Source organism: Palaemon carinicauda, chromosome 5 (genome assembly GCF_036898095.1).
Source record: "Palaemon carinicauda isolate YSFRI2023 chromosome 5, ASM3689809v2, whole genome shotgun sequence".
Classification (NCBI taxonomy): Eukaryota; Metazoa; Arthropoda; class Malacostraca; order Decapoda; family Palaemonidae; genus Palaemon; species Palaemon carinicauda.
Genome location: NC_090729.1, coordinates 59,048,731 through 59,120,819, shown reverse-complemented (window position 1 = coordinate 59,120,819; position 72,089 = coordinate 59,048,731). Strand labels below are relative to the sequence as shown.

Sequence of the window (72,089 nt, the reverse complement as noted above, 5' to 3'; positions counted from 1 at the left end):
CGACCGGACCTGCCCCTATGCTTCAAGAATGTTTAGCTGGAAAATTGCAGAATGCATTAGGATGCATATTAGCGTGTACGATTGCATGGGAGAGAGAGAGAGATCCACCCTGACACTCCGAAAGAGCCAACATCCGACAATCCTCTCACCACCAACTATTCAGCCATAGTGCTTCCTTTGAAACGTCATGGTGTTTTCACTCAAATGTGTATAGTGTTTTTTCAAACATTAGAAATTTTGTGGACGAAGTTAAAAAAAGTGTAGTGTATTTGTAAGCACATTTTATATTGTAAAAAATATTTGTTTTTTGTGACTGGCCCTTTGTGATTAGTACAAAAAGTGAAGTGTATTGATTTTTGCTTAACCATTTTGGTAGCCTAGTGTGAGCCCAAAGGCAACAGTTATTTATATGTAAGTGTAATTATAGTTTATTTCCTATAGTGTTAAAGTGTGTTTTCATTAATAGTTGAAATAAGATATTTTCATAAATTAATTTCTAGTGAAACCAGTGATTGTAAAATTTTTTGAACTGCCATTTTGTTTTAATTCTAAGGTCTAGCTCTGATTCAAATTTCAAGTGATTTATTTTGGTTTTAATTTTTTAATTCTTATTTTTATAGAATACATATTTTTTTGTAAAGTGTGTATCATTTCAATCGTTGATAATTATTCCGGTAACTTGCTAGTATCCCCTGACTAAGAAACCAAGAAAGAGGTAGGTTTTGGAATAGTTTCCGTTAGAAGTAAAGTAATCACCTGGTTTTCTTGTGAGTGTAACACAAAGAGACCTATAGATAATTAGTGTTCATATATAATAACGTCAGGGAGTTGCATATTACTTTCAGAGCTCGGAGGTATTTTCCTGTGTATCAGACCCGTAATATAAAGCAGGTGAGTTTGGGAGCTTGGGAATCTACATAATCTGCTATTTGTAATATATATATATATATATATATATATATATATATATATATATATATATATATATATATATATATATATATATATATATATATATAAATAATATATATATATATATATATATATATATATATATATATATATATATATATATATATATATATATATATATATATATATATACATTTATATATATGTATGTATACATACATATACCCTGGATGAGGGTTCAAATCCCCGTTGGTCTGATATCATAGTCTTTGGGCGGTTCCGCCTGGGGCTCTGATCTCCAGGTCGTTAAGAGAATCCAGACTTTAATGTATTAATATATATGGCTTATTTGAAATATGAAAGAAACACGTTTAAATGTGCAAAAATTTATCATTAATTGAATGCCAAGTCCTGAACCTACCAATTAGCTACGATAGTGAAGATGGGTTGATTTCAATTCCAAGTACAGAAAACCAGAATTTGACAGTTATATGTATAGAAGAATTGTCATTGACTTTTATCTTTCTTCGTGGCCGAGTGGTATGGTCACTGGCATACAGATATCCTGGACGAGGGTTCAAATACCCGCTGGTCCGATATCAGAGTCTTTGGGTGGTCCGATATCAGAGTCTTTGGGTGGTTCCGCCTGGGGCTCTGATCCCCTAGTCGTTAAGAGAATCCAGACTTTAATGTATTTATATATATGGCTTATTTAAAATATGAAAGAAACACGTTTAAATGTGCAAAAATTTATCATTAATCAAATGCCAAGTCCTAAACCTACCAATTAGCTACGATGGTGAAGATGGGTTGATTTCAATTTTAAGTACAGAAAACCAGAATTTAACAGGTAGCCTATATGTATAGAAGAATTGTTATTGACTTTTATCTTTCTTCGTGGCCGAGTGGTATGGTCACTGACATACAGATATCCTGGACGAGGGTTCAAATCCCCCCTGATCCGATATCATAGTCTATGGGCGGTTCCGCCTGGGGCTCTGATCCCCAGGTCGTTAGGAGATTCCAGACTTTAATGTATTAATATATATGGCTTATTTGAAATATGAAAGAAACACGTTTAAATGTGCAAAAATTTATCATTAATCGAATGCCAAGTCCTAAACCTACCAATTAGCTACGATGGTGAAGATGGGTTGATTTCAATTCTAAGTACAGAAAACCAGAATTTGACAGGTATATGTATAGAAGAATTGTCATTGACTGTTATCTTTCTTCGTGGGTGAGTGGTATGGTCACTGGCATAGAGATATCCTGGACGAGGGTTCAAATCCCCGCTGGTCCGATATCAGAGTCTTTGGGTGGTTCCGCCTGGGGCTCTTGTCCACAGGTCGTTAAGAGAATCCAGACTTTAATGTATTAATATATATGGCTTATTTAAAACATGAAAAAAACATGTTTAAATGTGCAAAAATTTATCATTAATTGAATGCCAAGTCCCAAACCTACCAATTAGCTACGATGGTGAAGATGGGTTGATTTCAATTCTAAGTACAGAAAACCAGAATTTGACAGGTATATGTATAAAAGAATTGTTATTGACTTTTATCTTTCTTCGAGGCCGAGTGGTATGGTCACTGGCATACAGATATCCTGGACGAGGGTTCAAATCCCCGCTGGTCCGATATCATAGTCTTTGGGCGTTTCCGCTTGGGGCTCTGATCCCCAGGTCCTTAAGACAATCCAGACTTTAATGTATTAATATATATGGCTTATTTGAAATATGAAAGAAATAAGTTTAAATGTGCAAAAATTTATCATTAGTCGAATGCCAAGTCCCAAACCTACCAATTAGATATGATGGTGAAGATGGGTTGATTTCAATTCTAAGTACAGAAAACCAGAATTTGACAGGTATATGTATAGAAGAATTGTCATTGACTTTTATCTTTCTTCGTGGCCGAGTGGTATGGTCACTGGCATACAGATATCCTGGACGAGGGTTCAAATCCCCGCTGGTCCGATATCATAGTCTTTTGGCGTTTCCGCCTGGGGCCCTTGTCCCCAGATCGTTAGGAGAATCCAGACTTTAATGTATTAATATATATGGCTTATTTGAAATATGAAAGAAATAAGTTTAAATGTGCAAAAATTTATCATTAATCGAATGCCAAGTCCCAAACCTACCAAATAGCTACGATGGTGAAGATGGGTTGATTTCAATTCCAAGTACAGAAAATCAGAATTTGACAGGTATATGTATAGAAGAATTGTCATTGACTTTTATCTTTCTTCGTGGCCGAGTGGTATGGTCACTGGCATACAGATATCCTGGACGAGGGTTCAAATCCCCGCTGGTCCGATATCATAGTCTATGGGCGGTTCCGCCTGGGGCTCTGATCCCCAGGTCGTTAATCGAATCCAGACTTCAATGTATTAATATATATGGCTTATTTCAAATATGAAAAAAAAACCACTGTTAAATGTGCAAAAATTTATCATTAATCGAATGCCAAGTCCTAAACCTACCAATAAGCTACGATGGTGAAGATGGGTTGATTTCAATTCTAAGTACAGAAAACCAGAATTTGACATGTATATGTATAGAAAAATTGTCATTGATTTTTATCTTTCTTCGTGGCAGAGTGGTATGGTCACTGGCATACAGATATCCTGGACGAGGGTTCAAATACCCGCTGGTCCGATATCAGAGTCTTTGGGTGGTCCGATATCAGAGTCTTTGGGTGGTTCCGCCTGGGGCTCTGATCCCCTAGTCGTTAAGAGAATCCAGACTTTAATGTATTTATATATATGGCTTATTTAAAATATGAAAGAAACACGTTTAAATGTGCAAAAATTTATCATTAATCAAATGCCAAGTCCTAAACCTACCAATAAGCTACGATGGTGAAGATGGGTTGATTTCAATTTTAAGTACAGAAAACCAGAATTTAACAGGTAGCCTATATGTATAGAAGAATTGTTATTGACTTTTATCTTTCTTCGTGGCCGAGTGGTATGGTCACTGACATACAGATATCCTGGACGAGGGTTCAAATCCCCCCTGATCCGATATCATAGTCTATGGGCGGTTCCGCCTGGGGCTCTGATCCCCAGGTCGTTAGGAGATTCCAGACTTTAATGTATTAATATATATGGCTTATTTGAAATATGAAAGAAACACGTTTAAATGTGCAAAAATTTATCATTAATCAAATGCCAAGTCCTAAACCTACCAATTAGCTACGATGGTGAAGATGGGTTGATTTCAATTCTAAGTACAGAAAACCAGAATTTGACAGGTATATGTATAGAAGAATTGTCATTGACTGTTATCTTTCTTCGTGGGTGAGTGGTATGGTCACTGGCATAGAGATATCCTGGACGAGGGTTCAAATCCCCGCTGGTCCGATATCAGAGTCTTTGGGTGGTTCCGCCTGGGGCTCTTGTCCACAGGTCGTTAAGAGAATCCAGACTTTAATGTATTAATATATATGGCTTATTTAAAACATGAAAGAAACACGTTTAAATGTGCAAAAATTTATCATTAATTGAATGCCAAGTCCCAAACCTACCAATTAGCTACGATGGTGAAGATGGGTTGATTTCAATTCTAAGTACAGAAAACCAGAATTTGACAGGTATATGTATAGAAGAATTGTCATTGACTGTTATCTTTCTTCGTGGGTGAGTGGTATGGTCACTGGCATAGAGATATCCTGGACGAGGGTTCAAATCCCCGCTGGTCCGATATCAGAGTCTTTGGGTGGTTCCGCCTGGGGCTCTTGTCCACAGGTCGTTAAGAGAATCCAGACTTTAATGTATTAATATATATGGCTTATTTAAAACATGAAAGAAACACGTTTAAATGTGCAAAAATTTATCATTAATTGAATGCCAAGTCCCAAACCTACCAATTAGCTACGATGGTGAAGATGGGTTGATTTCAATTCTAAGTACAGAAAACCAGAATTTGACAGGTATATGTATAAAAGAATTGTTATTGACTTTTACCTTTCTTCGAGGCCGAGTGGTATGGTCACTGGCATACAGATATCCTGGACGAGGGTTCAAATCCCCGCTGGTCCGATATCATAGTCTTTGGGCGTTTCCGCTTGGGGCTCTGATCCCCAGGTCCTTAAGACAATCCAGACTTTAATGTATTAATATATATGGCTTATTTGAAATATGAAAGAAATAAGTTTAAATGTGCAAAAATTTATCATTAGTCGAATGCCAAGTCCCAAACCTACCAATTAGATATGATGGTGAAGATGGGTTGATTTCAATTCTAAGTACAGAAAACCAGAATTTGACAGGTATATGTATAGAAGAATTGTCATTGACTTTTATCTTTCTTCGTGGCCGAGTGGTATGGTCACTGGCATACAGATATCCTGGACGAGGGTTCAAATCCCCGCTGGTCCGATATCATAGTCTTTTGGCGTTTCCGCCTGGGGCCCTTGTCCCCAGGTCGTTAGGAGAATCCAGACTTTAATGTATTAATATATATGGCTTATTTGAAATATGAAAGAAATAAGTTTAAATGTGCAAAAATTTATCATTAATCAAATGCCAAGTCCCAAACCTACCAAATAGCTACGATGGTGAAGATGGGTTGATTTCAATTCCAAGTACAGAAAATCAGAATTTGACAGGTATATGTATAGAAGAATTGTCATTGACTGTTATCTTTCTTCGTGGGTGAGTGGTATGGTCACTGGCATAGAGATATCCTGGACGAGGGTTCAAATCCCCGCTGGTCCGATATCAGAGTCTTTGGGTGGTTCCGCCTGGGGCTCTTGTCCACAGGTCGTTAAGAGAATCCAGACTTTAATGTATTAATATATATGGCTTATTTAAAACATGAAAGAAACACGTTTAAATGTGCAAAAATTTATCATTAATTGAATGCCAAGTCCCAAACCTACCAATTAGCTACGATGGTGAAGATGGGTTGATTTCAATTCTAAGTACAGAAAACCAGAATTTGACAGGTATATGTATAAAAGAATTGTTATTGACTTTTATCTTTCTTCGAGGCCGAGTGGTATGGTCACTGGCATACAGATATCCTGGACGAGGGTTCAAATCCCCGCTGGTCCGATATCATAGTCTTTGGGCGTTTCCGCTTGGGGCTCTGATCCCCAGGTCCTTAAGACAATCCAGACTTTAATGTATTAATATATATGGCTTATTTGAAATATGAAAGAAATAAGTTTAAATGTGCAAAAATTTATCATTAGTCGAATGCCAAGTCCCAAACCTACCAATTAGATATGATGGTGAAGATGGGTTGATTTCAATTCTAAGTACAGAAAACCAGAATTTGACAGGTATATGTATAGAAGAATTGTCATTGACTTTTATCTTTCTTCGTGGCCGAGTGGTATGGTCACTGGCATACAGATATCCTGGACGAGGGTTCAAATCCCCGCTGGTCCGATATCATAGTCTTTTGGCGTTTCCGCCTGGGGCCCTTGTCCCCAGGTCGTTAGGAGAATCCAGACTTTAATGTATTAATATATATGGCTTATTTGAAATATGAAAGAAATAAGTTTAAATGTGCAAAAATTTATCATTAATCGAATGCCAAGTCCCAAACCTACCAAATAGCTACGATGGTGAAGATGGGTTGATTTCAATTCCAAGTACAGAAAATCAGAATTTGACAGGTATATGTATAGAAGAATTGTCATTGACTTTTATCTTTCTTCGTGGCCGAGTGGTATGGTCACTGGCATACAGATATCCTGGACGAGGGTTCAAATCCCCGCTGGTCCGATATCATAGTCTATGGGCGGTTCCGCCTGGGGCTCTGATCCCCAGGTCGTTAATCGAATCCAGACTTCAATGTATTAATATATATGGCTTATTTCAAATATGAAAAAAAAACCACTGTTAAATGTGCAAAAATTTATCATTAATCGAATGCCAAGTCCTAAACCTACCAATAAGCTACGATGGTGAAGATGGGTTGATTTCAATTCTAAGTACAGAAAACCAGAATTTGACATGTATATGTATAGAAAAATTGTCATTGATTTTTATCTTTCTTCGTGGCAGAGTGGTATGGTCACTTGCATACAGATATCCTGGACGAGGGTTCATATCCCCGCTGGTCCGATATCAGAGTCTTTGGGCGGTTCCGCCTGGGGCTCTTATCCCCCGGTCGTTAAGAGAATCCAGACTTTAATGTATTAATATATATGGCTTATTTAGAATATGAAAGAAACACGTTTAAATGTGCAAAAATTTATCATTAATCTAATGCCTAGTCCCAAACCTACCAATTTGCTACGATAGTGATGATGGGTTGATTTCAATTCTAGGTACAAAAAACCAGAATTTGACAGGTATATGTATAGAAGAATTGTCATTGACTTTAATCTTTCTTCGTGGCCGAGTGGTATGGACACTGGCATACAGATATCCTGGATGAGGGTTCAAATCCCCGCTGGTCAGATATCATAGTCTTTTGGCAGTTCCGCCTGGGGCTCTGATCCCCAGGTCGTTAAGCGAATCCAGACTTTAATGTATTAATATATATGGCTTATTTGAAATATGAAAGAAACACGTTTAAATGTGCAAAAATTTATCATTAATCGAATGCCAAGTCCCAAACCTACCAATTAGCTACAATGGTGAAGATGGGTTGATTTCAATTCTAAGTACAGAAAACCAGAATTTGACAGGTATATGTATAGAAGAATTGTCATTGACTCTTATCTTTCTTCATGGCCGAGTGGTATGGTCACTGGCATACAGATATCCTGGACAAGGGTTCAAATCCCCGCTGGTCCGATATCAGAGTCTTTGGGCGGTTCCGCCTGGGGCTCTGATACCCAGGTCGTTAAGAGATTCCAGACTTTAATGTATTAATATATATATGGCTTATTTGAAATATAAAAGAAACACGTTTAAATGTGCAAAAATATATCATTAATCGAATGCCAAGTCCGAAACCTACCAATTAACAAAGATGGTGAAGATGGGTTGATTTCAATTCTAAGTACAGAAAACCAGAATTTGACTGGTATATGTATAAAAGAATTGTCATTGACTTTTATCTTTCTTAGTGGCCGAGTGGTATGGTCACTGGCATACAGATATCCTGGAGGAGGGTTCATATCCCGGCTGGTCCGATATCATAGTCTTTGGGCGGTTCTGTCTGGGGCTCTTATCCCCAGGTCGTTAAGAGAATCCAGACTTAAATGTATTAATATATATGGCTTATTTAGAATATAAAAGAAACACGTTTAAATGTGCAAAAATTTATCATTAATCGAATGCCAAGTCCCAAACCTACCAATTAGATATGATGGTGAAGATGGGTTGATTTCAATTCTAAGTACAGAAAACCAGAATTTGACATGTATATGTATAAAAGAATTGTCATTGACTTTTATCTTACTTCGTGGCCGAGTGGTATGGTCACTGGCATACAGATATCCTGGACGAGGGTTCAAATCCCCGCTGGTCCGATATCATAGTCTTTGGGCGGTTCCGCCTGGGGCTCTGATCCGCAGGTCGTTAAGAGAATCCAAACTTTAATGTATTAATATATATGGCTTATTTAGAGTATGAAAGAACCACGTTTAAATGTGCAAAAATTTATCATTAATCGAATGCCAAGTCCCAAACCTACCAATTAGCTACGATGGTGAAGATGGGTTGATTTCAATTCTAAGTACAGAAAACCAGAATTTGACAGGTATATGTATAAAAGAATGGTTATTGACATTTATCTTTCTTCGTGGCCGAGTGGTATGATCATTGGCATACAGATATCCTGGACGAGGGTTCAAATCCCCGCTGGTCCGATATCATAGTCTTTGGGCGTTTCCGCCTGGGGCTCTGATCCCGAGGTCGTTAAGAGTATCCAGACTTTAATGTATTAATATATATGGCTTATTTAGAATATGAAAGAAATACGTTTAAATGTGCAAAAATTTATCATTAATCGAATGCCAAGTCCCAAACCTACCAATTAGCTACGATGGTGAAGATGGGTTGATTTCAATTCTAAGTACAGAAAACCAGAATTTGACAGGTATATGTATAGAAGAATTGTCATTGACTTTAATCTTTCTTCGTGGCCGAGTGGTATGGTAACTGACATACAGACATCCTGGACAAGGGTTCAAATCCCCGCTGGTCCGATATCATTGTCTTCGGGTGGTTCCGCCTGGGGCTCTGATCCCCAGGTCATTAAGAGAATCCAGACTTTAATGTATTAATATATATGGCTTATTTGAAATATGAAAGAAACACATTTAAATGTGCAAAATTTATCATTAATTGAATGCCAAGTCCCAAACCTACCAATTAGCTACGATGGTGAGGATGGGTTGATTTCAATTCTAAGTACAGAAAATCAGAATTTGACAGGTATATGTATAGAAGATTTGTCTTTGACTTTTATCTTTCTTCGTGGGTGAGTGGTATGGTCACTGGCATACAGATATCCTGGACAAGGGTTCAAATCCCCGCTGGTCCGATATCATTGTCTTCGGGTGGTTCCGCCTGGGGCTCTGATCCCCAGGTCGTTAAGAGAATCCAGACTTTAATGTATTAATATATATGGCTTATTTGAAATATGAAAGAAACACATTTAAATGTGCAAAATTTATCATTAATTGAATGCCAAGTCCAAACCTACCAATTTGCTACGATGGTAAAGATGGGTTGATTTCAATTCTAAGTACAGAAAACCAGAATTTGACAGGTATATGTATAGAAGAATTGTCATTGACTTTTATCGTTCTTCGTGGCCGAGTGGTATGGTCACTGGCATACAGATATCCTGGACGAGGGTTCAAATCCCCGCTGGTCCGATATCATAGTCTTTGGGCGTTTCCGCTTGGGGCTCTGATCCCCAGGTCGTTAAGAGAATCCAGACTTTAATGTATTAATATATATGGCTTATTTGAAATATGAAAGAAACACGTTTAAATGTGCAAAAATTTATCATTAATTGAATGCCAAGTTCCAAACCTACCAATTAGATATGATGGTGAAGATGGGTTGATTTCAATTCTAAGTACAGAAAACCAGAATTTGACAGGTATATGTATAGAAGAATTGTCATTGACTTTAATCTTTCTTCGTGGCCGAGTGGTATGGACACTGGCATACAGATATCCTGGATGAGGGTTCAAATCCCCGCTGGTCCGATATCATAGTCTTTGGGCAGTTCCGCCTGGGGCTCTGATCCCCAGGTCGTTAAGCGAAACCAGACTTTAATGTATTTATATATTTGGCTTATTTGAAATATGAAAGAAACACGTTTAAATGTGCAAAATTTATCACTAATCGAATGCCAAGTCCCAAACCTACCAATTAGCTACGATGGTGAGGATGGGTTGATTTCAATTCTAAGTACAGAAAACCAGAATTTGACAGGTATATGTATAGAAGAATTGTCATTGACTTTTATCTTTCTTCGTGGCCGAATGGTATGGTCACTGGCATACAGATATCCTGGACGATAGTTCAAATCCCCGCTGGTCCAATATCAGAGTCTTTGGGCGGTTCCGCCTGGGGCTCTGATCCCCAGGTCGTTAAGAGAATCCAGACTTTAATGTATTAATATATATGGCTTATTTGAAATATGAAAGAAACACGTTTAAATGTGCAAAAATATATCATTAATCAAATGCCAATTCCTAAATCTACCAATTAGCTACGATGATGAAGATGTGTTGATTTAAATTCTAAGTACAGAAAACCAGAATTTGACAGGTATATGTATAGAGGAATTGTCATTGACTTTTATCTTTCTTCGTGGCCGAGTGGTATGGTCACTGGCATACAGATATCCCCGCTGGTCCGATATCATAGTCTTTGGGAGGTTCTGCCTGGGGCTCTTATCCCCATGTCGTTAAGAGAATCCAGACTTTAATGTATTAATGTATATGGTTTATTTAGAATATGAAAGAAATACGTTTAAATGTGCAAAAATTTATCATTAATCGAATGCAAAGTCCCAAACCTACCAATTAGCTACGATGGTGAAGATGGGTTGATTTCAATTCTAAGTACAGAAAACCAGAATTTGACAAGTATATATATAGATAAATTGTCATTGACTTTCATCTTTCTTCGTGGCCGAGTGGTATGGTCCCTGGCATACAGATATCCTGGACGAGGCTTCAAATCCCCGCTTGTCCGATATCATAGTGTTTGGGCAGTTCCGCCTGGGGCTCTGATCCCCATGTCATGAAGAGAATCCAGACTTTAATGTATTTATATAAATGGCTTATTTAGAATATGAAAGAAACACGTTTAAATGTGCAAAAATTTATCATTAATCGAATGCCAAGTCCTAAACCTACCAATTAGTTACGATGGTGAAGATGGGTTGATTTCAATTCTAAGTACAGAAAACCAGAATTTGACAGGTATATGTATAAAAGAATTGTTATTGACTTTTATCTTTCTTCGTGGCCGAGTGGTATGATCACTGGCATACAGATATCCTGGACGACGGTTCGAATCCCTGATGGTCCGATATCATAGTCTTTGGGCCTTTCCGCCTGGGGCTCTGATCCCCAGGTCATTAAGAGAATCCAGACTTTAATGTATTAATATATATGGCTTATTTGAAATATGAAAGAAACACGTTTAAATGTGCAAAAATTTATCATTAATCGAATGCCAAGTCCCAAACCTACCAATTAGCTACGATGGTGAAGATGGGTTGATATCAATTCTAAGTACAGAAAACCAGGATTTGTCAGGTATATGTATCGAAGAATTGTCATTGACTTTTATCTTTCTTCGTGGCCGAGTGGTATGGTCACTGGCATACAGTTATCCTGGACGAGGGTTCAAATCCACGCTGGTCCGATATCATAGTCTTTGGGTGGTTCCGCCTGGGGCTCTGATCCGCAGGTCGTTAAGAGAATCCAGACTTCATTGTATTAATATATATGGCTTATTTGAAGTATGAAAGAAACACGTTTAAATGTGCAAAAATTTATCATTAATTGAATGCCAATTCCCAAACCTACCAATTAGCTACGATGGTGAGGATGGGTTGATTTCAATTCTAAGTACAGATAACCAGAATTTGACAGGTATATGTATAGAAGAATTGTCATGGACTTTTATCTTTCTTCGTGGCTGAGTGGTATGGTCACTGGCATACAGATATCCTGGATGAGGTTTCAAATCCCCGTCGGTCCGATATCATAGTCTTTGGGCAGTTCCGCCTGAGGCTCTGATCCCCAGGTCATTAAGCGAATCCAGACTTTAATGTAATTATATATTTGGCTTATTTGAAATATGAAAGAAACACGTTTAAATGTGCAAAAATTTATCATTAATCGAATGCCAAGTCCCAAACCTACCAACTAGATACGATGGTGAAGATGGGTTGATTTCAATTCTAAGTACAGAAAACCAGAATTTGACAGGTATATGTATAAAAGAATTGTTATTGACTTTTATCTTTCTTCGTGGCCAAGTGGTATGTTCACTGGCATACAGATATCTTGGACGAGAGTTCAAATCCCCTTTGGTCGGATATCATAGTCTTTAGGCAGTTCCGCCTGGGGCTCTGATCCCCAGGTCGTTAAGAGAATCCAGACTTTAATATATTAATATATATGGCTTATTTAGAATATGAAAGAAACACGTTTAAATGTGCAAAAATTTATCATTAATCGAATGCCAAGTCCCAAACCTACCAATTAGCTACGATGGTGAAGATCGGTTGATTTCAATACTAAGTACAGAAAACCAGAATTTGACAGGTATATGTATAAAAGAATGGTCATTGACTTTTATCTTTCTTCGTGGCCGAGTGGTATGGTCACTGGCATACAGATATCCTGGACGAGGGTTCAAATCCCCGCTGGTCCGATATCATAGTCTTTAGGCAGTTCCGCCTGGGGCTCTGATCCCCAGGTCGTTAAGAGAATCCAGACTTTAATGTATTAATATATATGGCTTATTTGAAATATGAAAGAAACACGTATAAATGTGCAAAAATTTATCATTAATCGAATGCCAATTCCCAAACCTACCAATTAGCTACGATGGTGAAGATGGGTTGATTTAATTTCTAAGTACAGAAAACCAGAATTTGACAGGTATATGTATAGAAGAATTGTCATTGACTTTTATCTTTCTTCGTGGCCGAGTGGTATGGTCACTGGCATAAAGATATCCTGGACGAAGGTTAAAATCCCCGCTGGTCCGATATCATAGTCTTTGGGAGGTTCCGCCTAGGGCTCTGATCCCCAGGTCATTAAGAGAATCCAGACTTTAATGTATTAACCCTGGACAGGTAGCATGGCCAAAACCGCCCGTAACAGGTAGAGTGGTGTCACATGTGTTACACTCCCTTTCGGGGGGGGGGGGGGGGGGGTTAACGGGAGGATACCAATTTACAATTTTTTTTTTTTATAGTTTACTAGTTTAAAGAGTCTACTTTCTACTGGTGTAGGAGAAAAAAAAAACTTTGAATATAAAATAACACTGTACTTACATAAATACGAAAATAAGTATAAAAATACAATTTTTCCTAAATAACTTGCACTGGACACTTTAAAATAAAACAATGAACAAAAAACTACTTGGGTGCTGCAACTAGCGTCCTCTGTGCACAACTTGACGTAAAAAAATCGCCGATATCAGCAAAACTGCCAGATCTGTAAAGAAAAGAAAAAGCGGTTAATTTTTGTATACGCAAAATCACTACAAAATATTTGTGTGAAAGGAATGCTATATTTATAGTGGTAATACTTATTATATTTGGATGAATTTTTCCAAAAGTCATCTACAATGATCCCAGATGATTGCAGAACCTTAGGAATTATATATAGTTAATATAAACTGGGCAAAAGCTTAGTTCGAATGTAACACGTACCGTGCGCCATTGACATAAAAGAAAGGCATATCTAGAAAGAGTACTAATAATTGATGTATATGTAATAAAATGGTAAATAAATAATCTATGATGACCCTAGATGACAGCAAAAAGGTTAAAAATTGTTTTTAGTAAGTATAAACGGGTAAGAAAAATAATTCGTGAAACTTACTACTTGAGTTGGCACTGGTCTCAGGTGTAGTTGACATGGGAGTTACAAACAGGCTTATGGCACTTGCCACACAAAAGCTTGGTCCTGACATTAGAAGAAGAAGGGCAGAGAGGGCATCTGTTGCGCTTCTCACTTCGTTTAGGAGTGTCTGGACTCTAGTCTTCGGGATCTTGTACCGCAAAAACAGAGCAAATGAGGTAAGTCAAGTCCCTCCGGAAGTACCTCTTGTTTGCGAGTCTTGAAAGTGCTGCATCACGGGCGAGTTCCATGGCCAATTCCACAGAAAATTGCCTCCTGTTATACAAGGTGTTGTCAGGCAAATTTTGGTGGATAAAAAAGGAATTATTCACAACAAGATTGATAATCCCATAGAAGACACATACGGGCCACCTCCGGGTCTTCCTGCTGCAGGTCAGGGCAGAACATATCTGATCGAACGTGTCAACTCCTCCCTTTGTGGCATTATAAAACATGTGCATGTGACTTTTATGATCCTCAATAACTGTGGGATTGTGATGAACTGTGGAGAGAATCTGGATCCTTTTCGTCGGCTTGACACGGCACAAAACGGTGACCTTGTCCTTGTAATTATACGTGGCAACAGATTCTCCTAATTCCATGGGCGTTGACAGCAACACAGTAGGCAGGTACGGTTTTGGACGAATAGTACCAACTAAATGCATCCCACGTTCACGGAGAGCCTTGGCTAGTGGCAGGGAAGTAAACCAGTTGTCCGTCGTAACAATACGCCCAGCCTTCCTGAAGGGTCGGTTTAGCTCCAACGTGAAGTATTCTCCCAAGGGCGTACTTGTATTGGTAGTTCCCTTGCCCAGGTAGGGAATAGCATTGCACATGTAGAACGTGTCTGCATCACATGCCATAACTAACTTGATGCCATACCTAAGAGAAAAGAAAACGAAATAAAAGAAACAATAAATATAAAGAAAACAAAATAAAAGAAACAATAAATATAAAGAAAACAAAATAAAAGAAACAATAAATATAAAGAAAACAAAACTAGACCTATAAGATTTTTAAAAAAAATTGCATATATATCAAAAAAATTAAAAATATTGAACACATATATATATATATATATATATATATATATATATATATATATATATATATATATATATATATATATATATATATATATATATATATATATATATATATATATATATATATATATATATATATATATATATATATATATATATATATATATATATATATAAATAAAACTTTTTACTTACTTTGCTGGTTTATTCAGGATTTACATCCTGAAACGGCACCGTCCCCTGAAGCCGAGGAGCTGCTCATCCACAGTGAGATGCCCACTGGGTTCATAGCTGGCAATGCAATCGGCAATGACCTGGTCCCAAAAATTCCTTATGGGAGCAAATTTGTCATGTGTCACACGCTCCTCCCTCGTGGCAATGCTGTCAAAACGTAGGGCCCTCTGAATAAAGGCGAAGTGGCGCTCACCCATGATGCTCCTGTAGAAGGGACATCCTAGAGACTTAGAGAACATCTCTTCCGCTGTCAGATGATTGTCCTTCCGTGCCCCTGTCATGATGAGGATCCCAAGGAAGGCACGTAACTCCATGAGGGTCACATCCTTGAAGGTGGGGTCATTTTGCCGCTTGTATTTGTTCCGTAGGGTTAGGATTTTGTCATTGGTGTGGATGACCACTTCTGCAAGCATTATATTTGTCAAAAATTTGTCAAACACTTCAGCAGGAGTCCTACACCCGAAGACAGCCATGGTAGGACCGGCACTGTCAAACTGGTCAATCTTCAAGATTGGTGGCATTGTTGGGTTTGGCTCTGAGTGCCACTTCCTGTTGTCCCTAGCCATGTAAGAGTTATCCGGCAATCTCTTCAATGCCACACCTTCTGCAGGGCAAAGAGGTCCTCTCCTCCTTTTCCTACTCCTCATCTCCACGGGACTAAGATGAGGCACAGGAACCGCAGGATACGCTGAAGAAGGCCCAGGAGACGCTGAAGAAGGCCCAGGATACACTGAAGAAGGCCCAGGATACGCTGAAGAAGGCCCAGGAGACGCTGAAGAAGGCACAGGAGATTCTGCAGGAGTCACAGGAACAACGGAAAGAAGACGAACTGGTGCGAGACAGCAAAATCATGTCTCTCTTCATGCGCTGTTTCCGCTACTTCAGCAGCCAAAAGTTGATCCTCGTTTTCCTCATGCAGCAAGGTTTCATTGTCGACCAGGTCGTCTTGGATAGTGTCTTCTTCAAAGGTAAGGGTCAAAGGCTCTTCTTCATCACTACTGACGAAAAGGAGCTCCAAAAAGTCCTCCTCCTTGAGATATTTCTTCGCCATGCTGAAAATCTGAAAACAGGAAAAAATAGAAAATTAGAAATTACCCTCAAAATCACATTCTTGCTGCTTTCAAAACCAAATGGCGATTGGTACAAGAACCTACACCATTCACTGATATGTTCCGATAGACACAATTACATTATTTCACTAAATAATACAGTAATGTAAAATACAAAATGTTTGCGTATGCGTGACATCCCCCTGTTACGGTAACGTGGTTGCTAATATGCAACAATTCCAACTTTGGATGCCGATATCTGACGAATGCGTTGGAGTAGAGAAGTGGCGAATGTTTCCTGCGATGAAGCTGGTGAGCAACTAACGGCTCCTGGGTAGACAGGCCAGAGCCTGCAAGGCGTCTATGCACAGAAACGAAAAAGCGACTTTTTGCGCCGCGTCCCGGCCAAATCCGACACCACTCTACCTATCCAGGGTTAATATATATGGCTTATATGAAATATGAAAGAAACACGTTTAAATGGGCAAATTTTTATAATTAATTGAATGCCAAGTCCCATACCTACCAATTAGATACGATGGTGAAGATGGGTTGATTTCAATTCTAAGTACAGAAAACCAGAATTTGACAGGTATATGTATAGAAGAATTGTCATTGACTTTTATCTTTCTTCGTGTCCGAGTGGTATGGACACTGGCATACAGATATCCTGAATGAGGGTTCAAATCCCCGCTGGTCCGATATCATAGTCTTTGGGCAGTTCCGCCTGGGGCTCTGATCCCCAGGTCGTTAAGCGAAACCAGACTTTAATGTATTAATATATTTGGCTTATTTGAAATATGAAAGAAACACGTTTAAATGTGCAAAAATTTATCATTAATCGAATGCCAAGTCCCAAACCTACCAATTAGCTACGATGGTGAGGATGGGTTGATTTCGATTCTAAGTACAGAAAACCAGAATTTGACTGGTATATGTATAGAAGAATTGTCATTGACTTTTATCTTTCTTCGTGGCAGAGTGGTATGGTCACTGGCATACAGATATCCTGGACGAGAGGTCAAATCCCCGCTGGTCCGATATCATAGTCTTTAGGTGGTTCCGCCTGGGGCTCTGATCCCCAATTCATTAAGAGAATCCAGACTTTAATGTATTAATATATATGGCTTATTTGAAATATGAAAGAAACACGTTTAAATGTGCAAAAATTTATCATTAATCAAATGCCAAGTCCAAAACCTACCAATTAGCTACGATGGTGAAGATGGGTTGATTTCAATTCTAAGTACAGAAAACCAGAATTTGACAGGTATATGTATAGAAGAATTGTCATTGACTTTTATCTTTCTTCGTGTCCGAGTGGTATGGACACTGGCATACAGATATCCTGGATGAGGGTTCAAATCCCCGCTGGTCCGATATCATAGTCTTTGGGCAGTTCCGCCTGGGGCTCTGATCCCCAGGTCGTTAAGCGAATCCAGACTTTAATGTATTAATATATTTGGCTTATTTGAAATATGAAAGAAACACGTTTAAATGTGCAAAAATTTATCATTAATCGAATGCCAAGTCCCAAACCTGCCAACTAGCTACGATGGTGAGGATGGGTTGATTTCGATTCTAAGTACAGAAAACCAGAATTTGACTGGTATATGTATAGAAGAATTGTCATTGACTTTTATCTTTCTTCGTGGCCGAGTGGTTTGGTCACTGGCATACAGATATCCTGGACGAGAGGTCAAATCCCCGCTGGACCGATATCATAGTCTTTAGGTGGTTCCGCCTGGGGCTCTGATCCCCAAGTCATTAAGAGAATCCAGACTTTATTGTATTAATATATATGGCTTATTTGAAATATGAAAGAAACACGTTTAAATGTGCAAAAATTTATCATTAATCGAATGCCAAGTCCCAAACCTACCAATTAGCTACGATGGTGAAGATGGGTGGATTTCAATTCTAAGTACAGAAAACCAGAATTTGACAGGTATATGTATAGAAGAATTGTCATTGACTTTTATCTTTCTTCGTGGCCGAGTGGTATGGTCACTGGCATACAGATATCCTGGACGAGGGTTCAAATCCCCGCTTGTCCGATATCATAGTGTTTGGGCCGTTCCGCCTGGGGCTCTGATCCCCAGGTCATTAAGAGAATCCAGACTTTAATGTATTAATATAAATGGCTTATTTAGAATATGAAAGAGACACGTTTAAATGTGCAAAAATTTATCATTAATCGAATGCCAAGTCCTAAACCTACCAATTAGCTACGATGGTGAAGATGGGTTGATTTCAATTCTAAGTACAGAAAACCAGAATTTGACAGGTATATGTATAAAAGAATTGTTATTGACTTTTATCTTTCTTCGTGGCCGAGTGGTATGATCACTGGCATACAGATATCCTGGACGAGGGTTCGAATCCCTGATGGTCCGATATCATAGTCTTTGGGCCTTTCCGCCTGGGGCTTAGATCCCCAGGTCATTAAGAGAATCCAGACTTTAATGTATTAATATATATGGCTTATTTGAAATATGAAAGAAACACGTTTAAATGTGCAAAAATTTATCATTTATCGAATGCCAAGTCCCAAACCTACCAATTAGCTACGATGGTGAAGATGGGTTGATATCAATTCTAAGTACAGAAAACCAGGATTTGACAGGTATATGTATAGAAGAATTGTCATTGACTTTTATATTTCTTCGTGGCCGAGTGGTATGGTCACTGGCATACAGATATCCTGGACGAGGGTTCAAATCCACGCTGGTCCTATATCATAGTGTTTAGGTGGTTCCGCCTGGGGCTCTGATCCGCAGGTCGTTAAGAGAATCCAGACTTCATTGTATTAATATATATGGCTTATTTGAAGTATGAAAGGAACACGTTTAAATGTGCAAAAATTTATCATTAATTGAATGCCAATTCCCAAACCTACCAATTAGCTACGATGGTGAGGATGGGTTGATTTCAATTCTAAGTACAGATAACCAGAATTTGACAGGTATATGTATAGAAGAATTGTCATTGACTTTTATCTTTCTTCGTGGCTGAGTGGTATGGTCACTGGCATACAGATATCCTGGATGAGGTTTCAAATCCCCGCCGGTCCGATATCATAGTCTTTGGGCAGTTCCTCCTGAGGCTCTGATCCCCAGGTCATTAAGCGAATCCAGACTTTAATGTAATTATATATTTGGCTTATTTGAAATATGAAAGAAACACGTTTAAATGTGCAAAATTTATCATTAATCGAATGCCAAGTCCCAAACCTACCAATTAGATACGATGGTGAAGATGGGTTGATTTCAATTCTAAGTACAGAAAACCAGAATTTGACAGGTATATGTATAGAAGAATTGTCATTGACTTTTATCTTTCTTCGTGGCCGAGTGGTATGGTCACTGGCATACAGATATCTTGGACGAGAGTTCAAATCCCCTCTGGTCCGATATCATAGTCTTTAGGCAGTTCCGCCTGGGGCTCTGATCCCCAGGTCGTTAAGAGAATCCAGACTTTAATATATTAATATATATGGCTTATTTAGAATATGAAAGAAACACGTTTAAATGTGCAAAAATTTATCATTAATCGAATGCCAAGTCCCAAACCTACCAATTAGCTACGATGGTGAAGATGGGTTGATTTCAATTCTAAGTACAGAAAACCAGAATTTGACAGGTATATGTATAAAAGAATGGTCATTGACTTTTATCTTTCTTCGTGGCCGAGTGGTATGGTCACTGGCATACAGATATCCTGGACGAGGGTTCAAATCCCCGCCGGTCCGATATCATAGTCTTTAGGCAGTTCCGCCTGGGGCTCTGATCCCCAGGTCGTTAAGAGAATCCAGACTTTAATGTATTAATATATATGGCTTATTTGAAATATGAAAGAAACACGTATAAATGTGCAAAAATTTATCATTAATCGAATGCCAATTCCCAAACCTACCAATTAGCTACGATGGTGAAGATGGGTTGATTTAATTTCTAAGTACAGAAAACCAGAATTTGACAGGTATATGTATAGAAGAATAGTCATTGACTTTTATCTTTCTTCGTGGCCGAGTGGTATGGTCACTGGCATACAGATATCCTGGACGAAGGTTGAAATCCCCGCTGGACCGATATCATAGTCTTTGGGAGGTTCCGCCTGGGGCTCTGATCCCCAGGTCGTGAAGAGAAACCAGACTTTAATGTATTAACCCTGGACAGGTAGCGTGGCCAAACCTGCCCGTAACAAGTAGGTGGTGTCATATGTGTTACACTCCCTTTCGGGGGGGTTAACGGGAGGATACCAATTTACAATTTTTTTTTTTTTATAGTTTACTAGTTTAAAGAGTCTACTTTCTACTGGTGTAGGAGAAAAAAAAACTTTGAATATAAAATAACACTGTACTTACATAAATACGAAAATAAGTATAAAAATACAATTTTTCATAAATAACTTGCACTGGACACTTTAAAATAAAACAATGAACAAAAAACTACTTGGGTGCTGCAACTAGCGTCCTCTGTGCACAACTTGACGTAAAAAAATCGCCGATATCAGCAAAACTGCCAGATCTGTAAAGAAAAGAAAAAGCGGTTAATTTTTGTATACGCAAAATCACTACAAAATATTTGTGTGAAAGGAATGCTATATTTATAGTGGTAATACTTATTATATTTGGATGAATTTTTCCAAAAGTCATCTACAATGATCCCAGATGATTGCAAAACCTTAGGAATTATATATAGTTAATATAAACTGGGCAAAAGCTTAGTTCAAATGTAACACGTACCGTGCGCCATTGACATAAAAGAAAGGCATATCTAGAAAGAGTACTAATAATTGATGTGTATGCAATAAAATGGTAAATAAATAATCTATGATGACCCTAGATGACAGCAAAAAGGTTAAAAATTGTTTTTAGTAAGTATAAACGGGTAAGAAAAATAATTCGTGAAACTTACTACTTGTGTTGGCACTGGTCTCAGGTGTAGTTGACATGGGAGTTACAAACAGGCTTATGGCACTTGCCACACAAAAGCTTGGTCCTGACATTAGAAGAAGAAGGGCAGAGAGGGCATCTGTTGCGCTTCTCACTTCGTTTTGGAGTGTCTGGACTCTAGTCTTCGGGATCTTGTACCGCAAAAACAGAGCAAATGAGGTAAGTCAAGTCCCTCCGGAAGTACCTCTTGTTTGCGAGTCTTGAAAGTGCTGCATCACGGGCGAGTTCCATGGCCAATTCCGCAGAAAATTGCCTCCTGTTATACAAGGTGTTGTCAGGCAAATTTTGGTGGATAAAAAAGGAATTATTCACAACAAGATTGATAATCCCATAGAAGACACATACGGGCCACCTCCGGGTCTTCCTGCTGCAGGTCAGGGCAGAACATATCTGATCGAACGTGTCAACTCCTCCCTTTGTGGCATTATAAAACATGTGCATGTGACTTTTATGATCCTCAATAACTGTGGGATTGTGATGAACTGTGGAAAGAATCTGGATCCTTTTCGTCGGCTTGACACGGCACAAAACGGTGACCTTGTCCTTGTAATTATACGTGGCAACAGATTCGCCTAATTCCATGGGCGTTGACAGCAACACAGTAAGCAGGTACGGTTTTGGACGAATAGTACCAACTAAATGCATCCCACGTTCACGGAGAGCCTTGGCTAGTGGCAGGGAAGTAAACCAGTTGTCCGTCGTAACAATACGCCCAGCCTTCCTGAAGGGTCGGGTTAGCTCCAACGTGAAGTATTCTCCCAAGGTAGTTCCCTTGCCCAGGTAGGGAATAGCATTGCACATGTAGAACGTGTCTGCATCACATGCCATAACTAACTTGATGCCATACCTAAGAGAAAAGAAAACGAAATAAAAGAAACAATAAATATAAAGAAAACAAAATAAAAGAAACAATAAATATAAAGAAAACAAAATAAAAGAAACAATAAATATAAAGAAAACAAAATAAAAGAAACAATAAATATAAAGAAAACAAAACTAGACCTATAAGATTTTTTAAAAAAATTGCATATATATAAAAAAAAAATAAAAATATTGCATATATATATATATATATATATATATATATATATATATATATATATATATATATATATAAATAAAACTTTTTACTTACTTTGCTGGTTTATTCAGGATGTACATCCTGAAACGGCACCGTCCCCTGAAGCCGAGGAGCTGCTCATCCACAGTGAGATGCCTACTGGGTTCATAGTTGGCAATGCAATTGGCAATGACCTGGTCCCAAAAATTCCTTATGGGAGCAAATTTGTCATGTGTCACACGCTCCTCCCTCGTGGCAATGCTGTCAAAACGTAGGGCCCTCTGAATAAAGGCGAAGTGGCGCTCACTCATGATGCTCCTGTAGAAGGGACATCCTAGAGACTTAGAGAACATCTCTTCCGCTGTCAGATGATTGTCCTTCCGTGCCCCTGTCATGATGAGGATCCCAAGGAAGGCACGTAACTCCATGAGGGTCACATCCTTGAAGGTGGGGTCATTTTGCCGCTTGTATTTGTTCCGTAGGGTTAGGATTTTGTCATTGGTGTGGATGACCACTTCTGCAAGCATTATATTTGTCAAAAATTTGTCAAACACTTCAGCAGGAGTCCTACACCCGAAGACAGCCATGGTAGGACCGGCACTGTCAAACTGGTCAATCTTCAAGATTGGTGGCATTGTTGGGTTTGGCTCTGAGTGCCACTTCCTGTTGTCCCTAGCCATGTAAGAGTTATCCGGCAATCTCTTCAATGCCACACCTTCTGCAGGGCAAAGAGGTCCTCTCCTCCTTTTCCTACTCCTCATCTCCACGGGACTAAGATGAGGCACAGGAACCGCAGGATACGCTGAAGAAGGCCCAGGAGACGCTGAAGAAGGCCCAGGATACACTGAAGAAGGCCCAGGATACGCTGAAGAAGGCCCAGGAGACGCTGAAGAAGGCACAGGAGATTCTGCAGGAGTCACAGGAACAACGGAAAGAAGACGAACTGGTGCGAGACAGCAAAATCATGTCTCTCTTCATGCGCTGTTTCCGCTATTTCAGCAGCCAAAAGTTGATCCTCGTTTTCCTCATGCAGCAAGGTTTCATTGTCGACCAGGTCGTCTTGGATAGTGTCTTCTTCAAAGGTAAGGGTCAAAGGCTCTTCTTCATCACTACTGACGAAAAGGAGCTCCAAAAAGTCCTCCTCCTTGAGATATTTCTTCGCCATGCTGAAAATCTGAAAACAGGAAAAAATAGAAAATTAGAAATTACCCTCAAAATCACATTCTTGCTGCTTTCAAAACCAAATGGCGATTGGTACAAGAACCTACACCATTCACTGATATGTTCCGATAGACACAATTACATTATTTCACTAAATAATACAGTAATGTAAAATACAAAATGTTTGCGTATGCGTGACATCCCCCTGTTACGGTAACGTGGTTGCTAATATGCAACAATTCCAACTTTGGATGCCGATATCTGACGAATGCGTTGGAGTAGAGAAGTGGCGAATGTTTCCTGCGATGAAGCTGGTGAGCAACTAACGGCTCCTGGGTAGACAGGCCAGAGCCTGCAAGGCGTCTATGCACAGAAACGAAAAAGCGACTTTTTGCGCCGCGTCCCGGCCAAATCCGACACCACTCTACCTATCCAGGGTTAATATATATGGCTTATATGAAATATGAAAGAAACACGTTTAAATGGGCAAATTTTTATAATTAATTGAATGCCAAGTCCCATACCTACCAATTAGATACGATGGTGAAGATGGGTTGATTTCGATTCTAAGTACAGAAAACCACAATTTGACAGGTATATGTATAGAAGAATTGTCATTGACTTTTATCTTTCTTCGTGTCCGAGTGGTATGGACACTGGCATACAGATATCCTGGATGAGGGTTCAAATCCCCGCTGGTCCGATATCATAGTCTTTGGGCAGTTCCGCCTGGGGCTCTGATCCCCAGGTCGTTAAGCGAATCCAGACTTTAATGTATTAATATATTTGGCTTATTTGAAATATGAAAGAAACACGTTTAAATATGCAAAAATTTATCATTAATCGAATGCCAAGTCCCAAACCTACCAATTAGCTACGATGGTGAAGATGGGTGGATTTCAATTCTAAGTACAGAAAACCAGAATTTGACATGTATATGTATAGAAGAATTGTCATTGACTTTTAGCTTTCTTCGTGGCCGAGTGGTATGGTCACTGGCATACAGATATCCTGGACGAGGGTTCAAATTCCCGCTTGTCCGATATCATAGTGTTTGGGCAGTTCAGCCTGGGGCTCTGATCCCCAGGTCATTAAGAGAATCCAGACTTTATTGTATTAATATATATGGCTTATTTGAAATATGAAAGAAACACGTTTAAATGTGCAAAAATTTATCATTAATCGAATGCCAAGTCCCAAACCTACCAATTAGCTACGATGGTGAAGATGGGTGGATTTCAATTCTAAGTACAGAAAACCAGAATTTGACAGGTATATGTATAGAAGAATTGTCATTGACTTTTATCTTTCTTCGTGGCCGAGTGGTATGGTCACTGGCATACAGATATCCTGGACGAGGGTTCAAATCCCCGCTTGTCCGATATCATAGTGTTTGGGCAGTTCCGCCTGGGGCTCTGATCCCCAGGTCATTAAGAGAATCCAGACTTTAATGTATTAATATAAATGGCTTATTTAGAATATGAAAGAAACACGTTTAAATGTGCAAAAATTTATCATTAATCGAATGCCAAGTCCTAAACCTACCAATTAGCTACGATGGTGAAGATGGGTTGATTTCAATTCTAAGTACAGAAAACCAGAATTTGACAGGTATATGTATAAAAGAATTGTTATTGACTTTTATCTTTCTTCGTGGCCGAGTGGTATGATCACTGGCATACAGATATCCTGGACGAGGGTTCGAATCCCTGATGGTCCGATATCATAGTCTTTGGGCCTTTCCGCCTGGGGCTTAGATCCCCAGGTCATTAAGAGAATCCAGACTTTAATGTATTAATATATATGGCTTATTTGAAATATGAAAGAAACACGTTTAAATGTGCAAAAATTTATCATTTATCGAATGCCAAGTCCCAAACCTACCAATTAGCTACGATGGTGAAGATGGGTTGATATCAATTCTAAGTACAAAAAACCAGGATTTGACAGGTATATGTATAGAAAAATTGTCATTGACTTTTATATTTCTTCGTGGCCGAGTGGTATGGTCACTGGCATACAGATATCCTGGACGAGGGTTCAAATCCACGCTGGTCCTATATCATAGTGTTTAGGTGGTTCCGCCTGGGGCTCTGATCCGCAGGTCGTTAAGAGAATCCAGACTTCATTGTATTAATATATATGGCTTATTTGAAGTATGAAAGGAACACGTTTAAATGTGCAAAAATTTATCATTAATTGAATGCCAATTCCCAAACCTACCAATTAGCTACGATGGTGAGGATGGGTTGATTTCAATTCTAAGTACAGATAACCAGAATTTGACAGGTATATGTATAGAAGAATTGTCATTGACTTTTATCTTTCTTCGTGGCTGAGTGGTATGGTCACTGGCATACAGATATCCTGGATGAGGTTTCAAATCCCCGCCGGTCCGATATCATAGTCTTTGGGCAGTTCCTCCTGAGGCTCTGATCCCCAGGTCATTAAGCGAATCCAGACTTTAATGTAATTATATATTTGGCTTATTTGAAATATGAAAGAAACACGTTTAAATGTGCAAAATTTATCATTAATCGAATGCCAAGTCCCAAACCTACCAATTAGATACGATGGTGAAGATGGGTTGATTTCAATTCTAAGTACAGAAAACCAGAATTTGACAGGTATATGTATAGAAGAATTGTCATTGACTTTTATCTTTCTTCGTGGCCGAGTGGTATGGTCACTGGCATACAGATATCTTGGACGAGAGTTCAAATCCCCTCTGGTCCGATATCATAGTCTTTAGGCAGTTCCGCCTGGGGCTCTGATCCCCAGGTCGTTAAGAGAATCCAGACTTTAATATATTAATATATATGGCTTATTTAGAATATGAAAGAAACACGTTTAAATGTGCAAAAATTTATCATTAATCGAATGCCAAGTCCCAAACCTACCAATTAGCTACGATGGTGAAGATGGGTTGATTTCAATTCTAAGTACAGAAAACCAGAATTTGACAGGTATATGTATAAAAGAATGGTCATTGACTTTTATCTTTCTTCGTGGCCGAGTGGTATGGTCACTGGCATACAGATATCCTGGACGAGGGTTCAAATCCCCGCCGGTCCGATATCATAGTCTTTAGGCAGTTCCGCCTGGGGCTCTGATCCCCAGGTCGTTAAGAGAATCCAGACTTTAATGTATTAATATATATGGCTTATTTGAAATATGAAAGAAACACGTATAAATGTGCAAAAATTTATCATTAATCGAATGCCAATTCCCAAACCTACCAATTAGCTACGATGGTGAAGATGGGTTGATTTAATTTCTAAGTACAGAAAACCAGAATTTGACAGGTATATGTATAGAAGAATAGTCATTGACTTTTATCTTTCTTCGTGGCCGAGTGGTATGGTCACTGGCATACAGATATCCTGGACGAAGGTTGAAATCCCCGCTGGACCGATATCATAGTCTTTGGGAGGTTCCGCCTGGGGCTCTGATCCCCAGGTCGTGAAGAGAAACCAGACTTTAATGTATTAACCCTGGACAGGTAGCGTGGCCAAACCTGCCCGTAACAAGTAGGTGGTGTCATATGTGTTACACTCCCTTTCGGGGGGGTTAACGGGAGGATACCAATTTACAATTTTTTTTTTTTATAGTTTACTAGTTTGAAGAGTCTACTTTCTACTGGTGTAGGAGAAAAAAAAACTTTGAATATAAAATAACACTGTACTTACATAAATACGAAAATAAGTATAAAAATACAATTTTTCATAAATAACTTGCACTGGACACTTTAAAATAAAACAATGAACAAAAAACTACTTGGGTGCTGCAACTAGCGTCCTCTGTGCACAACTTGACGTAAAAAAATCGCCGATATCAGCAAAACTGCCAGATCTGTAAAGAAAAGAAAAAGCGGTTAATTTTTGTATACGCAAAATCACTACAAAATATTTGTGTGAAAGGAATGCTATATTTATAGTGGTAATACTTATTATATTTGGATGAATTTTTCCAAAAGTCATCTACAATGATCCCAGATGATTGCAAAACCTTAGGAATTATATATAGTTAATATAAACTGGGCAAAAGCTTAGTTCAAATGTAACACGTACCGTGCGCCATTGACATAAAAGAAAGGCATATCTAGAAAGAGTACTAATAATTGATGTGTATGCAATAAAATGGTAAATAAATAATCTATGATGACCCTAGATGACAGCAAAAAGGTTAAAAATTGTTTTTAGTAAGTATAAACGGGTAAGAAAAATAATTCGTGAAACTTACTACTTGTGTTGGCACTGGTCTCAGGTGTAGTTGACATGGGAGTTACAAACAGGCTTATGGCACTTGCCACACAAAAGCTTGGTCCTGACATTAGAAGAAGAAGGGCAGAGAGGGCATCTGTTGCGCTTCTCACTTCGTTTTGGAGTGTCTGGACTCTAGTCTTCGGGATCTTGTACCGCAAAAACAGAGCAAATGAGGTAAGTCAAGTCCCTCCGGAAGTACCTCTTGTTTGCGAGTCTTGAAAGTGCTGCATCACGGGCGAGTTCCATGGCCAATTCCGCAGAAAATTGCCTCCTGTTATACAAGGTGTTGTCAGGCAAATTTTGGTGGATAAAAAAGGAATTATTCACAACAAGATTGATAATCCCATAGAAGACACATACGGGCCACCTCCGGGTCTTCCTGCTGCAGGTCAGGGCAGAACATATCTGATCGAACGTGTCAACTCCTCCCTTTGTGGCATTATAAAACATGTGCATGTGACTTTTATGATCCTCAATAACTGTGGGATTGTGATGAACTGTGGAAAGAATCTGGATCCTTTTCGTCGGCTTGACACGGCACAAAACGGTGACCTTGTCCTTGTAATTATACGTGGCAACAGATTCGCCTAATTCCATGGGCGTTGACAGCAACACAGTAAGCAGGTACGGTTTTGGACGAATAGTACCAACTAAATGCATCCCACGTTCACGGAGAGCCTTGGCTAGTGGCAGGGAAGTAAACCAGTTGTCCGTCGTAACAATACGCCCAGCCTTCCTGAAGGGTCGGGTTAGCTCCAACGGAAGTATTCTCCCAAGGTAGTTCCCTTGCCCAGGTAGGGAATAGCATTGCACATGTAGAACGTGTCTGCATCACATGCCATAACTAACTTGATGCCATACCTAAGAGAAAAGAAAACGAAATAAAAGAAACAATAAATATAAAGAAAACAAAATAAAAGAAACAATAAATATAAAGAAAACAAAATAAAAGAAACAATAAATATAAAGAAAACAAAATAAAAGAAACAATAAATATAAAGAAAACAAAACTAGACCTATAAGATTTTTTAAAAAAATTGCATATATATAAAAAAAAAATAAAAATATTGCATATATATATATATATATATATATATATATATATATATATATATATATATATATATATATATAAATAAAACTTTTTACTTACTTTGCTGGTTTATTCAGGATGTACATCCTGAAACGGCACCGTCCCCTGAAGCCGAGGAGCTGCTCATCCACAGTGAGATGCCTACTGGGTTCATAGTTGGCAATGCAATTGGCAATGACCTGGTCCCAAAAATTCCTTATGGGAGCAAATTTGTCATGTGTCACACGCTCCTCCCTCGTGGCAATGCTGTCAAAACGTAGGGCCCTCTGAATAAAGGCGAAGTGGCGCTCACTCATGATGCTCCTGTAGAAGGGACATCCTAGAGACTTAGAGAACATCTCTTCCGCTGTCAGATGATTGTCCTTCCGTGCCCCTGTCATGATGAGGATCCCAAGGAAGGCACGTAACTCCATGAGGGTCACATCCTTGAAGGTGGGGTCATTTTGCCGCTTGTATTTGTTCCGTAGGGTTAGGATTTTGTCATTGGTGTGGATGACCACTTCTGCAAGCATTATATTTGTCAAAAATTTGTCAAACACTTCAGCAGGAGTCCTACACCCGAAGACAGCCATGGTAGGACCGGCACTGTCAAACTGGTCAATCTTCAAGATTGGTGGCATTGTTGGGTTTGGCTCTGAGTGCCACTTCCTGTTGTCCCTAGCCATGTAAGAGTTATCCGGCAATCTCTTCAATGCCACACCTTCTGCAGGGCAAAGAGGTCCTCTCCTCCTTTTCCTACTCCTCATCTCCACGGGACTAAGATGAGGCACAGGAACCGCAGGATACGCTGAAGAAGGCCCAGGAGACGCTGAAGAAGGCCCAGGATACACTGAAGAAGGCCCAGGATACGCTGAAGAAGGCCCAGGAGACGCTGAAGAAGGCACAGGAGATTCTGCAGGAGTCACAGGAACAACGGAAAGAAGACGAACTGGTGCGAGACAGCAAAATCATGTCTCTCTTCATGCGCTGTTTCCGCTATTTCAGCAGCCAAAAGTTGATCCTCGTTTTCCTCATGCAGCAAGGTTTCATTGTCGACCAGGTCGTCTTGGATAGTGTCTTCTTCAAAGGTAAGGGTCAAAGGCTCTTCTTCATCACTACTGACGAAAAGGAGCTCCAAAAAGTCCTCCTCCTTGAGATATTTCTTCGCCATGCTGAAAATCTGAAAACAGGAAAAAATAGAAAATTAGAAATTACCCTCAAAATCACATTCTTGCTGCTTTCAAAACCAAATGGCGATTGGTACAAGAACCTACACCATTCACTGATATGTTCCGATAGACACAATTACATTATTTCACTAAATAATACAGTAATGTAAAATACAAAATGTTTGCGTATGCGTGACATCCCCCTGTTACGGTAACGTGGTTGCTAATATGCAACAATTCCAACTTTGGATGCCGATATCTGACGAATGCGTTGGAGTAGAGAAGTGGCGAATGTTTCCTGCGATGAAGCTGGTGAGCAACTAACGGCTCCTGGGTAGACAGGCCAGAGCCTGCAAGGCGTCTATGCACAGAAACGAAAAAGCGACTTTTTGCGCCGCGTCCCGGCCAAATCCGACACCACTCTACCTATCCAGGGTTAATATATATGGCTTATATGAAATATGAAAGAAACACGTTTAAATGGGCAAATTTTTATAATTAATTGAATGCCAAGTCCCATACCTACCAATTAGATACGATGGTGAAGATGGGTTGATTTCGATTCTAAGTACAGAAAACCACAATTTGACAGGTATATGTATAGAAGAATTGTCATTGACTTTTATCTTTCTTCGTGTCCGAGTGGTATGGACACTGGCATACAGATATCCTGGATGAGGGTTCAAATCCCCGCTGGTCCGATATCATAGTCTTTGGGCAGTTCCGCCTGGGGCTCTGATCCCCAGGTCGTTAAGCGAATCCAGACTTTAATGTATTAATATATTTGGCTTATTTGAAATATGAAAGAAACACGTTTAAATATGCAAAAATTTATCATTAATCGAATGCCAAGTCCCAAACCTACCAATTAGCTACGATGGTGAAGATGGGTGGATTTCAATTCTAAGTACAGAAAACCAGAATTTGACATGTATATGTATAGAAGAATTGTCATTGACTTTTAGCTTTCTTCGTGGCCGAGTGGTATGGTCACTGGCATACAGATATCCTGGACGAGGGTTCAAATTCCCGCTTGTCCGATATCATAGTGTTTGGGCAGTTCAGCCTGGGGCTCTGATCCCCAGGTCATTAAGAGAATCCAGACTTTAATGTATTAATATATATGGCTTATTTGAAATATGAAAGAAACACGTTTAAATGTGCAAAAATTTATCATTAATCGAATGCCAAGTCCAAACCTACCAATTAGCTACGATGGTGAAGATGGGTTGATTTCAATTCTAAGTACAGAAAACCAGAATTTGACAGGTATATGTATAGAAGAATTGTCATTGACTTTTATCTTTCTTCGTGGCCGAGTGGTATGATCACTGGCATACAGATATCCTGGACGAGGGTTCAAATCCCTGATGGTCCGATATCATAGTCTTTGGGCTTTCCGCCTGGGGCTCTGATCCCCAGGTCATTAAGAGAATCCAGACTTTAATGTATTAATATATATGGCTTATTTGAAATATGAAAGAAACACGTTTAAATGTGCAAAAATTTATCATTAATCGAATGCCAAGTCCCAAACCTACCAATTAGCTACGATGGTGAAGATGGGTTGATTTCAATTCTAAGTACAGAAAACCAGGATTTGACAGGTATATGTATAGAAGAATTGTCATTGACTTTTATATTTCTTCGTGGCCGAGTGGTATGGTCACTGGCATACAGATATCCTGGACGAGGGTTCAAATCCACGCTGGTCCGATATCATAGTCTTTGGGTGGTTCCGCCTGGGGCTCTGATCCGCAGGTCGTTAAGAGAATCCAGACTTCATTGTATTAATATATATGGCTTATTTGAAGTATGAAAGAAACACGTTTAAATGTGCAAAAATTTATCATTAATTGAATGCCAATTCCCAAACCTACCAATTAGCTACGATGGTGAGGATGGGTTGATTTCAATTCTAAGTACAGATAACCAGAATTTGACAGGTATATGTATAGAAGAATTGTCATGGACTTTTATCTTTCTTCGTGGCTGAGTGGTATGGTCACTGGCATACAGATATCCTGGATGAGGTTTCAAATCCCCGCCGGTCCGATATCATAGTCTTTGGGCAGTTCCGCCTGAGGCTCTGATCCCCAGGTCATTAAGCGAATCCAGACTTTAATGTAATTATATATTTGGCTTATTTGAAATATGAAAGAAACACGTTTAAATGTGCAAAATTTATCATTAATCGAATGCCAAGTCCCAAACCTACCAATTAGATACGATGGTGAAGATGGGTTGATTTCAATTCTAAGTAGAGAAAACCAGAATTTGACAGGTATATGTATAGAAGAATTGTCATTGACTTTTATCTTTCTTCGTGGCCGAGTGGTATGGTCACTGGCATACAGATATCTTGGACGAGAGTTCAAATCCCCTCTGGTCCGATATCATAGTCTTTAGGCAGTTCCGCCTGGGGCTCTGATCCCCAGGTCGTTAAGAGAATCCAGACTTTAATATATTAATATATATGGCTTATTTAGAATATGAAAGAAACACGTTTAAATGTGCAAAAATTTATCATTAATCGAATGCCAAGTCCCAAACCTACCAATTAGCTACGATGGTGAAGATGGGTTGATTTCAATTCTAAGTACAGAAAACCAGAATTTGACAGGTATATGTATAAAAGAATGGTCATTGACTTTTATCTTTCTTCGTGGCCGAGTGGTATGGTCACTGGCATACAGATATCCTGGACGAGGGTTCAAATCCCCGCTGGTCCGATATCATAGTCTTTAGGCAGTTCCGGCTGGGGCTCTGACCCCAGGTCGTTAAGAGAATCCAGACTTTAATGTATTAATATATATGGCTTATTTGAAAAATGAAAGAAACACGTATAAATGTGCAAAAATTTATCATTAATCGAATGCCAATTCCCAAACCTACCAATTAGCTACGATGGTGAAGATGGGTTGATTTAATTTCTAAGTACAGAAAACCAGAATTTGACAGGTATATGTATAGAAGAATTGTCATTGACTTTTATCTTTCTTCGTGGCCGAGTGGTATGGTCACTGGCATACAGATATCCTGGACGAAGGTTGAAATCCCCGCTGGTCCGATATCATAGTCTTTGGGAGGTTCCGCCTGGGGCTCTGATCCCCAGGTCGTTAAGAGAATCCAGACTTTAATGTATTAACCCTGGACAGGTAGCGTGGCCAAACCCGCCCGTAACAGGTAGGTGGTGTCATATGTGTTACACTCCCTTTCGGGGGGGTTAACGGGAGGATACCAATTTACAATTTTTTTTTCTTTTTATAGTTTACTAGTTTAAAGAGTCTACTTTCTACTGGTGTAGGAGAAAAAAAAACTTTGAATATAAAATAACACTGTACTTACATAAATACGAAAATAAGTATAAAAATACAATTTTTCATAAATAACTTGCACTGGACACTTTAAAATAAAACAATGAACAAAAAACTACTTGGGTGCTGCAACTAGCGTCCTCTGTGCACAACTTGACGTAAAAAAATCGCCGATATCAGCAAAACTGCCAGATCTGTAAAGAAAAGAAAAAGCGGTTAATTTTTGTATACGCAAAATCACTACAAAATATTTGTGTGAAAGGAATGCTATATTTATAGTGGTAATACTTATTATATTTGGATGAATTTTTCCAAAAGTCATCTACAATGATCCCAGATGATTGCAGAACCTTAGGAATTATATATAGTTAATATAAACTGGGCAAAAGCTTAGTTCAAATGTAACACGTACCGTGCGCCATTGACATAAAAGAAAGGCATATCTAGAAAGAGTACTAATAATTGATGTATATGTAATAAAATGGTAAATAAATAATCTATGATGACCCTAGATGACAGCAAAAAGGTTAAAAATTGTTTTTAGTAAGTATAAACGGGTAAGAAAAATAATTCGTGAAACTTACTACTTGAGTTGGCACTGGTCTCAGGTGTAGTTGACATGGGAGTTACAAACAGGCTTATGGCACTTGCCACACAAAAGCTTGGTCCTGACATTAGAAGAAGAAGGGCAGAGAGGGCATCTGTTGCGCTTCTCACTTCGTTTAGGAGTGTCTGGACTCTAGTCTTCGGGATCTTGTACCGCAAAAACAGAGCAAATGAGGTAAGTCAAGTCCCTCCGGAAGTACCTCTTGTTTGCGAGTCTTGAAAGTGCTGCATCACGGGCGAGTTCCATGGCCAATTCCGCAGAAAATTGCCTCCTGTTATACAAGGTGTTGTCAGGCAAATTTTGGTGGATAAAAAAGGAATTATTCACAACAAGATTGATAATCCTGCTGCAGGTCAGGGCAGAACATATCTGATCGAACGTGTCAACTCCTCCCTTTGTGGCATTATAAAACATGTGCATGTGACTTTTATGATCCTCAATAACTGTGGGATTGTGATGAACTGTGGAAAGAATCTGGATCCTTTTCGTCGGCTTGACACGGCACAAAACGGTGACCTTGTCCTTGTAATTATACGTGGCAACAGATTCGCCTAATTCCATGGGCGTTGACAGCAACACAGTAGGCAGGTACGGTTTTGGACGAATAGTACCAACTAAATGCCTCCCACGTTCACGGAGAGCCTTAGCTAGTGGCAGGGAAGTAAACCAGTTGTCCGTCGTAACAATACGCCCAGCCTTCCTGAAGGGTCGGGTTAGCTCCAACGTGAAGTATTCTCCCAAGTGCGTACTTGTATTGGTAGTTCCCTTGCCCAGGTAGGGAATAGCATTGCACATGTAGAACGTGTCTGCATCACATGCCATAACTAACTTGATGCCATACCTAAGAGAAAAGAAAACGAAATAAAAGAAACAATAAATATAAAGAAAACAAAATAAAAGAAACAATAAATATAAAGAAAACAAAATAAAAGAAACAATAAATATAAAGAAAACAAAATAAAAGAAACAATTAATATAAAGAAAACAAAACTAGACCTATAAGATTTTTAAAAAAATTGCATATATATCAAAAAAATTAAAAATATTGCATATATATCTATCTATCATATATATATATATATATATATATATATATATATATATATATATATATATATATATATATATATATATATATATATATATATATATATATATATATATATATATATATATATATATATATATATATATAAATGAATAAAACTTTTTACTTACTTTGCTGGTTTATTCAGGATGTACATCCTGAAACGGCACCGTCCCCTGAAGCCGAGGAGCTGCTCATCCACAGTGAGATGCCCACTGGGTTCATAGTTGGCAATGCAATTGGCAATGACCTGGTCCCAAAAATTCCTTATGGGAGCAAATTTGTCATGTGTCACACGCTCCTCCCTCGTGGCAATGCTGTCAAAACGTAGGGCCCTCTGAATAAAGGCGAAGTGGCGCTCACTCATGATGCTCCTGTAGAAGGGACATCCTAGAGACTTAGAGAACATCTCTTCCGCTGTCAGATGATTGTCCTTCCGTGCCCCTGTCATGATGAGGATCCCAAGGAAGGCACGTAACTCCATGAGGGTCACATCCTTGAAGGTGGGGTAATTTTGCCGCTTGTATTTGTTCCGTAGGGTTAGGATTTTGTCATTGGTGTGGATGACCACTTCTGCAAGCATTATATTTGTCAAAAATTTGTCAAACACTTCAGCAGGAGTCCTACACCCGAAGACAGCCATGGTAGGACTGGCACTGTCAAACTGGTCAATCTTCAAGATTGGTGGCATTGTTGGGTTTGGCTCTGAGTGCCACTTCCTGTTGTCCCTAGCCATGTAAGAGTTATCCGGCAATCTCTTCAATGCCACACCTTCTGCAGGGCAAAGAGGTCCTCTCCTCCTTTTCCTACTCCTCATCTCCACGGGACTAAGATGAGGCACAGGAACCGCAGGATACGCTGAAGAAGGCCCAGGAGACGCTGAAGAAGGCCCAGGATACACTGAAGAAGGCCCAGGATACGCTGAAGAAGGCCCAGGAGACGCTGAAGAAGGCACAGGAGATTCTGCAGGAGTCACAGGAACAACGGAAAGAAGACGAACTGGTGCGAGACAGCAAAATCATGTCTCTCTTCATGCGCTGTTTCCGCTACTTCAGCAGCCAAAAGTTGATCCTCGTTTTCCTCATGCAGCAAGGTTTCATTGTCGACCAGGTCGTCTTGGATAGTGTCTTCTTCAAAGGTAAGGGTCAAGGGCTCTTCTTCATCACTACTGACGAAAAGGAGCTCCAAAAAGTCCTCCTCCTTGAGATATTTCTTCGCCATGCTGAAAATCTGAAAACAGGAAAAAATAGAAAATTAGAAATTACCCTCAAAATCACATTCTTGCTGCTTTCAAAACCAAATGGCGATTGGTACAAGAACCTACACCATTCACTGATATGTTCCGATAGACACAATTACATTATTTCACTAAATAATAATACAGTAATGTAAAATACAAAATGTTTGCGTATGCGTGACATGCCCCTGTTACGGTAACGTGGTTGCTAATATGCAACAATTCCAACTTTGGATGCCGATATCTGACGAATGCGTTGGAGTAGAGAAGTGGCGAATGTTTCCTGCGATGAAGCTGGTGAGCAACTAACGGCTCCTGGGTAGACAGGCCAGAGCCTGCAAGGCGTCTATGCGCAGAAACGAAAAAGCGAGTTTTTGCACCGCGTCCCGGCCAAATCCGACACCACTCTACCTATCCAGGGTTAATATATATGGCTTATTTGAAATATGAAAGAAACACGTTTAAATGGGCAAATTTTTATAATTAATTGAATGCCAAGTCCCAAACCTACCAATTAGATACGATGGTGAAGATGGGTTGATTTCAATTCTAAGTACAGAAAACCAGAATTTGACAGGTATATGTATAGAAGAATTGTCATTGACTTTTATCTTTCTTCGTGTCCGAGTGGTATGGACACTGGCATACAGATATCCTGGATGAGGGTTCGAATCCCCACTGGTCCGATATCAGAGTCTTTGGGCAGTTCCGCCTGGGGCTCTGATCCCCAGGTCGTTAAGCGAATCCAGACTTTAATGTATTAATATATTTGGCTTATTTGAAATATGAAAGAAACACGTTTAAATGTGCAAAAATTTATCATTAATCGAATGCCAAGTCCCAAACCTGCCAATTAGCTACGATGGTGAGGATGGGTTGATTTCGATTCTAAGTACAGAAAACCAGAATTTGACTGGTATATGTATAGAAGAATTGTCATTGACTTTTATCTTTCTTCGTGGCCGAGTGGTATGGTCACTGGCATACAGATATCCTGGACGAGAGGTCAAATCCCCGCTGGTCCGATATCAGATCTTTAGGTGGTTCCGCCTGGGGCTCTGATCCCCAAGTCATTAAGAGAATCCAGACTTTAATGTATTAATATATATGGCTTATTTGAAATATTAAAGAAACACGTTTAAATGTGCAAAAATTTATCATTAATCGAATGCCAAGTCCCAAACCTACCAATTAGCTACGATGGTGAAGATGGGTTGATTTCAATTCTAAGTACAGAAAACCAGAATTTGACAGGTATATGTATAGAAGAATTGTCATTGACTTTTATCTTTCTTCGTGGCCGAGTGGTATGCTCACTGGCATACAGATATCCTGGACGAGGGTTCAAATCCCCGCTGGTCTGATATCAGAGTGTTTGGGCGGTTCCGCCTGGGGCTCTGATCCACAGGTCGTTAAGATAATCCAGACTTTAATGTATTAATATATATGGCTTATATGAAACATGAAAGAAACACGTTTAAATGTGCAGAAATATATCATTAATCGAATGCCAAGTCCTAAACCTACCAATTAGCTAAGATGGTGAAGATGGGTTGATTTCAATTCTAAGTACAGAAAACCAGAATTTGACATGTATATGTATAGAAGAATTGTCATTGACTTTTATCTTTCATCTTGGCCGAGTGGTATGGTCACTGGCATACAGATATCCTGGACGAGGGTTCAAATCCCCGCTGGTCCGATATCAGAGTCTTTGGGCGGTTCCGCCTGGGGCTCTGATCCCCAGGTCGTTAAGAGAATCCAGACTTTAATGTATTAATATTTATGGCTTATTTGAAATATAAAAGAAACACGTTTAGATATGCAAAAATTTATCATTAATCGAATGCCAAGTCCCAAACCTACCAATTAGCTACGATGGTGAGGATGGGTTGATTTCAATTCTAAGTACAGAAAACCAGAATTTGACAGGTATATGTATAGAAGAATTGTCATTGACTTTTATCTTTCTTCGTGGCCGAGTGGTATGGTCACTGACATACAGATATCATGGACGAGGGTTCAAATCCCCGCTAGTCCGATATCAGAGTCTTTGGGCGGTTCCGGCTGGGGCTATGATCCCCAGGTCGTTAAGAGAATCCAGACTTTAATGTATTATTATATAAGGCTTATTTGGAGTATGAAAGAAACACGTTTAAATGTGCAAAAATTTATCATTAATCAAATGCCAAGTCCCTAACCTACCAATTAGCTACGATGGTGAAGATGGGTTGATTTCAATTTTAAGTACAGAAAACCATAATTTGACAGGTATATGTATAGAAGAATTGTCATTGACTTTTATATTTCTTCGTGGCCGAGTGCTATGGTCACTGACATACAGATATCCTGGACTAGGGTTCAAATCCCCACTGGTCCGAAATCATAGTCTTTGGGCGTTTCCGCCTGGGGCTCTGATCCCCAGGTCGTTAAGAGAATCCAGACTTTAATGTATTAATATATATGGCTTATTTTAAATATGAAAGAAACACGTTTAAATGTGCAAAAATTTATCATTAATCGAATGCCAAGTCCCAAACCTACTAATTAGCTACGATGGTGAAGATGGGTTGATTTCAATTCTAAGTACAGAAAACCAGAATTTGACAGGTATATGTATAGAAGAATTGTCATTGACTTTTATCTTTCTTCGTGTCCGAGTGGTATGGACACTGGCATACAGATATCCTGGATGAGGGTTCGAATCCCCACTGGTCCGAAATCATAGTCTTTGGGCGTTTCCGCCTGGGGCTCTGATCCCCAGGTCGTTAAGAGAATCCAGACTTTAATGTATTAATATATATGGCTTATTTTAAATATGAAAGAAACACGTTTAAATGTGCAAAAATTTATCATTAATCGAATGCCAAGTCCCAAACCTACTAATTAGCTACGATGGTGAAGATGGGTTGATTTCAATTCTAAGTACAGAAAACCAGAATTTGACAGTTATATGTATAGAATAATTGTCATTGACTCTTATCTTTCTTCGTGGCCGAGTGGTACAGTCACTGGCATACAGATATCCTGGACGAGGGTTCAAATCCCCGCTGGTCCGATATCATAGTTTTTGGTCGTTTCCGCCTGGGGTTCTGATCCCCAGGTCGTTAAGAGAATCCAGACTTTAATGTATTAATATATATGGCTTATTTAAAATATGAAAGAAACACGTTTAAATGTGCAAAATTTATCATTAATTGAATGCCAAGTTCCAAACCTACCAATTAAATACGATGGTGAAGATGGGTTGATTTCAATTCTAAGTACAGAAAACCAGAATTTGACAGGTATATGTATAGAAGAATTGTCATTGACTTTAATCTTTCTTCGTGGCCGAGTGGTATGGACACTGGCATACAGATATCCTGGATGAGGGTTCAAATCCCAGCTGGTCCGATATCATAGTCTTTGGGCAGTTCCGCCTGGGGCTCTGATCCCCAGTTCGTTAAGCGAATCCAGACTTTAATGTATTAATATATTTGGCTTATTTGAAATATGAACGAAACACGTTTAAATTTGCAAAAATTTATCATTAATCGAATGCCAAGTCCCAAACCTACCAATTAGCTACGATGGGGAAGATGGGTTGATTTCAATTCTAAGTACAGAAAACCAGACTTTGACAGGTATGTGTATAGAAGAATTGTCATTGACTTTTATCTTTTTTCGTGGCCGAGTGGTATGGTCACTGGCATACAGATATCCTGGACAAGGGTTCAAATCCCCGCTGGTCCGATATCATAGTCTTTGGGTGGATCTGCCTAGGGCTCTGATCCCCAGGTCGTTAAGAAAATCCAGACTTTAATGTATTAATATATATGGCTTATTTGAAATTTGAAAGAAACAGGTTAAATGTGCAGAAATATATCATTAATCAAATGACAAGTCCCAAACCTACCAATTAGCTACGATGGTGGGGATTGGTTGATTTCAATTCTAAGTACAGAAAACCAGAATTTGACAGGTATATGTATAGAAGAATTGTCATTGACTTTTATCTTTCTTCATGGCCAAGTGGTATGGTCACTGCATACAGATATCCTGGACGAGGGTTCAAATCCCCGCTGGTCCGATATCAGAGTCTTTGGGCGGTTCCGCCTGGGGCTCTGATCACCAGGTCGTTAAGAGAATCCAGACTTTAATGTATTAATATATATGGCTTATTTATAATATGAAAGAAACACATTTAAATGTGCAAAAATTTATCATTAAACGAATGCCAAGTCCCAAACCTACCCATTAGCTACGATGGTGAAGATGGGTTGATTTCAATTCTAAGTATAGAAAACCAGAATTTGACAGGTATATGTATAAAAGAATGGTCATTGACTTTTATCTTTCTTCGTGGCCGAGTGGTATGGACACTGGCATACAGATATCCTGGATGAGGGTTCAAATCCCCGCTGGTCCGATATCATAGTCTTTGGGCAGTTCCGCCTGGGGCTCTGATCCCCAGGTCGTTAAGCGAATCCAGACTTTAATGTATTAATATATATGGCTTATTTGAAATATGAAAGAAACACGTTTAATTGTGCAAAAATTTATCATCAACCGAATGCCAAGTCCCAAACCCACCAATTAGCTACGATGGTGAGGATGGGTTGATTTCAATTCTAAGTACAGAAAACCAGAATTTGACAGGTATATGTATAGAAGAATTGTCATTGACTTTTATCTTTCTTCGTGGCCGAGTGGTATGCTCATTGGCATACAGATATCCTGGACGAGAGTTCAAATCCCCGCTGGTCCGATATCATAGTCCTTAAACGGTTCCGCCTGGGGCTCTGATCCCCAGGTCGTTAAGAGAATCCAGACTTTAATGTATTAATATATAAGGCTTATTTGAAATATGAAAGAAACACATTTAAATGTGCAAGAATTTATCATTAATTAAATGCCAAGTTTCAAACCTACCAATTAGCTACGATGGTGAGGATTGGTTGATTTCAATTCTAAGTACAGAAAACCAGAATTTGACAGGTATATGTATAGAAGAATTGTCATTGACTTTTATCGTTCTTCGTGGCCGAGTGGTATGGTCACTTTCATACAGATATCCTGGACGAGGGTTCAAATCCCCGCTGGTCCGATATCATAGTCTTTGGGCGTTTCCGCCTGGGGCTCTGATCCCCAGGTCGTTAAGAGAATCCAGACTTTAATGTATTAATATATATGGCTTATTTAAAATATGAAAGAAACACGTTTAAATGTGCAAAATTTATCATTAATCGAATGCCAAGTTCCAAACCTACCAATTAAATACGATGGTGAAGATGGGTTGATTTCAATTCTAAGTACAGAAAACCAGACTTTGACAGGTATGTGTATAGAAGAATTGTCATTGACTTTTATCTTTTTTCGTGGCCGAGTGGTATGGTCACTGGCATACAGATATCCTGGACAAGGGTTCAAATCCCCGCTGGTCCGATATCATAGTCTTTGGGTGGATCTGCCTAGGGCTCTGATCCCCAGGTCGTTAAGAAAATCCAGACTTTAATGTATTAATATATATGGCTTATTTGAAATTTGAAAGAAACAGGTTAAATGTGCAGAAATATATCATTAATCAAATGACAAGTCCCAAACCTACCAATTAGCTACGATGGTGGGGATTGGTTGATTTCAATTCTAAGTACAGAAAACCAGAATTTGACAGGTATATGTATAGAAGAATTGTCATTGACTTTTATCTTTCTTCATGGCCAAGTGGTATGGTCACTGCATACAGATATCCTGGACGAGGGTTCAAATCCCCGCTGGTCCGATATCAGAGTCTTTGGGTGGTTCCGCCTGGGGCTCTGATCACCAGGTCGTTAAGAGAATCCAGACTTTAATGTATTAATATATATGGCTTATTTATAATATGAAAGAAACAAGTTTAAATGTGCAAAAATTTATCATTAAACGAATGCCAAGTCCCAAACCTACCCATTAGCTACGATGGTGAAGATGGGTTGATTTCAATTCTAAGTATAGAAAACCAGAATTTGACAGGTATATGTATAAAAGAATGGTCATTGACTTTTATCTTTCTTCGTGGCCGAGTGGTATGGACACTGGCATACAGATATCCTGGATGAGGGTTCAAATCCCCGCTGGTCCGATATCATAGTCTTTGGGCAGTTCCGCCTGGGGCTCTGATCCCCAGGTCGTTAAGCGAATCCAGACTTTAATGTATTAATATATAAGGCTTATTTGAAATATGAAAGAAACATTTAAATGTGCAAGAATTTATCATTAATTAAATGCCAAGTTTCAAACCTACCAATTAGCTACGATGGTGAGGATTGGTTGATTTCAATTCTAAGTACAGAAAACCAGAATTTGACAGGTATATGTATAGAAGAATTGTCATTGACTTTTATCGTTCTTCGTGGCCGAGTGGTATGGTCACTGGCATACAGATATCCTGGACGAGGGTTCAAATCCCCGCTGGTCCGATATCATAGTCTTTGGGCGTTTCCGCCTGGGGCTCTGATCCCCAGGTCGTTAAGAGAATCCAGACTTTAATGTATTAATATATATGGCTTATTTGAAATATGAAAGAAACACATTTAAATGTGCAAGAATTTATCATTAATTAAATGCCAAGTTCCAAACCTACCAATTAGCTACGATGGTGAGGATTGGTTGATTTCAATTCTAAGTACATAAAACCAGAATTTGACAGTTATATGTATAGAAGAATTGTCATTGACTTTTATCGTTCTTCGTGGCCGAGTGGTATGGTCACTGGCATACAGATATCCTGGACGAGGGTTCAAATCCCCGCTGGTCCGATATCATAGTCTTTGGGCGTTTCCGCCTGGGGCTCTGATCCCCAGGTCGTTAAGAGAATCCAGACTTTAATGTATTAATATATATGGCTTATTTAAAATATGAAAGAAACACGTTTAAATGTGCAAAATTTATCATTAATCGAATGCCAAGTTCCAAACCTACCAATTAAATACGATGGTGAAGATGGGTTGATTTCAATTCTAAGTACAGAAAACCAGAATTTGACAGGTATATGTATAGAAGAATTGTCATTGACTTTAATCTTTCTTCGTGGCCGAGTGGTATGGACACTGGCATACAGATATCCTGGATGAGGGTTCAAATCCCAGCTGGTCCGATATCATAGTCTTTGGGCAGTTCCGCCTGGGGCTCTGATTCCCAGGTCGTTAAGCGAATCCAGACTTTAATGTATTAATATATTTGGCTTATTTGAAATATGAACGAAACACGTTTAAATTTGCAAAAATTTATCATTAATCGAATGCCAAGTCCCAAACCTACCAATTAGCTACGATGGGGAAGATGGGTTGATTTCAATTCTAAGTACAGAAAACCAGACTTTGACAGGTATGTGTATAGAAGAATTGTCATTGACTTTTATCTTTTTTCGTGGTCGAGTGGTATGGTCACTGGCATACAGATATCCTGGACAAGGGTTCAAATCCCCGCTGGTCCGATATCATACTCTTTGGGCAGTTCTGGCTGGGGCTCTGATCCCCAGGTCGTTAAGCGAATCCAGACTTTAACCCTGGATAGGTATGGTGGGTTGTTCGCGACACCGAGCGTAAAAAAAAAACAGGTTTTTCTCACGTGACTCACCCCCGTGACTGAATTTGTGGGTGATCGACCTGCAGGATGTGTCTCCCCTACACGCTCTAGTAGTGTCCAGATGTGCATTGCTGTAGCTGTACTCCTTCCCCGATTTCTGAGACGCGTCGGGGTCGAGCGCGACCGAGTTTACCCTTCTAAGGTAGTTTGCTTAATTATCAAAGTTATTACGTATTATGAAATTGTCGTAGAATGGTGCAACATGTATAGGTTATCAGTTGTGGAAAGTCTTGGTGGATTGTTTGGCTACCATATGCATGATTGTTTTTTTTAGTTAAAATGTCGTTCATCACAACGAGGACCATTTTACCGCGAGTGCCCCTTTTTCATTTTTTTTCCTTTTTTTGCCAAGTCATTTTTCCGTAAGATATTGCCAAATAGTGTCGTAAAACTTTTGCTTGTTTAGTGTTGGAAAGTGTGTCTAGATGATCTGGCTACCCTTGCATGACTTTGTTTTTGTCAGATACGACGTAGTTATTGGTATATTGGGTATTTAACTGCTGTTACCAATTTCTGTTTTTTTTTCAATATTTGTAAAAATTACTACGTAGTAAGGAATTGCCGTATATTATTCATTTTTTTTTTCATGTTTATGTGTTAGAAAGTGTGCCTTTATGGTTGGGCTAACACGTGCATGTTTTTTTTTTTTATCTGAGATGCCGTATATTAGAATGTCGGGCATTTTACCGCGACTGTCCCTTTTTCATTTTTTTTCATTTTTTTGCCAAGTCATTTTTCCGTAAGATATTGCGAAATAGTGTCGTAAAACTTTTGCTTTTTTAGTGTTGGAAAGTGTGTCTAGATGATCTGGCTACCCATGCCTATTTTTTTTTTAGCCAGATATGGCATATATATAAGTATGTGTTCGATTTTCCTGTGATTGCCATTTTTTCGTTTTTTCCCATTTCTTTCAAAATTACTACGTACTAAGGAACTATCACAGAGTAATATTTCATTTATATGTTTATTTGTCGGAAAATGTGCCTTGATGGTTTGCCTAGCACGTGGCTGAAATTTTTTTTCTGAAATGCCGTATATTAGAATGGCCATTTTTCCACGAGTGCCCCTTTTTATTTGTTTTGCATGTTTTTGCTTAGTCATGTTACCGTAAGGAATTGGCAAGTAGTGTCGCAAAATTTATAATTTTATAGTGTTGGAAAGTGTTTCTAGATGATCTGGCTACCCATGCCTATCTTCTTTTTTTAGCCAGATATGGCGTATATATAGGTATGTGTTCGATTTTCCTGTGATTGCCATTTTTTCGTTTTTTCCCATTTCTTTCAAAATTACTACGTACTAAGGAACTATCACAGAGTAATGATTCATTTAGATGTTTATTTGTCGGAAAATGTGCCTTGATGGTTTGCCTAGCACGTGGCTGAATTTTTTTTTTCTTCTGAAATGCCGTATATTAGAATGTTAGCCATTTTTCCGCGAGTGCCCCTTTTTATTTGTTTTGCATTTTTTTGCTTAGTCATGTTACCGTAAGGAATTGGCAAGTAGTGTCGCAAAACTTATATTTTTATAGTGTTGGAAAGTGTTTCTAGATGATCTGGCTACCCATGCCTATCTTTTTTTTAGCCAGATATGGCGTATATATAGGTATGTGTTCGATTTTCCTGTGATTGCCATTTTTTCGTTTTTTCCCAATTCTTTCAAAATTACTACGTACTAAGGGACTATCACAGAGTAATGATTCCTCTAGATGTTTATTTGTCGGAAAATTTTGTTTACTTTTTTTTTGATTGAATATCATCAAATTTTTTTAGCTAAAATATTTTATTGTTTTACATTTTTTTTTTCGATTTTATTTCCCTTCAAAAAAATTTTTTTGGGTCAGAATTTTAATTTTATAGTCGTAAAATAATCAACAATTATCCAGCAACCCACCATACAATTTTTATGCATATCCAATAATAATTAGATTAGTAAATAACACCTTGAAATTGACATACCCTTCCTACATTTCAAGTGGCATATTAGGGAGTCTGAGTCAGTGTGGTTGGCGGCCATTTTGTGGACATATCCGAAGCGTAAGCTGCCCTATCTATATATATTCTTGTTCCCTATAGAATTTGTGATATTTTGGTATATTTTTACCTGCATAAATATCATATTATATATTAAATATATGTATTTTTTTACGAAATTTCTAAGTACTCAAAAAATTACCTTTAGATATGGCCCCTGATATAAATGTAATTTACAAAATAATGAAGATTTTTTTACATATTTCTATTTTAGGATGACATATGTTTATTCCCTAAAAAAATTAGCCACTTCCTATTTCATTTGGGTACCCAAAAAAATTCATGAAATTTGGACAAATTATTTTGGCCAAAAAAGTTACCCTTTTTTTCTCATTTCAGATCTTCACCTCCATGGGTCTGACTTCATCCAAAATACATCAAGATGTGTCCTAAACATCCAAGAATCAATTCCTAAAAGGATTTGTGTATATATGTATAAAATTTTTTTTTATGAATTATTATGTCAGGTCTTTTTTTTTCTACTTAATTTTCTAAAATATTTATAATAAATAGTTTTTCTGCAGATGAGTAGTATTTCTTTTTACAGTTGTTTTAAGCATTCATTGAATTTTTTTTGGCAAAAGAAAAAAGGAGGTTACTGCAAAAACTGATTTTTCAAGAATTTTTTTTGGCGTCGGGATAGTTCGCGTCCGAGTATACCCTTAAAGGTGTGTCCGAGGATCGTACCTATCCAGGGTTAATGTATTAATATATAAGGCTTATTTGAAATATGAAAGAAACACGTTTAAATGTGCAAAAATATATCTTTAATTAAATGCCAAGTTCCAAACCTAGCAATTACATACGATGCTGAAGATGGGTTGATTTTAATTCTAAGTACAGAAAACCAGAATTTGACAGGTATATGTATAGAAGAATTGTCATTGACTTTTATCTTTCTTCGTGGCCGAGTGGTATGGACATTGGCATACAGATATCCTGGATGAGGGTTCAAATCCCCGCTGGTCCGATATCATAGTCTTTGGGCAGTTCCGCCTGGGGCTCTGATCCCCAGGTCGTTAATCGAATCCAGACTTTAATGTATTAATATATATGGCTTATTTGAAATATGAGAGAAACACGTTTTAATGTGCAAAAATTTATCATTAATCGAATGCCAAGTCCGAAACCTACCAATTACCTACGATGGTGAAGATGGGTTGATTTCAATTCTAAGTACAGAAAACCAGAATTTGACAGGTATATGTATAGAAGAATTATCATTGACTTTTATCTTTCTTCGTGGCTGAGTGGTATGCTCACTGGCATACAGATATCCTGGACGAGGGTTCAAATCCCCGCTGGTCCGATATCAGAGTCTTTGGGCGGTTCCGCCTGTGGCTCCGATCCCCAGGTCGTTAAGAGAATCCAGACTTTAATGTATTAATATATATGGCTTATTTGAAATATGAAAGAAACACGTTAAAATGTGCAAAAATATATTATTAATCGAATGCCAAGTCCCAAACCTACCAATTAACAAAGATGGTGAAGATGGGTTGATTTCAATTCTAAGTACAGGAAACCAGAATTTGACAGGTATATATATATATATATATATATAAAAAAGAATTGTCATTGACTTTTTTCTTTCTTCGTGGCCAAGTGGTATGGTCACTGGCATACAGATATCCTGGACGAGGGTTCATATCCCCGCTGGTACAATATCATAGTCTTTGGGCGGTTCTGCCTGGGGCTATTATCCCCAGGTCGTTAAGAGAATCCAGACTTTAATGTATTAATATATATGGCTTATTTAGAATATGAAAGAAACAGGTTTAAATGTGCAAAAATTTATCATTAATCGAATGCCAAGTCCTAAACCTACCAATTAGATATGATGGTGAGGATGGGTTGATTTCAATTCTAAGTACAGAAAACCAGAATTTGACACGTATATGTATAGAAGAAGTGTCATTGACTTTTATCTTTCTTCGTGGTCAAATGGTATGGTCACTGGCATACAGATATCCTGGACGAGGGTTCATATCCCCGCTGGTACAATATCATAGTCTTTGGGCGGTTCCGCCTGGGGCTCTGATCCCCAGGTCGTTAAGAGAATCCAGACTTTAATGTATTAATATATATTGCTTATTTAGAATATGAAAGAAACACGTTTAAATGTGCAAAAATTTATCATTGATTGAATGCCAAGTCTCAAACCTACCAATTAGCTATGATGGTGAAGATGGGTTGATTTCAATTCTAAGTACAGAAAACCAGAATTTGACAAGTATATGTAAAGAAGAATTGTCATTGACTCTTATCGTTCTTCGTGGCCGAGTGGTAGGGTCACTGGCATACAGATATCCTGGACGAGGGTTCAAATCCTCGCTGGTCCGATATCATAGTCTTTGGGCAGTTCCGCCTGGGGCTCTGATCCCCTGGTCGTTAAGAGTATCCAGACTTTAATGTATTAATATATATAGCTTATTTAGAATATGAAAGAAACACGTTTAAATGTGCAAGAATTTATCATTAATCAAATGCCAAGTCCCAAACCTACCCATTAGCTACGATGGTGAGGATGGGTTGATTTTTATTCTAAGTACAGAAAACCAGACTTTGACAGGTATATGTATAGAAGAATTGTCATTGACTTTTATTTTTCTTCGTGGCCGAGTGGTAGGGTCACTGGCATACAGATATCCTGGACGAGGGTCCAAATCCTCGCTGGTCCGATATCATAGTCTTTGGGCAGTTCCGCCTGGGGCTCTGATCCCCTGGTCGTTAAGAGTATCCAGACTTTAATGTATTAATATATATGGCTTATTTGAAATATGAAAGAAACACGTTTAAATGTGCCAAAATTTATCTTTAATCGAATGCCAAGTCCCAAAACTACCAATTAGCTACGAAGGTGAGGATGGGTTGATTTCAATTCTAAGTACAGAAAACCAGAATTTGACAGGTATATGTATAGAAGAATTGTCATTGACTTTTATCTTTCTTCGTGGCCGAGTGGTATGGTCACTGGCATACAGATATAATGGACGAGAGTTCAAATCCCTGCTGGTCCGATATCGTAGTCTTTAGGCGGTTCCGCCTGGGGCTCTGATCCCCAGGTCGTTAAGAGAATCCAAACTTTAATGTATTAATTTATAAGCCTTATTTGAAATATGAAAGAAACACGTTTAAATGTGCAAAAATTTATCATTAATTGAATGCCAAGTCCCAAACCTACCAATTAGATATGATGGTGAAGATGGGTTGATTCCAATTCTAAGTACAGAAAACCAGAATTTGACAGGTATATGTATAGAAGAATTGTCATTGACTTTTATCTTTCTTCGTGGCCGAGTGGTATGGTCACTGGCATACAGATATCCTGGACGAGAGTTCAAATCCCCGCTGGTCCGATATCATAGTCTTTGGCCGTTTCCGCCCGGGGCTCTGATCCCCAGGTCGTTAAGAGAATCCAGACTTTAATGTATTAATATATATGGCTTATTTGAAATATGAGAGAAACACGTTTGAATGTGCAAAAATATATCATTAATCGAATGCCAAGTCCCAGACCTACCAATTAGCTAAGATGGTGAAGATGGGTTGATTTCAATTCTAAGTACAGAAAACCAGAATTTGACAGGTATATGTATATATAGAAGAATTGTCATTGACTTTTATCTTTCTTCGTGGCCGAGTGGTATGGTCACTGGCATACAGATATCCTGGACGAGAGTTCAAATCCCCGCTGGTCCGATATCATAGTCTTTAGGCGGTTCCGCCTGGGGCTCTGATCCCCAGGTCATTAAGAGAATCCAGACTTTAATATATTAATATATAAGGCTTATTTATAATATGAAAGAAACACGTTTAAATGTGCAAAAAAATTATCATTAATTGAATGCCAAGTTCCTAACCTAGCAATTACATACGATGGTGAAGATGGGTTGATTTCAATTCTAAGTACAGAAAACCAGAATTTGACAGGTATATGTATAGAAGAATTGTCATTGACTTTTATCTTTCTTCGTGGCCGAGTGGTATGGACACTGGCATACAGATATCCTAGATGAGGGTTCAAATTATTATTATTATTATTATTACTATCCAAGCTACAACCCTAGTTGGAAAAGCAAGATGCTATAAGCCCAGGGGCTCCAACAGGGAAAAATAGCTCAGTGAGGAAAGGAAATAAGGAAATAATTAAATGAAGAGAACAAATTAACAATAAATCATTCTAAAATAAGAAACAACGTCAAAACAGACATGTCATATAATAAACTATCAACAACATCAAAAACAAATATGTCATAAATAAACTATAAAAAGACTATGTCTGCCTGGTCAACAAAAAAGCATTTGATCCAACTTTGAACTTTTGAAGTTCTACTGATTCAACCACCCAATTAGGAAGATCATTCCACAACTTGGTCACAGCTGGAATAAAACTTCTAGAGTACTGCGTAGTATTGAGCCTCGTGATGGAGAAGGCCTGGCTATTAGAATTAACTGCCTGCCTAGTATTACGAACAGGATAGAATTGTCCAGGGAGATCTGAATGTAAAGGATGGTCAGAGTTGTGAAAAATCTTATGCAACATACATAATGAACTAATTGAACGACAGTGCCAGAGATTAATATCTAGATCAGCAATAAGAAATTTAATAGACCGTAAGTTTCTGTCCAACAAATTAAGATGAGAATCAGCAGCTGAAGACCAGACAGGAGAACAATACTCAAAACAAGGTAGAATGAAAGAATTAAAACACTTCTTCAGAATAGATTGACCACCGAAAATTTTGAAAGACTTTCTCAATAAGCCTATTTTTGTGAAATTGAAGAAGACACAGACCTTATATGTTTCTCAAAAGTAAATTTACTGTCGAGAATCACACCTAAAATTTTGAAAGAGTCATACATATTTAAAGAAACATTATCAATACTGAGATCCGGATGTTGAGGAACCACCGTCCTTGACCTACTTACAATCATACTTTGAGTTTTGTTAGGATTCAACTTCATACCCCATAATTTGCACCATGCACTAATTCTAGCTAAATCTCTATTAAGGGATTCACCAACCCTAGATCTACATTCAGGGGATGGAATTGATGCAAAGAGAGTAGCATCATCTGCATATGCAACAAGCTTGTTTTCTAGGCCAAACCACATGTCATGTGTATATAGTATGAAAAGTAATGGGCCAAGAACACTACCCTGTGGAACACCAGACATCACATTCCTATAATCACTATGGTGCCCATCAACAACAACTCTTTGAGATCTATTACTTAAAAAATCAATAATAATGCTAAGAAACGACCCACCCACTCCCAACTGTTTCAGTTTGAAAACAAGGGCCTCATGATTAACACGGTCAAAGGCAGCACTAAAATCAAGGCCAATCATACGAACTTCCCGACCACAATCAAGGGATTTCTGTACAGCATTGGAGATTGTAAGCAGGGCATCACATGCTCCAAGGCCTTTACGAAAACCAAATTGCAAACTAGGGAGTAGATGATTACCTTCAGCAAACCTATTAAGACGTTTTGCCAGAAGACGTTCAAAAACTTTAGATAATATGGGAGTTATGGAAATTGGGCGGTAATCAGTGGGACTTGAGCTACCACAAACACATTTACATAGAGGAGTAACATTACCAATCCTCCAACTAGTGCTAAAAGCTCCTCTTCTTGCTAACTTGCGCAAAATAACAGATAACTTTGGAGCTAAGAAATCTGCTGTCTTTATAAAAAACAAAGGAAAAATACCATTTGGGTCTACACCTCCATAAGCATCAAGGTACATCAACAGAGCTTTAATCTCACGAGATCGAAAAGCTAAACTAGTTAGTCTAGCCTCAGGAAAACAGGAATGAGGAAGTTCAAGTTTTTCATTACTCTGTTTACTGTCAAAAACATCAGCCAAAAGGGTTGCCTTTTCCTTTGGACAGTGAGTGACTGAGCCATCTGGTTTAAGTAAAGGAGGAACTGTTGCATCTACACCAAAGAGTGCAGATTTAAGGGTAGACCACCATTTATGTTCCTGAGTTGTACCAGAAAGTGTTTCTTTTATGGTTAAATTGTACTCCTTTTCAGTTGAGTCATAAACTCTCTGAGCAAAAGCTCGAAGCTGAGTATAGTTGTTCCAGGTCAAATCTGATCTGTTACCCTTCCAAAGTTGATAGGCCTCCTGCTTCTCCAAAAAAGCACGTCTACAATCATTATTGAACCACGGTTTGTCCTTCACTCGGTACCTTAGCACACAAGAAGGGATACGCCTATCAATTATGTTGACTAGATTCTCATTCAAAGGGACAACAGGATCTACACTATTATATAATTGTGACCAATTCAAGCACAAAAGATCATGTAAAATCCCATTCCAGTCTGCTTGGGATTTCATATAAATTTTACAAGAATATGATATATCAGGGACAGGCTGCTCAGTCTTCACTAATAATGAAATCAAGGCATGATCAGATGTCCCGACTGGAGAACCAACCTTACCAGTTATAACGCCAGGGGAGTCAGTGTATACAAGGTCCAAGCAATTACCAGACCTGTGAGTAGCTTCATTTATGATTTGCTCACAGCCTGATTCAGAGGCAGAGTCTAAAGCTCTTAAGGCATGGCGATCGGTAGGAGAGATTGAACTTAACCACTCCCTATGGTGAGCATTAAAATCACCAAAAAAGACAAAAGAAGCCTTTCTATCATCTTCTTGTATCTTAGCCATAATGGTAAGAAGACAATCGAAGATAGAATCATCCATGTCTGGATTCCGGTAGATTGAACACAAATAAAAGTTGTTATGCCTGCCACACACTTTTATTACCTGAATCTCATGACATCCACATTGATAGCAGGACTTATGAGAAGCAGGGTACTCGGTCCTAATATACACCGCCATTCCTCTGGCCCTAGGGATGGCATCACGTTTCAACATTATTGGCTTCTTGAAACCAGTTATAAGGAGCTCAGATGAGTGCCTCATATTAGAAACCAAAGTTTCTGAGCACAAAAGAATATCATACTGTCTGGACGCAACTGTAAGGTCTTGGATATTTACATGAAGACCACGAATATTGCAATGCAGAAGACGACATTGACGAAATATAGGACGTAATGGTCCAGGATTTCGCTCAATGTCTCCAGACAGCATAAGAATTAATAGAAATATAAAAGAGACACAAATACTTAAAAACTAGATTAACAAGAATTATAACAAAAACAATACGTACAGAATTATAAACAAAGTGATTGATGATACCCATAGACTATAGTAAAAAGTCGGAAAAACTGGTCAACATGGAGGAGCCGATACACCATGCAAGGCTAAATACCCTCCAGGATAGCCACTTCAACTGAAGGGAGGACAGTAAGGATGGTTTTGAGAAGAAAAAGAATCACAAAAAGGAAAAGACAACCTCTTGATAAACCACCAGGCATCCAAGGCCCTTCTATTAAGCCTGCCCAACACACCATTTAAAAAAAACAAGAAGAAGAAAAAAAAAAATAAGATAGAATAGTGTGCCTGAGTGTACCCTCAAGCAAGAGAACTCCAACCCAAGACAGTGGAAGACCATGGTACAGAGGCTATGGCACTACCCAAGACTAAAGAACAGTGGTTTAATATTGGAGTGTCCTTCTCCTAGAAGAGCTGCTTACCACAGCTAAAGAGTCTCTTCTACCCTTACCAAGAGGAAAGTACACTGAACAAATTGCAGTACAGTAATTAACCCCTTGGGTGAAGAAGTGTTAAGTATCTCATTGTTGTCAGGTGTATGAGGAAAGACGAGAATATGTAAAGAATAGGCCAAACTATTCTGTGTAAGTGTAGGCAAAGAAAAAATAAGCCGTGACCAGAGAGAGGGATCCAATGCATTACTGTCTGGCCAGTCAAAGGATCCAATACCTCTCTAGTGGTAGTATCTCAACGGGCGGCTGGTGCCCTGGCCAACCTACTACCTACCTAATCCCCGCTGGTCCGATATCATAGTCTTTGGGCAGTTCCGCCTGGGGCTCTGATCCCCAGGTCGTTAATCGAATCCAGACTTTAATGTATTAATATATATGGCTTATTTTAAATATGAAAGAAACACGTTAAAATGTGCAAATATTTATCATTAATCGAATGCCAAGTCCCAAACCTACCAATTAGCTACGATGGTGAGGATTGGTTGATTTAAATTCTAAGTACAGAAAACCAGAATTTGACAGGTATATGTATAGAAGAATTGTCATTGACTTTTATCTTTCTTCGTGGCCGAGTGGTATGCTCACTGGCATACAGATATCCTGGACGAGGGTTCAAATCCCCGCTGGTCTGATATCAGAGTGTTTGGGCGGTTCCGCCTGGGGCTCTGATCCCCAGGTCGTTAAGATAATCCAGACTTTAATGTATTAATATATATGGCTTATATGAAACATGAAAGAAACACGTTTAAATGTGCAAAAATATATCATTAATCGAATGCCAAGTCCCAAACCTACCAATTAGCTAAGATGGTGAAGATGGGTTGATTTCAATTCTAAATACAGAAAACCAGAATTTGACAAGTATATGTATAGAAGAATTGTCATTGACTTTTATCTTTCTTCGTGGCCGAGTGGTATGGTCACTGGCATACAGATATCCTGGACGAGGGTTCATATCCCCGCTGGTCCAATATCATAGTCTTTGGGTAGTTCTGCCTGGGGCTCTTATCCCCAGGTCGTTAAGAGAATCCAGACTTTAATGTATTAATATATATGGCTTATTTAGAATATGAAAGAAACACGTTTAAATGTGCAAAAATTTATCATTAATCGAATGCCAAGTCCCAAACCTACCAATTAGTTACGATGGTGAAGATGGGTTGATTTCAATTCTAAGTACAGAAAACCAGAATTTGACAGGTATACTGTATGTATAAAAGAATTGTTATTGACTTTTATCTTTCTTCGAGGCCGAGTGGTATGGTCACTGGCATACAGATATCCTTGACGAGGGTTCAAATCATGCTGGTCTGATATCATAGTCTTTGGGCGTTTCCGCCTGGGGCTCTGATCCCCAGGTTGTTAAGAGAATCCAGACTTTAATGTATTAATATATATAGCTTATTTAGAATATGAAAGAAACACGTTTAAATGTGCAAAAATTTATCATTTATCGAATGCCAAGTCCAAAACTTACCAATTAGCTACGATGGTGAAGATGGGTTGATTTCAATTCTAAGTACAGAAAACCAGAATTTGACAGGTATATGTATAAAAGAATTGTTATTGACTTTTATCTTTCTTCGAGGCCGAGTGGTATTGTCACTGGCATACAGATATCCTTGACGAGGGTTCAAATCCCCGCTGGTCCGATATCATAGTCTTTGGGCGTTTACGCCTGGGGTTCTGATCCCCATGTCGTTAAGAGAATCCAGACTTTAATGTATTAATATATATGGCTTATTTAGAATATGAAAGAAACAAGTTTAAATGTGCAAAAATTTATAATTAATTGAATGCCAAGTCCCAAACCTACCAATTAGATACAATGGTGAAGATGGGTTGATTTCAATTCTAAGTACAGAAAACCAGAATTTGACATGTATATGTATAGAAGAATTGTCATTGACTTTTATCTTTCTTCGTGGCCGAGTGGTATGGTCACTGGCATACAGATATCCTGGACGAGGGTTCAAATCCCCGCTGCTCCGATATCAGAGTCTTTGGGCGGTTCCGCCTGGGGCTCTGATCCCCAGGTCGTTAAGAGAATCCAGACTTTAATGTATTAATATATATGGCTTATTTGAAATATAAAAGAAACACGTTTAGATATGCAAAAATTTATCATTAATCGAATGCCAAGTCCCAAACCTACCAATTAGCTACGATGGTGAGGATGGGTTGATTTCAATTCTAAGTAAAGAAAACCTGAATTTGACAGGTATATGTATAGAAGAATTGTCATTGACTTTTATCTTTCTTTGTGGCCGAGTGGTATGGTCACTGACATACAGATATCATGGACGAGGGTTCAAATCCCCGCTAGTCCGATATCAGAGTCTTTGGGCGGTTCCGGCTGGGGCTCTGATCCCCAGGTCGTTAAGAGAATCCAGACTTTAATGTATTATTATATAAGGCTTATTTGGAGTATGAAAGAAACACGTTTAAATGTGCAAAAATTTATCATTAATCGAATGCCAAGTCCCAAACCTACCAATTAGCTACGATGGTGAAGATGGGTTGATTTCAATTCTAAGTACAGAAAACCATAATTTGACAGGTATATGTAAAGAAGAATTGTCATTGACTTTTATATTTCTTCGTGGCCGAGTGGTAAAGTCACTGGCATACAGATATCCTGGACTAGGGTTCAAATCCTCGCTGGTCCGATATCATAGTCTTTGGCCGTTTCCGCCTGGGGCTCTGATCCCCAGGTCGTTAAGAGAATCCAGACTTTAATGTATTAATATATATGGCTTATTTTAAATATGAAAGAAACACGTTTAAATGTGCAAAAATTTATCATTAATCGAATGCCAAGTCCCAAACCTACTAATTAGCTACGATGGTGAAGATGGGTTGATTTCAATTCTAAGTACAGAAAACCAGAATTTGACAGGTATATGTATATATAGAAGAATTGTCATTGACTTTTATCTTTCTTCGTGGCCGAGTGGTATGGTCACTGGCATACAGATATCCTGGACGAGAGTTCAAATCCCCGCTGGTCCGATATCATAGTCTTTAGGCGGTTCCGCCTGGGGCTCTGATCCCCAGGTCATTAAGAGAATCCAGACTTTAATATATTAATATATAAGGCTTATTTATAATATGAAAGAAACACGTTTAAATGTGCAAAAAAATTATCATTAATTGAATGCCAAGTTCCTAACCTAGCAATTACATACGATGGTGAAGATGGGTTGATTTCAATTCTAAGTACAGAAAACCAGAATTTGACAGGTATATGTATAGAAGAATTGTCATTGACTTTTATCTTTCTTCGTGGCCGAGTGGTATGGACACTGGCATACAGATATCCTAGATGAGGGTTCAAATTATTATTATTATTATTATTACTATCCAAGCTACAACCCTAGTTGGAAAAGCAAGATGCTATAAGCCCAGGGGCTCCAACAGGGAAAAATAGCTCAGTGAGGAAAGGAAATAAGGAAATAATTAAATGAAGAGAACAAATTAACAATAAATCATTCTAAAATAAGAAACAACGTCAAAACAGACATGTCATATAATAAACTATCAACAACATCAAAAACAAATATGTCATAAATAAACTATAAAAAGACTATGTCTGCCTGGTCAACAAAAAAGCATTTGATCCAACTTTGAACTTTTGAAGTTCTACTGATTCAACCACCCAATTAGGAAGATCATTCCACAACTTGGTCACAGCTGGAATAAAACTTCTAGAGTACTGCGTAGTATTGAGCCTCGTGATGGAGAAGGCCTGGCTATTAGAATTAACTGCCTGCCTAGTATTACGAACAGGATAGAATTGTCCAGGGAGATCTGAATGTAAAGGATGGTCAGAGTTGTGAAAAATCTTATGCAACATACATAATGAACTAATTGAACGACGGTGCCAGAGATTAATATCTAGATCAGCAATAAGAAATTTAATAGACCGTAAGTTTCTGTCCAACAAATTAAGATGAGAATCAGCAGCTGAAGACCAGACAGGAGAACAATACTCAAAACAAGGTAGAATGAAAGAATTAAAACACTTCTTCAGAATAGATTGACCACCGAAAATTTTGAAAGACTTTCTCAATAAGCCTATTTTTGTGAAATTGAAGAAGACACAGACCTTATATGTTTCTCAAAAGTAAATTTACTGTCGAGAATCACACCTAAAATTTTGAAAGAGTCATACATATTTAAAGAAACATTATCAATACTGAGATCCGGATGTTGAGGAACCACCGTCCTTGACCTACTTACAATCATACTTTGAGTTTTGTTAGGATTCAACTTCATACCCCATAATTTGCACCATGCACTAATTCTAGCTAAATCTCTATTAAGGGATTCACCAACCCTAGATCTACATTCAGGGGATGGAATTGATGCAAAGAGAGTAGCATCATCTGCATATGCAACAAGCTTGTTTTCTAGGCCAAACCACATGTCATGTGTATATAGTATGAAAAGTAATGGGCCAAGAACACTACCCTGTGGAACACCAGACATCACATTCCTATAATCACTATGGTGCCCATCAACAACAACTCTTTGAGATCTATTACTTAAAAAATCAATAATAATGCTAAGAAACGACCCACCCACTCCCAACTGTTTCAGTTTGAAAACAAGGGCCTCATGATTAACACGGTCAAAGGCAGCACTAAAATCAAGGCCAATCATACGAACTTCCCGACCACAATCAAGGGATTTCTGTACAGCATTGGAGATTGTAAGCAGGGCATCACATGCTCCAAGGCCTTTACGAAAACCAAATTGCAAACTAGGGAGTAGATGATTACCTTCAGCAAACCTATTAAGACGTTTTGCCAGAAGACGTTCAAAAACTTTAGATAATATGGGAGTTATGGAAATTGGGCGGTAATCAGTGGGACTTGAGCTACCACAAACACATTTACATAGAGGAGTAACATTACCAATCCTCCAACTAGTGCTAAAAGCTCCTCTTCTTGCTAACTTGCGCAAAATAACAGATAACTTTGGAGCTAAGAAATCTGCTGTCTTTATAAAAAACAAAGGAAAAATACCATTTGGGTCTACACCTCCATAAGCATCAAGGTACATCAACAGAGCTTTAATCTCACGAGATCGAAAAGCTAAACTAGTTAGTTTAGCCTCAGGAAAACAGGAATGTGGAAGTTCAAGTTTTTCATTACTCTGTTTACTGTCAAAAACATCAGCCAAAAGGGTTGCCTTTTCCTTTGGACAGTGAGTGACTGAGCCATCTGGTTTAAGTAAAGGAGGAACTGTTGCATCTACACCAAAGAATGCAGATTTAAGGGTAGACCACCATTTATGTTCCTGAGTTGTACCAGAAAGTGTTTCTTTTATGGTTAAATTGTACTCCTTTTCAGTTGAGTCATAAACTCTCTGAGCAAAAGCTCGAAGCTGAGTATAGTTGTTCCAGGTCAAATCTGATCTGTTACCCTTCCAAAGTTGATAGGCCTCCTGCTTCTCCAAAAAAGCACGTCTACAATCATTATTGAACCACGGTTTGTCCTTCACTCGGTACCTTAGCACACAAGAAGGGATACGCCTATCAATTATGTTGACTAGATTCTCATTCAAAGGGACAACAGGATCTACACTATTATATAATTGTGACCAATTCAAGCACAAAAGATCATGTAAAATCCCATTCCAGTCTGCTTGGGATTTCATATAAATTTTACAAGAATATGATATATCAGGGACAGGCTGCTCAGTCTTCACTAATAATGAAATAAGGCATGATCAGATGTCCCGACTGGAGAACCAACCTTACCAGTTATAACGCCAGGGGAGTCAGTGTATACAAGGTCCAAGCAATTACCAGACCTGTGAGTAGCTTCATTTATGATTTGCTCACAGCCTGATTCAGAGGCAGAGTCTAAAGCTCTTAAGGCATGGCGATCGGTAGGAGAGATTGAACTTAACCACTCCCTATGGTGAGCATTAAAATCACCAAAAAAGACAAAAGAAGCCTTTCTATCATCTTCTTGTATCTTAGCCATAATGGTAAGAAGACAATCGAAGATGGAATCATCCATGTCTGGATTCCGGTAGATTGAACACAAATAAAAGTTGTTATGCCTGCCACACACCTTCATTACCTGAATCTCATGACATCCACATTGATAGCAGGACTTATGAGAAGCAGGGTACTCGGTCCTAATATACACCGCCATTCCTCTGGCCCTAGGGATGGCATCACGTTTCAACATTATTGGCTTCTTGAAACCAGTTATAAGGAGCTCAGATGAGTGCCTCATATTAGAAACCAAAGTTTCTGAGCACAAAAGAATATCATACTGTCTGGACGCAACTGTAAGGTCTTGGATATTTGCATGAAGACCACGAATATTGCAATGCAGAAGACGACATTGACGAAATATAGGACGTAATGGTCCAGGATTTCGCTCAATGTCTCCAGACAGCATAAGAATTAATAGAAATATAAAAGAGACACAAATACTTAAAAACTAGATTAACAAGAATTATAACAAAAACAATACGTACAGAATTATAAACAAAGTGATTGATGATACCCATAGACTATAGTAAAAAGTCGGAAAAACTGGTCAACATGGAGGAGCCGATACACCATGCAAGGCTAAATACCCTCCAGGATAGCCACTTCAACTGAAGGGAGGACAGTAAGGATGGTTTTGAGAAGAAAAAGAATCACAAAAAGGAAAAGACAACCTCTTGATAAACCACCAGGCATCCAAGGCCCTTCTATTAAGCCTGCCCAACACACCATTTAAAAAAAACAAGAAGAAGAAAAAAAAAAATAAGATAGAATAGTGTGCCTGAGTGTACCCTCAAGCAAGAGAACTCCAACCCAAGACAGTGGAAGACCATGGTACAGAGGCTATGGCACTACCCAAGACTAAAGAACAGTGGTTTAATATTGGAGTGTCCTTCTCCTAGAAGAGCTGCTTACCACAGCTAAAGAGTCTCTTCTACCCTTACCAAGAGGAAAGTACACTGAACAAATTGCAGTACAGTAATTAACCCCTTGGGTGAAGAAGTGTTAAGTATCTCATTGTTGTCAGGTGTATGAGGAAAGACGAGAATATGTAAAGAATAGGCCAAACTATTCTGTGTAAGTGTAGGCAAAGAAAAAATAAGCCGTGACCAGAGAGAGGGATCCAATGCATTACTGTCTGGCCAGTCAAAGGATCCAATACCTCTCTAGTGGTAGTATCTCAACGGGCGGCTGGTGCCCTGGCCAACCTACTACCTACCTAATCCCCGCTGGTCCGATATCATAGTCTTTGGGCAGTTCCGCCTGGGGCTCTAATCCCCAGGTCGTTAATCGAATCCAGACTTTAATGTATTAATATATATGGCTTATTTTAAATATGAAAGAAACACGTTTAAATGTGCAAATATTTATCATTAATCGAATGCCAAGTCCCAAACCTACCAATTAGCTACGATGGTGAGGATTGGTTGATTTAAATTCTAAGTACAGAAAACCAGAATTTGACAGGTATATGTATAGAAGAATTGTCATTGACTTTTATCTTTCTTCGTGGCCGAGTGGTATGCTCACTGGCATACAGATATCCTGGACGAGGGTTCAAATCCCCGCTGGTCTGATATCAGAGTGTTTGGGCGGTTCCGCCTGGGGCTCTGATCCCCAGGTCGTTAAGATAATCCAGACTTTAATGTATTAATATATATGGCTTATATGAAACATGAAAGAAACACGTTTAAATGTGCAAAAATATATCATTAATCGAATGCCAAGTCCCAAACCTACCAATTAGCTAAGATGGTGAAGATGGGTTGATTTCAATTCTAAATACAGAAAACCAGAATTTGACAAGTATATGTATAGAAGAATTGTCATTGACTTTTATCTTTCTTCGTGGCCGAGTGGTATGGTCACTGGCATACAGATATCCTGGACGAGGGTTCATATCCCCGCTGGTCCAATATCATAGTCTTTGGGTAGTTCTGCCTGGGGCTCTTATCCCCAGGTCGTTAAGAGAATCCAGACTTTAATGTATTAATATATATGGCTTATTTAGAATATGAAAGAAACACGTTTAAATGTGCAAAAATTTATCATTAATCGAATGCCAAGTCCCAAACCTACCAATTAGTTACGATGGTGAAGATGGGTTGATTTCAATTCTAAGTACAGAAAACCAGAATTTGACAGGTATACTGTATGTATAAAAGAATTGTTATTGACTTTTATCTTTCTTCGAGGCCGAGTGGTATGGTCACTGGCATACAGATATCCTTGACGAGGGTTCAAATCATGCTGGTCTGATATCATAGTCTTTGGGCGTTTCCGCCTGGGGCTCTGATCCCCAGGTTGTTAAGAGAATCCAGACTATAATGTATTAATATATATAGCTTATTTAGAATATGAAAGAAACACGTTTAAATGTGCAAAAATTTATCATTTATCGAATGCCAAGTCCAAAACTTACCAATTAGCTACGATGGTGAAGATGGGTTGATTTCAATTCTAAGTACAGAAAACCAGAATTTGACAGGTATATGTATAAAAGAATTGTTATTGACTTTTATCTTTCTTCGAGGCCGAGTGGTATTGTCACTGGCATACAGATATCCTTGACGAGGGTTCAAATCCCCGCTGGTCCGATATCATAGTCTTTGGGCGTTTACGCCTGGGGTTCTGATCCCCATGTCGTTAAGAGAATCCAGACTTTAATGTATTAATATATATGGCTTATTTAGAATATGAAAGAAACAAGTTTAAATGTGCAAAAATTTATAATTAATTGAATGCCAAGTCCCAAACCTACCAATTAGATACAATGGTGAAGATGGGTTGATTTCAATTCTAAGTACAGAAAACCAGAATTTGACATGTATATGTATAGAAGAATTGTCATTGACTTTTATCTTTCTTCGTGGCCGAGTGGTATGGTCACTGGCATACAGATATCCTGGACGAGGGTTCAAATCCCCGCTGCTCCGATATCAGAGTCTTTGGGCGGTTCCGCCTGGGGCTCTGATCCCCAGGTCGTTAAGAGAATCCAGACTTTAATGTATTAATATATATGGCTTATTTGAAATATAAAAGAAACACGTTTAGATATGCAAAAATTTATCATTAATCGAATGCCAAGTCCCAAACCTACCAATTAGCTACGATGGTGAGGATGGGTTGATTTCAATTCTAAGTAAAGAAAACCTGAATTTGACAGGTATATGTATAGAAGAATTGTCATTGACTTTTATCTTTCTTTGTGGCCGAGTGGTATGGTCACTGACATACAGATATCATGGACGAGGGTTCAAATCCCCGCTAGTCCGATATCAGAGTCTTTGGGCGGTTCCGGCTGGGGCTCTGATCCCCAGGTCGTTAAGAGAATCCAGACTTTAATGTATTATTATATAAGGCTTATTTGGAGTATGAAAGAAACACGTTTAAATGTGCAAAAATTTATCATTAATCGAATGCCAAGTCCCAAACCTACCAATTAGCTACGATGGTGAAGATGGGTTGATTTCAATTCTAAGTACAGAAAACCATAATTTGACAGGTATATGTAAAGAAGAATTGTCATTGACTTTTATATTTCTTCGTGGCCGAGTGGTAAGGTCACTGGCATACAGATATCCTGGACTAGGGTTCAAATCCTCGCTGGTCCGATATCATAGTCTTTGGCCGTTTCCGCCTGGGGCTCTGATCCCCAGGTCGTTAAGAGAATCCAGACTTTAATGTATTAATATATATATGGCTTATTTTAAATAGGAAAGAAACACGTTTAAATGTGCAAAAATTTATCATTAATCGAATGCCAAGTCCCAAACCTACTAATTAGCTACGATGGTGAAGATGGGTTGATTTCAATTCTAAGTACAGAAAACCAGAATTTGACAGTTATATGTATAGAATAATTGTCATTGACTCTTATCTTTCTTCGTGGCCGAGTGGTACAGTCACTGGCATACAGATATCCTGGACGATGGTTCAAATCCCCGCTGGTCCGATATCATAGTTTTTGGGCGTTTCCGCCTGGGGTTCTGATCCCCAGGTCGTTAAGAGAATCCAGACTTTAAGGTATTAATATATATGGCTTATTTAAAATATGAAAGAAACACGTTAAAATGTGCAAAATTTATCATTAATTGAATGCCAAGTTCCAAACCTACCAATTAAATACGATGGTGAAGATGGGTTGATTTCAATTCTAAGTACAGAAAACCAGAATTTGACAGGTATATGTATAGAAGAATTGTCATTGACTTTAATCTTTCTTCGTGGCCAAGTGGTATGGACACTGGCATACAGATATCCTGGATGAGGGTTCAAATCCCAGCTGGTCCGATATCATAGTCTTTGGGCAGTTCCGCCTGGGGCTCTGATCGCCAGGTCGTTAAGCGAATCCAGACTTTAATGTATTAATATATTTGGCTTATTTGAAATATGAACGAAACACGTTTAAATTTGCAAAAATTTATCATTAATCTAATGCCAAGTCCCAAACCTACCAATTAGCTACGATGGGGAAGATGGGTTGATTTCAATTCTAAGTACAGAAAACCAGACTTTGACAGGTATGTGTATAGAAGAATTGTCATTGACTTTTATCTTTTTTCGTGGCCGAGTGGTATGGTCACTGGCATACAGATATCCTGGACAAGGGTTCAAATCCCCGCTGGTCCGATATCATAGTCTTTGGGCAGTTCTGCCTGGGGCTCTGATCCCCAGGTCGTTAAGCGAATCCAGACTTTAACCCTGGATAGGTACGGTGGGTTGTTCGCGACCCCGAGCGTCAAAAAAAAACCAGGTTTTTCTCATGTGACTCACCCCCGTGACTGAATTTGTGGGTGATCAACCTGCAGGAGGTGTCTCCCCAACACGCTCTAGTAGTGTCCAGATGTGCATTGCTGTAGCTGTACTCCTTCCCCGATTTCTGAGACGCGTCGGGGTCGAGCGCGACCGAGTTTACCCTTCTAAGGTAGTTTGCTTAATTATCAAAGTTATTACGTATTATGAAATTGTCGTAGAATGGTGCAACTTGTATAGGTTATCAGTTGTGGAAAGTCTTGGTGGATTGTTTGGCTACCATATGCATGATTGTTTTTTTAGTTAAAATGTCGTTCATCACAACGAGGACCATTTTACCACGAGTGCCCCTTTTTCATTTTTTTTCATTTTTTAGCCAAGTCATTTTTCCGTAAGATATTGCCAAATAGTGTCGTAAAACTTTTGCTTGTTTAGTGTTGGAAAGTGTGTCTAGATGATCTGGCTACCCATGCATGACTTTGTTTTTGTCAGATACGACGTAGTTATTGGTATATTGGGTATTTAACTGCTGTTACCAATTTCTGTTTTTTTTTCAATATTTGTAAAAATTACTACGTAGTAAGGAATTGCCGTATATTATTCATTTTTTTTTCATGTTTATGTGTTAGAAAGTGTGCCTTGATGGTTGGGCTAACACGTGCATGTCTTTTTTTTTATCTGAGATGCCGTATATTAGAATGTCGGGCATTTTACCGCGACTGTCCCTTTTTCATTTTTTTTCATTTTTTTGCCAAGTCATTTTTCCGTAAGATATTGCGAAATAGTGTCGTAAAACTTTATCTTTTTTAGTATTGGAAAGTGTGTCTAGATGATCTGGCTACCCATGCGTGATTTTGTTTTTGTCAGATACGACGTAGTTATTGGTATATTGGGTATTTAACTGCGGTTGCCAATTTCTGTTTTTTTTCAATATTTGTAAAAATTTACTACGCAGTAAGGAATTGCCGTATATTATTGATTTTTTTTTCATGTTTATGTGTTAGAAAGTGTGCCTTGGTGGTTGGGCTAACACGTGCATGTCTTTTTTTTTTTTATCTGAGATGCCCTATATTAGAATATTGGGCATTTTTCCGCGAGTGCCCCTTTTTATTTGTTTTGCATTTTTTTGCTTAGTCATGTTACCGTAAGGAATTGGCAAGTAGTGTCGCAAAACTTATATTTTTATAGTGTTGGAAAGTGTTTCTAGATGATCTGGCTACCCATGCCTATTTTTTTTTTAGCCAGATATGGCGTATATATAGGTATGTGTTCGATTTTCCTGTGATTGCCATTTTTTCGTTTTTTCCCATTTCTTTCAAAATTACTACGTACTAAGGAACTATCACAGAGTAATATTTCATTTATATGTTTATTTGTCGGAAAATGTGCCTTGATGGTTTGCCTAGCACGTGGCTGAAATTTTTTTTGTCTGAAATGCCGTATATTAGAATGGCCATTTTTCCACGAGTGCCCCTTTTTATTTGTTTTGCATGTTTTTGCTTAGTCATGTTACTGTAAGGAATTGGCAAGTAGTGTCGCAAAACTTATAATTTTAAAGTGTTGGAAAGTGTTTCTAGATGATCTGGCTACCCATGCCTATCTTCTTTTTTTAGCCAGATATGGCGTATATATAGGCATGTGTTCGATTTTCCTGTGATTGCCATTTTTTCGTTTTTTCCCATTTCTTTCAAAATTACTACGTACTAAGGAACTATCACAGAGTAATGATTCATTTAGATGTTTATTTGTCGGAAAATGTGCCTTGATGGTTTGCCTAGCACGTGGCTGAATTTTTTTTGTCTGAAATGCCGTATATTAGAATGTTAGCCATTTTTCCGCGAGTGCCCCTTTTTAATTGTTTTGCATTTTTTTGCTTAGTCATGTTACCGTAAGGAATTGGCAAGTAGTGTCGCAAAACTTATATTTTTATAGTGTTGGAAAGTGTTTCTAGATGATCTGGCTACCCATGCCTATCTTTTTTTTAGCCAGATATGGCGTATATATAGGTATGTGTTCGATTTTCCGGTGATTGCCATTTTTTCGTTTTTTCCTAATTCTTTCAAAATTACTACGTACTAAGGAACTATCACAGAGTAATGATTCCTCTAGATGTTTATTTGTCGGAAAATTTTGTTTACTTTTTTTTTGATTGAATATCATCAAATTTTTTTAGCTAAAATATTTTATTGTTTTACATTTTTTTTTTCGATTTTATTTCCCTTCAAAAAAATTTTTTTGGGTCAGAATTTTAATTTTATAGTCGTAAAATAATCAACAATTATTCAGCAACCCACCATACAATTTTTATGCATATCCAATAATAATTAGATTAGTAAATAACACCTTGAAATTGACATACCCTTCCTACATTTCAAGAGGCAGATTAGTTAGTCTGAGTCAGTGTGGTTGGCGGCCATTTTGTGGACATATCCGAAGCGTAAGCTGCCCTATCTATATATATTCTTGTTCCCTATAGAATTTGTGATATTTTGGTATATTTTTACCTGCATAAATATCATATTATATATTAAATATATGTATTTTTTTACGAAATTTCTAAGTACTCAAAAAATTACCTTTAGATATGGCCCCTGATATAAATGTAATTTACAAAATAATGAAGATTTTTTTACATATTTCTATTTTAGGATGACATATGTTTATTCCCTAAAAAAATTAGCCACTTCCTATTTCATTTGGGTACCCAAAAAATTCATGAAATTTGGACAAATTATTTTGGCCAAAAAAGTTACCCTTTTTTTCTCATTTCAGATCTTCACCTCCATGGGTCTGACTTCATCCAAAATACATCAAGATGTGTCCTAAACATTCAAGAATCAATTCCTAAAAGGATTTGTGTATATATGTATAAACTTTTTTTTATGAATTATTATGTCAGGTCTTTTTTTTCTACTTAATTTTTTAAAATATTTATAATAAATAGTTTTTCTGCAGATGAGTAGTATTTATCTTTACAGTTGTTTTAAGCATTCATTGAATTTTTTTTGGCAAAAGAAAAAAGGAGGTTACTGCAAAAACTGATTTTTCAAGAATTTTTTTTGGCGTCGGGATAGTTCGCGTCCGAGTATACCTTTAAAGGTGTGTCCGAGGAGCGTACCTATCCAGGGTTAATGTATTAATATATAAGGCTTATTTGAAATATGAAAGAAACACGTTTAAATGTGCAAAAATATATCTTTAATTAAATGCCAAGTTCCAAACCTAGCAATTACATACGATGCTGAAGATGGGTTGATTTTAATTCTGAGTACAGAAAACCAGAATTTGACAGGTATATGTATAGAAGAATTGTCATTGACTTTTATCTTTCTTCGTGGCCGAGTAGTATGGACATTGACATACAGATATCCTGGATGAGGGTTCAAATCCCCGCTGGTCCGATATCATAGTCTTTGGGCAGTTCCGCCTGGGGCTCTGATCCCCAGGTCGTTAATCGAATCCAGACTTTAATGTATTAATATATATGGCTTATTTGAAATATGAGAGACACACGTTTAAATGTGCAAAAATTTATCATTAATCGAATGCCAAGTCCGAAACCTACCAATTAGCTACGATGGTGAAGATGGGTTGATTTCAATTTTAAGTACAGAAAACCAGAATTTGACAGGTATATGTATAGAAGAATTGTCATTGACTTTTATCTTTCTTCGTGGCTGAGTGGTATGCTCACTGGCATACAGATATCCTGGACGAGGGTTCAAATCCCCGCTGGTCCGATATCAGAGTCTTTGGGCGGTTCCGCCTGTGGCTCCGATCCCCAGGTCGTTAAGAGAATCCAGACTTTAATGTATTAATATATATGGCTTATTTGAAATATGAAAGAAACACGTTTAAATGTGCAAAAATATATTATTAATCGAATGCCAAGTCCCAAACCTACCAATTAACAAAGATGGTGAAGATGGGTTGATTTCAATTCTAAGTACAGGAAACCAGAATTTGACAGGTATATATATATATAAAAAAGAATTGTCATTGACTTTTTTCTTTCTTTGTGGCCGAGTGGTATGGTCACTGGCATACAGATATCCTGGACGAGGGTTCATATCCCCGCTGGTACAATATCATAGTCTTTGGGCAGTTCTGCCTGGGGCTCTTATCCCCAGGTCGTTAAGAGAATCCAGACTTTAATGTATTAATATATATGGCTTATTTAGAATATGAAAGAAACAGTTTTAAATGTGCAAAAATTTATCATTAATCTAAACCTACCAATTAGATATGATGGTGAGGATGGGTTGATTTCAATTCTAAGTACAGAAAACCAGAATTTGACAGGTATATGTATAGAAGAAGTGTCATTGACTTTTATCTTTCTTCGTGGCCAAATGGTATGGTCACTGGCATACAGATACCCTGGATGAGGGTTCAAATTCCCACTAGTCCGATTTCAGAGTCTTTGGGCGGTTCCGCCTGGGGCTCTGATCCCCAGATCGTTAAGAGAATCCAGACTTTAATGTATTAATATATATTGCTTATTTAGAATATGAAAGAAACACGTTTAAATGTGCAAAAATTTATCATTGATTGAATGCCAAGTCTCAAACCTACCAATTAGCTACGATGGTGAAGATGGGTTGATTTCAATTCTAAGTACAGAAAACCAGAATTTGACATGTATATGTATAGAAGAATTGTCATTGACTTTTATCGTTCTTCGTGGCCGACTGGTATGGTCACTAGCATACAGATATCCTTGACGAGGGTTCAAATCATGCTGGTCCGATATCATAGTCTTTGGGCGTATCCGCCTGGGGCTCTGATCCCCAGGTCGTTAAGAGAATCCAGACTTTAATGTATTAATATATATAGCTTATTTACAATATGAAAGAAACACGTTTAAATGTGCAAAAATTTATCATTAATCGAATGCCAAGTCCCAAACCTACCAATTAGCTACGATGGTGAGGATGGGTTGATTTTAATTCTAAGTACAGAAAACCAGACTTTGACAGGTATATGTATAGAAGAATTGCCATTGACTTTTATCTTTTTTCGTGGCCGAGTGGTATGGTCACTGGCATACAGATATCCTATAAGAGGGTTCAAATCCCCGCTGGTCCGATATCATAGTCTTTGGGCGGTTCCGCCTGGGGCTCTGATCCCCAGGTCGTTAAGAGAATCCAGACTTTAATATATTAATACATATGGCTTTTTTGAAATATGAAAGAAACAGGTTAAATGTGCAAAAATATATCATTAATCGAATGCCAAGTGCCAAACCTACCAATTAGCTAAGATGGTGAAGATGGGTTGATTTCAATTCTAAGTACAGAAAACCAGAATTTGACATGTATATGTATAGAAGAATTGTCATTGACTTTTATCTTTCTTCGTGGCCGAGTGGTATGGTCACTGGCATACAGATATCCTGGATGAGGGTTCAAATCCTCGCTGGTCCGATATCATAGTCTTTGGGCAGTTCCGCCTGGGGCTCTGATCCCCAGGTCGTTAAGCGAATCCAGACTTTAATGTATTAATATATATGGCTTATTTGAAATATGAAAGAAACACGTTTAAATGTGCCAAAATTTATCATTAATCGAATGCCAAGTCCCAAAACTACCAATTAGCTACGAAGGTGAGGATGGGTTGATTTCAATTCTAAGTACAGAAAACCAGAATTTGACATGTATATGTATAGAAGAATTGTCATTGACTTTTATCTTTCTTTGTGGCTGAGTGGTATGGTCACTGGCATACAGATATAATGGACGAGAGTTCAAATCCCTGCTGGTCCGATATCGTAGTCTTTAGGCGGTTCCGCCTGGGGCTCTGATCCCCAGGTCGTTAAGAGAATCCAAACTTTAATGTATTTATTTATAAGGGTTATTTGAAATATGAAAGAAACACGTTTAAACGTGCAAAAATTTATCATTAATTGAATGCCAAGTCCCAAACCTACCAATTAGATATGATGGTGAAGATGGGTTGATTTCAATTCTAAGTACAGAAAACCAGAATTTGACATGTATATGTATAGAAGAATTGTCATTGACTTTTATCTTTCTCCGTGGCCGAGTGGTATGGTCACTGGCATACAGATATCCTGGACGAGGGTTCAAATCCTCGCTGGTCCGATATCATAGTCTTTGGGCAGTACCGCCTGGGGCTCTGATCCCCTGGTCGTTAAGCGAATCCAGACTTTAATGTATTAATATATATGGCTTATTTGAAATATGAAAGAAACACGTTTAAATGTGCCAAAATTTATCTTTAATCGAATGCCAAGTCCCAAAACTACCAATTAGCTACAAAGGTGAGGATGGGTTGATTTCAATTCTAAGTACAGAAAACCAGAATTTGACAGGTATATGTATAGAAGAATTGTCATTGACTTTTATCTTTCTTCGTGGCCGAGTGGTATGGTCACTGGCATACAGATATAATGGACAAGAGTTCAAATCCCTGCTGGTCCGATATCGTAGTCTTTAGGCGGTTCCGCCTGGGGCTCTGATCCCCAGGTCGTTAAGAGAATTCAAACTTTAATGTATTAATTTATAAGCCTTATTTTAAATATGAAAGAAACACGTTTAAATGTGCAAAAATTTATCATTAATTGAATGCCAAGTCCCAAACCTACCAATTAGATATGATGGTGAAGATGGGTTGATTCCAATTCTAAGTACAGAAAACCAGAATTTGACAGGTATATGTATAGAAGAATTGTCATTGACTTTTATCTTTCTTTGTGGCCGAGTGGTATGGTCACTGGCATAGAGATCTCCTGAACGAGAGTTCAAATCCCCGCTGGTCCGATATCATAGTCTTTGGCCGTTTCCGCCTGGGGCTCTGATCCCCAGGTCGTTAAGAGAATCCAGACTTTAATGTATTAATATATATGGCTGATTTGAAATATGAGAGAAACACGTTTGAATGTGCAAAAATATATCATTAATCGAATGCCAAGTCCCAAACCTACCAATTAGCTAAGATGGTGAAGATGGGTTGATTTCAATTCTAAGTACAGAAAACCAAAATTTGACAGGTATATGTATATATAGAAGAATTGTCATTGACCTTCATCTTTCTTCGTGGCCGAGTGGTATGGTCACTGGCATACAGATATCCTGGACGAGAGTTCAAATCCCCGCTGGTCCGATATCATAGTCTTTAGGCGGTTCCGCCTGGGGCTCTGATCCCCAGGTCATTAAGAGAATCCAGACTTTAATGTATTAATATATAAGGCTTATTTAAAATATGAAAGAAACACGTTTAAATGTGCAAAAAATTTATCATTAATTGAATGCCAAGTTCCTAACCTAGCAATTACATACGATGGTGAAGATGGGTTGATTTCAATTCTAAGTACAGAAAACCTGAATTTGACAGGTATACGTATAGAAGAATTGTCATTGACTTTTATCTTTCTTCGTGGCCGAGTGGTATGGACACTGGCATACAGATATCCTAGATGAGGGTTCAAATTATTATTATTATTATTATTACTATCCAAGCTACAACCCTAGTTGGAAAAGCAAGATGCTATAAGCCCAGGGGCTCCAACAGGGAAAAATAGCTCAATGAGGAAAGGAAATAAGGAAATAAATAAATGAAGAGAACAAATTAACAATAAATCATTCTAAAATAAGAAACAACGTCAAAACAGACATGTCATATAATAAACTATCAACAACATCAAAAACAAATATGTCATAAATAAACTATAAAAAGACTATGTCTGCCTGGTCAACAAAAAAGCATTTGCTCCAACTTTGAACTTTTGAAGTTCTACTGATTCAACCACCCAATTAGGAAGATCATTCCACAACTTGGTCACAGCTGGAATAAAACTTCTAGAGTACTGCGTAG

At 38.3% G+C, this 72,089-nt stretch overlaps 2 protein-coding genes across 2 annotated transcripts; both read right to left on the bottom strand.

Annotated features, from left to right (window-relative positions):
* Window positions 1–22,045: 22,045 nt before the first annotated feature.
* On the bottom strand, window positions 22,046–22,900 carry LOC137640450 (piggyBac transposable element-derived protein 4-like; the record flags this gene model as incomplete). The annotated part of the gene is made up of 2 exons (XM_068372992.1): window positions 22,359–22,900; window positions 22,046–22,070 (listed from the first exon to the last, which is right to left on the bottom strand). Coding segments are annotated over exons 1-2 (537 nt in total), but the record flags the coding sequence as incomplete, so codon positions are not given.
* Window positions 22,901–28,458: 5,558 nt separating this feature from the next.
* On the bottom strand, window positions 28,459–29,404 carry LOC137640906 (piggyBac transposable element-derived protein 4-like). The gene is made up of 2 exons (XM_068373365.1): window positions 28,863–29,404; window positions 28,459–28,570 (listed from the first exon to the last, which is right to left on the bottom strand). Exons 1-2 carry the CDS (start codon window positions 29,372–29,374, stop codon window positions 28,459–28,461), a joined length of 624 nt encoding a protein of 207 aa, XP_068229466.1. The 5' UTR covers window positions 29,375–29,404.
* Between the last annotated feature and the right edge of the window lie 42,685 nt (window positions 29,405–72,089).

Bases quoted from the DNA above. Each gene is read 5' to 3' on its own strand.
- LOC137640906 (XM_068373365.1), bottom strand. From the start codon at position 29,374: ATGGCTGTCTTCGGGTGTAGGACTCCTGCTGAAGTGTTTGACAAATTT. The intron at 28,571-28,862 runs GTAAGTAAAAAG...CTTTTCTCTTAG, and splicing joins ATCCTGAATAAACCAGCAAA to GTATGGCATCAAGTTAGTTA.